This window comes from Lissotriton vulgaris, chromosome 3_2 (assembly GCF_964263255.1).
Source record: "Lissotriton vulgaris chromosome 3_2, aLisVul1.2, whole genome shotgun sequence".
NCBI classification, from domain to species: Eukaryota; Metazoa; Chordata; class Amphibia; order Caudata; family Salamandridae; genus Lissotriton; species Lissotriton vulgaris.
This window is the reverse complement of record NC_141690.1, coordinates 282,917,370-282,989,458: the sequence shown is the minus strand read 5'-3', so window position 1 is coordinate 282,989,458 and position 72,089 is coordinate 282,917,370. Positions and strand designations below refer to the sequence as shown.

The 72,089-nt window shown below is 46.1% G+C and overlaps 1 protein-coding gene across 1 annotated transcript; it reads left to right on the top strand.

The window, feature by feature from the left end:
• Nucleotides 1-31,897: 31,897 nt before the first annotated feature.
• LOC147725695 (uncharacterized) lies at nucleotides 31,898-63,025 on the top strand. Its single transcript, XM_086964373.1, has 4 exons — nucleotides 31,898-31,990; nucleotides 39,295-39,338; nucleotides 54,911-55,658; nucleotides 62,753-63,025. The coding sequence occupies exons 2-4, from the start codon at nucleotides 39,332-39,334 to the stop codon at nucleotides 62,760-62,762; spliced, it is 765 nt and encodes a 254-aa protein (XP_086820499.1). The 5' UTR covers nucleotides 31,898-31,990; nucleotides 39,295-39,331; the 3' UTR covers nucleotides 62,763-63,025.
• The last annotated feature ends 9,064 nt before the right edge of the window (nucleotides 63,026-72,089 follow it).

Below are 72,089 nucleotides of genomic sequence, written 5' to 3'. Positions count from 1 at the left end.
CTAAGGCAACCGAATTGTCATCCCTGTCCCAGGTGATGAGCAGCTGCGTATCATCGGCGTAAGGCATCACCTTAGCCCCCAAACTCTCAGCCAGGTAAACTAGGGGGGTCACCTAGATATTAAAAAGAAGGGGACTAAGAGAGGACCCTTGAGGGACTCCCTTTGTCACAGCCTGATGGAGCAAGTCAGAAGGGGGCAGCCAGATCTGCTGGGCCCGACCGTCAAGAAAGGACCTGAGCCAACTCCAGGCTGTCCTCGACACACTTATCCTGGCCAAACGTGAGAGAAGGAGAGAGTGAGGGACCATATCGGACGCCGCCAAGAGGTCAAGCAGAATCAATGCAGCCCTCCCGCTGGAGTTCAAGCACTCCCGAATGGCCTCCACAACCTCCACCAGCACAGATTCCGTGCTATGAGCTGCACGGAACCCTGACTGAGTGGGATGCAGCAGACCCTCTCTTTTGACAATCTCCGTAAGTTGCTTGGAGACAACCGTCTCAGACACGTTGGCCAAACCCGGTAAGAGAGAGATAGGTCTGTAATTACCTGGACTACGAGTGCCTAATGATGGCTTTATTAAGAGTGGTAAGATCTTAGCCTGTTTCCAGGATGCAGGAACGCTAGCTGTGAAGAGGAACAGATTGACAGTACTATTTACCTCAAAGTTAATAGCCTCGGCGGCTGCTGCTAGCAACCTAGCCAGACAGGGATCAGGAGTACTCTGTTGATAGTCTTCCCTCGCTCTTCACAAGGTGCAGGGCAGAGACATCAGACGCTCCACAGGAGGTGGAGCCAGCATTGTAGTGGCAGAGCACAGCCCTATTCAGAGCCCAGGGGCACTCCTCCCACCCATCCTGGTGTAATCTTCCTATTCACCACCTGGCTGCCCCAGCATGTCGCCTGGAATTCCCCAGCCCTGTCACTCACAGAAACTAGGCAGCAGATACACATCCGAGCAGAGGCGGGCTGAAAAGGTTAGGCAAGCAAATACCAGCTTTCCAAAAGTGGTATTTGCAAACACAGGATATTAAAATAAACTTTACTAAAAGATGTATTTTATTATTCTGAGTTCAGGCATACTAAACTTGACTTTCTACCATGTTCCCTGAGTCTGTTAGGAATGTATGATGTAACAATTCCAACAGCCCATTCTGGCCTATGAGAACAGGTAGCCTTACAATAGTGAAAAACGAAAATGTCTGTAATTCCCTATTTGGACATGCCACACACATCAGGGCTGGTCCTACCTCATGCTTACAATGCACCCTGCCCTTGGGCCTACCATATGGGAGACTAATATGAAGTTAAGGGAAGGTTTAGAAACTGGCAAGTAGGTGCACTTGCCTAGTCAGCATGACAGTACCAGACTGCACGCAGGTTCTGCAATGGCAGACCCTAGACACATTTTACAAGGCTGCTTCTGTGGGTGGCACAACCAGTGCTGCAAGCCCACTATCAGCATTTGGAGTTACAAGCCCTGGCGCTCCTGGTGCACTTTACTGGGGTCTGACAGTAAACCAAATAAGCCAATCATGGAAACCAATCAACATATACACTTTATATAGGGAGCACTTGCACTGTGGCACTGGATGGCAGTGGAACAGTGCCCTGAGCAGCTAACACCAGCAAAACACATGAGGCAACAGCAACAAAAAATTGAAGGGAGACCCACGCCAATGGGGCCAGGTCTAAAATTCTCTGTGCATTATCGGCATCCAATGGGATGTAAGAAAGCCTCTTTCCTTCCAGAGTAGGCCAAAATCATGAACCACTCCAAAAGCATAGCGGCTATCCGTGTAAATGTTCACACATAAGTCAGTGCTAAGTTCACACGCTTGTGTCAAGGCTATTAGTTCAGCTGCTTGAGCCGACTTCTGTGGTATGCGAGCTGTTTCCACTATTGTCTCGAGTGTGGTGATTGCATATGCGGCTGAGGTTGTGCCATCTGGTAACTTCAAACAGGATCCATCAATCCACAGCTCCCCATCTACATCTGGAAGGGGCGTATCTTGCAAATCGATGCGACCCTTTGTCTGTTCCTCAGTGAGGAATACACAATCATGAGGGTCCTTTGATTGAGACTGAGCCACAGGATATGGCAACAAAGTGACTGGGTTCAGTGTCGCACACCTCTTCAATGTAATATGAGGTGCTAACAGTGTCAATTCGTATCCTGTCAGGCGAGCACTAGTTAAATGCTGTGTCTTGGTCTGATTCAAAAGGGCATCCACTGCATGGGTTACTAGCACCAACAGTTTGTGTGACAAAACTATCCCTTCGCTCTGACGTATAGACACAGCTGTCGCTACAACTGAACGAAAACATCCAGGCAACGCACGAGCAACAGGATCAAGAACTGCAGACAAATATGCACAGAGACGCTGCTTGTCACCATGTGTCTGTACTAAAACTGACAATGCACATCCATCTTTCTAATGTACATAGAGAGTAAAGGCCTTCGTGTAATCTGGTGTACCCAACACTGGTGCAGAGCAAAGAGCTTGTCTTAACTGGCGAAAAGCATTTTGACATTTATCTGTCCAAGGAAGGGGAATCGGAGTGTTCTTAGTCAAAAGTGCTAGCAAAGGTTTAACAATATGTGAAAAACCCAATATCCATTGCCTACAAAGCAAAGTCAAACCAATGAATGCATGAACATTTTTCTGGGTGGAAGGTACTGGGGTGTCTAAGATAGCTTGAATGGGATCTGGTGTCAGTGCATGTCCCTCCTTAGACAGAAGATGACCTACATAGGTTACCTTCAGTCCACAATATTGCAATTTCTTCAGTTATACTTTATGGTGATGTGTAGCAAGAAAAGAAAGTAAGGACAAAGTACATTTTTCACACTGCTCAGGTGTATCAGCTGCCAACAAGATGTCATCGACATATTGTATGAGAGCCACTCCTTCAGAGAAAGTAAAGGAATCGAGTTGTCGTTATAAGGCTTGACTATAAATACTCGGACTCTCAGTGTACCCTTGAGGAACTCTACAAAATCTGTATGATCTGTTATTTAAAGTGAAACTGAACAAATATCGGCTATCAGGATGAACAGGAATCGAGAAGAAAGCGTTCTTCAAATCAACTACTGAGAATGTAGTTGCTGTTGGAGGGACCAGGGTAAGCAATGTCGTTATGTCAGATTCTACAGGGTACTGTGGTACTACAATCTTGTTGACTTCTCTCAAATCGATGATAAATCTATACATCCTAGTGTCAGTATCTTTTTTCAAAATGGGAAGAATCGGACTATTGCAAACATTATAAGGACCTTCTTCCACAACCCCCACCTTAATCAAATCCTGTACAATACGTGTAAGTGCTTCTTCTACTTCTCGAGAAATGTTATACTGAGGCAATCTCTGCAGTAAAGCACCCTCCTTGACACTAATATGTACTGGTGGAATAACCATTTGTCCTACATCGGTGTCTGAAGTAGCCCACAAAGTACTAGGGAGTGAAGCTAATGCAATGTCCTCTTTAATAATACAAGGTCTCTCAATCATGGGGTTGTTATCATTTAAAATAACCCGTACTCCTTCCGGAGAACATCGTATCGTTGCCCTGAAATATTTGAGCATGTCAAGACCCACAATATTGTCTGGTGTGTTTGGAGAAAGCAAAAACGGACATGGAGCAGTAAACTTATCAGCATGGAGTGTAAGTGGCTGTGATAATGGGCTAAGGGAAGGTGTTCCATCGAAACCTATCGATGTAATAGTTAAGCCAGACAGGGGAGCCCTAGGAACCAAGTGTTTAGACAAGGCGCTACGAGTAGCTCCTGTATCCACCAGAAACTGATCAGTAGAACCCAAAACATGTGCTGTAACATAGGGACCCCTCTGATCTACTGGAACTTCAATTGATTCCTTATTCCATCCTAGGCAATCCTATGCATAAGCAGAATCTTGCAAATCAGACGGCTCATAGTCGGACATTTGATATTGGTTCCGTCTGTGAAAAGTATTAGACCCCTCCTGTTCACGTGTATTAGCATCAAACCTAGCACGATCATTTGTGTTTCCTCTAGGCCCTGAATATCCTGAACGATTTCTCATTTGTCCCCGACCACGTGAACCCTGCTGAGCACGCAGTACTGGACAGTCAGAAAGCCAATGTCCAAATTTCTTGCAAAACGCACACTGATCAACAGACAAATTTGAACGAGTATAGGGAGGAAAGAACGCACCATAAGATCCACGTCCACCTCTATTATTACCTCTAGAAGGTGGGCCATAAGCCTGAGCCATCCTAGCCTTTGTTTTTAATTCTTTAGATTTTTTATCCTCCTTACTTTTTGCTTCTAATTCTTGTTGTTCATAATACTATAATAATAATAATAATCAACATTTGTAAAGCGCACAATCACCCGTAAGGGTCTCTAGGCGCTGGGGCCGTTGGGAAGATTAAGCAGGCGACTAGCTATTCCTGGCAAAAGGTTTGTGAGATATTTATCGACAAACAGATGCCTACCCGTGTCATCTGTCAATGACTGGCTACTAAAATCGTGGAATGCTTCTTCAAAGCGTGTGAAGAAGTCTGAAACTGATTCATCTATCTTTTGCTTACCCACTAACACAGTCTTACGTGAGCCTTATACCATTCACTTTAGGAACTGGAAAAATCTTAATATAGAAAAACTGAATACACAGCTAAATAATTCCAGACCAGACATAAATCTAGATACTCTCAGCATTGGTGACCAACATAAAATTACCAACTGGCTTACAAAAGCGGGTGAGACAACTAATCGGCTAAAAAAGAAAATAAATAAATCGTACAGACCCCCAGTTCCCTGGTTCTCAGAAGAACTAAAAACAGAAAAGAGCAAATGTAAGAAGTTGGAAAGGAAATGGAGGAAGGACTATGATACTGACTCAAAAAAGACTTACAAGCAAGCATTAAATACTTACCATCTATTATGTAAAATAACTAAAGGAGAGTATATAAAAAACACCATTCTAGTGGCACAAAATGAATCTAGAACACTATTCAAAGTGTTAAAAGACTTAGCGGGAGCCTGAGCGCACCCAGAACCCTCAACGCTGTCCTCAACTCAATGCGATGGCCTGGCGATGTATTTCAGTGAAATAATAGCTAAAATCTGCTCGGCTCTTGGTGCAGAAGATACCAACATCGTACCCTCACTGATAAATCCTAGACCAAATGAGCTTGAGGAGCAGACAGCGATCCAGGAGAAAACCCTGACAACTTGGCAGCCTCTAGACCACGTTTTTAGACACTCTCAACAGTATTAAATCAGGATCCCCTAAAGGCCCAATGCCTGCGGAAATCTTAAAACAAATCGACCCTGACACTCTTAATATTATCAGAACCTTGCTGAACGCATCAATAAGAGAAGCTGTAATACCAACCGAATGGAAGCATGCCATGGTAGTACCACTTCTGAAAAAAGCCAACAGTGACCCTGAAAATCTTCTCCAATTACAGACCGGTTTCACTACTCCCGATATTTTCAAAAATTTAAGAAAAACATATTAACCGACAGTTAGCAGAATTCATTAATTCCAACAATCTTCTTCATCCCTCACAATCTGGCTTTAGAGCAGGGCACTCAACAGAATCCACTCTATTAGGAGTAACGGAAACAATTTGTCAACAGCTTGACACTGGTGGTACGGTGGCACTCATTCTTTTAGACTTGTGTGCCGCCTATGACACCATATCCCACAAAATGCTACTTGAAACCTTAGAAGGAATTGGGGTCAGAGGACTAGCTCTGGACTGGCTTGAAATTTTTTTAACAGAACGATCTTATCAGGTATTCTCCAAAAGTAACACCTCCAAGACTATGCCCTCCCCACATGGAGTTCTACAGGGATCTATCCTCAGCCCGCTCCTATTCAATATTTACATCACCCCGCTAGCGAGTATTGCAGAGAAATTTGGCCTCACCATTTTTTCATATGCGGATGATACTCAATTAGTATTCTCCTTATCAACTACTGATAATGACAACACCTCCTCCCTACTTTTAGGGCTTCAGAATATAGCTAAGTGGATGCACTCCAAGAAATTAAAACTTAATGGTGACAAAACGGAACTATTAATTTTTGGAGAGCACAAAGAGCTGTGGGGACAAACACACTGGCCAACAGAAATGGGTCCCCAGCCAATAACAGTTCCCTCAGCTAGGAACTTAGGAATATTGATTGACAATAAATGGACTATGCGGGATCACGTAGCCAAAACAGGGTCAGTCTGTTTCGCTATCTTAAAATGGTTAAGAAAAATCCTATGGCAACTTCCTGTGGGCGCACAAAGAACGGTAGTGCAGGCCCTGATTGGGTCAAGGATGGATTATGGAAACATTCTCCTCCTTGGCTCCAACAAAGAAATTTTAAGACGTCTACAGGTCGTCCAAAATGCGACAGCAAGGATACTACTGTATCTACCAAGGAGGGCGCATGTCTCTGAACATCTTCGCAATCTCCAAATAGCCAACAGAACCAGGTTCAAAGCATTATGTTATATGTTTAAGATAAACACTGGAGAAGCACCAGCGTATCTATGTAAACTGGTCCAAAAATACATTCCTACCCGTAATCTCAGATCAACCAACTTAGCGAAATTCGTGGTTCCGAGAGTTAAACGAGCAGGAATGGGCGGACACTCCTTCGGATATCTGGCACCAACTTTATGGAACTCTATTCCACTAAAGTTACGACTGGAAGCAAACTTCAGAACCTTTCAAAAAAATATCAAAGCATGGCTATTCGACCAAGATTAGGACTTGTTTTACTCCACACGGTATTGATTGACTTCCAAGGCGCCGGGAAACCCTCAGGGTAGCTGTTGCGCCATACAAATGGAATAAATAAATAAAATAAAATAAAATAAAATAAATAAGATGCTAACATAGTCCAATCTATTTTTCTAGGGGGAATAATTGTCTTTAATTTAACCAATAAAGCTACCGGAAGATCTAAAATTAATTGACACGGTTTCTGTGCAGGTTTTCTATCTTCATCTAATTGTACTAAATCTTTCCACGATGCCCCAAATGCCACACGATCATAAACTTTACGCACAGTTCTCCACATATAAGGCGGTAATATTAATCCAAAAAACAAATCAATATCAGACAAAGTCATAGTGCAAGAGCTAATGGCACCCTCAATTTCCTCATAAAAAGCTGTTGGATTCTTTCGCGGATCAGGCAATGCATAAGAGCCATGACATCTGCTCTATTCCAAGGAGTGTATACCCAATTATAAATAAAGTACCCTTTCGCATCAGTAGAAGCCATATCATCACTGTTACCTGCTCCTTTAGGAGGAACATATAAAGGTGCGGCTTCCTGCATGGGTTTCACATTAATTACAACATTCTTATCTGTTTCGGAAGTCGAAGCTCGTGCCATGTTGATTTGGGATGTTTGTGCAGCTGCGTCTGCTGCCTTTTTCTCCTCTTGCAGATGGACTGCTTCATCATGTAGTTTAACCAAGCGTCTGATCGTGTCAGTCACCTGGGAGAAGACAAAAGAACCTTCACGTAATTGCTTACAATCAGCTGCTATATCATCGGACTCTACTTCCACCGAATATTTCCTAAATCGTTCAACTACCTCTGCGGCAAATATCTCGGTAAAATATTTTTGTTCCTTTTCCGACCAATTCTTATTAGTATCTAGAAGTTCAGAAGCAGTGTTAGCACTTTGATCGGCTTTGCGCTCCACGCATCTAATCTCAGAGGAACGTTCGGTAGTTAACATTGAGCGAGTGTCTCAGGTTTTATCCTGCTCTGTAGGAGAGTCCTCATCTGACTCATTAGGAGCTGAGGGAAGAGTATACGGAGGTGGACAATGAACTAATAAGAGAGAATCATCTTGGGGTTTATTAAGAATAGGATAAAGAGGTCTACGAATAGCCTATTGACCATTTACCTGTAACTGACGGTCCCTATCTTCCCTTTCTTTAATTTCTTTAATTTCTTTATTTTTTATTTCTAATGCTTTCGCATGGATACTTTTTCGTTGTTCATTCTCAATCAAGGCTTGCTCACGCTTCATTCGCTCACGCACTTCTTTCTACCACATTCGTACACAATCAAACATATCTTGCCTAGCCTTTCGCTTAAACATTCGTTGCTCCACATACTAAATCTTTCGTAAATCAAATGACCCATGCATAGGCCAACGCAACTCAGGATCCTTACGGGTGTATTTGTTCCATTGTTTGTGCTGTACATTATGGACGAAATACCATACTTAATATACATGTCCCTATTAGGCGTCCCCTCCGGGGGGGCTGGTTGTGCTTCGTCAAGTTTCAAATTAGTCCCACTACAAAAGCAACACATCCTACAAAGTGTGCTGGAAACAGGCATGCCACACATAGTGCAAAATATGCAGTATTAGAAAAAGTAGCACTTAAGGTACTCTTCGTACGTTGCACTGTTCAAACAATTTTAAATAGTGAAAAATCTCCTCATTACCTGCCTATATGTATTGCAACACATATATATATTTATCAAACTAGATTAAATATTGGCCAGTCATACCATCAAAGCCGCAGTAAGTGTTACTAAACTAACTTACCAATCAAAGGCATCAAAACCAACAGCAAGTGCCGCAGAACGGCTCTTACCAGTCAGATCAGAAAGAAAGGGAAAACGTTGTGGATGCCAAGACTCGGGTCTCCTCCGGCAGTGATCATGTCCAAAGCGAGATTCCAATCCTTTGTCTCGACCACTCCTTCGGGCATCCGAGTCACAGATGAGCCCCACGTTGGAAGCGCCAATTTGTAGTAGTGAGCCTCAGCAAGGCCTACCAGTGCTAGGGGTTCTCCCTTCTCTGCACAGAGTCCTTAGACCAATAGCAGGAAGTTGGCACAGAAACTGGAATAGAAAAGCCAAAGTTTATTAAACCTCATGAGGTGGAACTACATTCACACAACACCCTTCGGTAGTGTATGAGGTAGCATACTGACTGGAATGAGCTTGGTCCTTTTATACCCACATAGGGGCTTAAATGAAGGAGGTACAAGGTATAGAATGCTGGTTTCAAATACATACACGGTCATACAGAGAGTGTGCTAGCAACAAGTGGGAGGGACTGACAGTTAGCTACTTCTGGTGGACACATCTTGACAGTTACAAGTTGGAGACAGCTGTAAGCTCCACTGGAGATGTGCAAAGCAGAAGAGGATAAATATATCTTGTCTCTAGGCAGATTTCAAGAGCAGTTAACAGGAAGGTAGGACAGAGCACATGGAGAGCACATGGCAAACAAAATGGCCGATAGAAATACAAAATGGATTCCGTAAAACGGACAAGATAGTCTCTAAATACTAGATGTCTTCTGCTAATGCTTAACCTAATCATTGCTACATTACAACACCACGTGTGGTGTCCCCCGGAGGAGGCAAAGGCATCTCATCAGTCTCATTAGCACCTGGTGAGAAAGCGGCCTGAATCGTGTGGATTTTGTCCAGAAAGAACGTAGACAGAATCTTGCACCTGGCGACAGAGGATGGAGACACACTCACCTGGGCTAGAGGCGAAGTAAAGCTCTGTACTATCATAAACATTTCTATAGCATTGTTTATAGCAGAGTTGATGCATGCAGTGAAGAATTCCCTCTTAGCCTGAGCTATGGCCTCATAATAGATTTTTTGCTTAGCTCTGAGCTTCAGCTTGGCAGCCGGGCAGTTGTCGCTCCGGCGCCATGCTCACTCCAGAATCTTGCATTCATGTTTCAATTCTCTAAGTGCTAGGTTATACCAGGGTTTCGAGGGAGAACTCCCGGCAGCCCTAATTGAACTCAGTGGACCAAGAGAATTGACAGCCTTTGAAACCCAGCTGGTGAATTCATCTAGTTGGCTCTCCAAGTCACCCAAGAGAGTGGGTCTAGATGATACCAGGGTATGAATAAGAGCACCGGGGGCAATTTTGCCAAAAGCCGGTTTGCGAGCGGGGCACACTGGGGACATAGTATTACGCACCTCCCAGGAAAAATATATCATGAAATGATCGGACCAGGAGACCTGACACAGATCCCTCATCAAGATGGGGAAGTTGGTACAGATTGGGTCCAAGATGTGACCTGCCAGATGGGTAGGGAGCCCCACCTGCTGGGTTAATTGGGCTAAGTGCAGGTTATCCAGAAAGTCTAACGTGTCCGTAGCCTGAGCCTGGTCGAAATGGATGTTTAAGTCCTGCAGCACAATGTACTTAGAGAATCGCAGTGCCCTAGTTACAATAGCATCCCCACAGGCTAGCAGGAATGGGCCCTCATGCCCAGGAGGCCTGTAAATAAGCGAGCCCCCCAGCGTGAAATGATCAGAGAAGTGAATGCTGAAGTCAAGAAATTCACAGGCCCCCCATGAAGTGACATCTTCCCTCCTCAACTCCCACTTATCCTTGTAGAAGATAGCTACCCCCGCCCCTCCCTTCTGGGCGGTCCGCTCAAGTACTCCTATAACCAGCTGGAGTGGCCAGAGGGACAATGGGGTCAGACAAGGCCTCAAGCCAGGACTCCGCGATAAACAAGAGATCAGGAGAACTCACGTCGAGGAGGTCGAAAACCTGGGCGTGATGTTTCCTGAGAGATCTGACGTTAATCAGAGCTGCAGTAATAGAGGGGACCTGCGTGGCCTTAGAGGAGGGGATACTAATATGAGAAGGAATGGCGATGCCTGAAATCAGCCTAAACCCACAGTTCCGACATACCTTGTTACTGCTGACCAAAACATCCCAGTTGCCTTTACAGGGACAGCTATAAATGTCAATTGATGCCAGCATGGAGTTTTTTGCGTAGTCCTGCTTGCTGGCCGGGAGCCATTTGAAGATCTTCTTGTGATCTTGAGAGTGTGGAAGCAGGAGATGGAGACGATGGACACATTGCTGGTCATGGTGAGCTGGTTGAAGATTGCTAGTCCGAGGACCTTTGAGCGGGTTACCTGGAGTCCGAGCTCAGCTGCCCACCAGGTGATGCCCAAGAGTGAGGTGTCTTTGCCAAAGATTATTACTTCCATCTTGTCTGTGCTGAGGTTGAGGCAGTTAGTTTTCATCCATCGGACAACTTTGGTCATGCAGGCAGAGAAGTTGGTCCAGTGTTTGGTGTCTTCTGGGAGAGGAAAAGGATGAGCTGGGTGTTATGAGCCTAGGCTATGATGGTGATTCTGTGGGCTGGGATGATGCTGGCAAGTGGGGTCAAGTGTGCGTCAAATAGAGTGGGGCTGAGTGAAGATCCTTGTGAGACTCTGCGGATGAGCTTGACTGCGTCTCAGAGGTGACCGTCTGAGTGTGGCCTCTCAGGAAGGAGGAAATCCAGCGAAATGCAAGTGCTTCTTGTAGACATTGGATAAGGATCAGGTGGACGATCGTGTCGGTGGTGGAAAGTCCCAGTTGGATGAGGTGTCACCTCTGTCCATGACCCTCTGGTTGTCGTCTGTGGCAGCGTTAATGACGGCCTCTTCGCCATGGTTCGGCTTGATTCCAGATTGTGAGGTGTTAAGGGTTAGTTGTCATTGGGGGGCATGACGTACAACATAGGGGTTTCCGTGGACAAGAGCGAGGCGATGGCGAGGATGAGGCAGCCCAGAGATGCCCCAGCAGGTAAGTGCCTTTTAAAAAATAATTCACTTAGGGAGGGTGCAGGGGAGGGGAGCGGAGTTCCACTGAGTTTTGTTCCAACTCCGTGGAACTTCGCGTAGCGGCACTAAGTAGTTAGTAATCTGGCAGTGGTCTATTTCCGGTGGGATCCAGACATCTCCTGAAACGGATCACTCAAGGCAGACATAAAAATGCCATATTCCAGCATCAGTTCCAGATCAGATGTTCTGAGCTCCTCGACGACTCCGTGGCTGCGTTAGGGAACAGCAGTCCTATGACGCGTCTTACTCATTGCTAATAGAATGGTGTAATCTGGCATGACAGTTGATGTCGCAGTCACTGCCTGAATTCAAGAAGGACCTCAAGACCTGGGGCTAGATGTAGGTAAATAGGTTTTACTGATTCTTAAATACCGAATTTTACCGATTCGGTATTTAAGAATCGGTAAAACCTATGTAGGTAAAAAAATCGGTAAAAAATACCGATTCGGTAAGATTCGGTATTTACCGATTCGGTAAATACTGAATCGGTATTTGCTATTGAATCCTATGGGCCCATAGGATTCAATAGCAAATACCGATTCGGTATTTACTGAATCGGTAAAAATACCAAATTTCCAAGTGGGACAGGGTGTCACTTTGACACCCTGTTGCACCCCTGTTTCTGGCTTGTGTGCCATGTGGCACACAGACATGCCCTTAGGGCATGTCTGTGTGCCACATGGCACAGGTGTACATGCACAGATGTGCATGTACACAAGAATTCGTTATTTACCATGCAATTGTATTGCATGGTAAATACTGAATCCTGAAAGCCCTGTAGCAGTGTTAAAAGTGCTACCTACATTGGAAACATACAGAATCGGTAATTTTACCGATCGGTATATTTACTGAATCAGTAAAATTTACAGAATCGGTAATTTTACCGATTCGGTAATTTTACTGAATCAGTAATATTACCGAATCGGTAAAATTACATATTCTGTATGTTTTCAAGGGCCCTACATCTCCATAGCCCAATACAGGTCGAAAACGGCTGAAAATCGGTATTTTTGGCCGTTAGGGAACAGCAGCCCTATGACGCTTCTTACTCATTGCTAATAGAAGGGTGTAATCTGGCATGACAGTTGATGTCGCAGTCACTGCCTGAATTCAAGAAGGACCTCAAGACCTGGGGCTAGATGTAGGTAAATAGGTTTTACTGATTTTTAAATACCGAATTTTACCGATTCGGTATTTAAGAATTGGCAAAACCTATGTAGGTAAAAAATCGGTAAAAAATACCGATTCGGTAAGATTCGTAGCAGTGTTAAAAGTGCTACCTACATTGGAAACATACAGAATCGGTAATTTTACCGATCGGTATATTTACTGAATCGGTAAAATTTACAGAATCGGTAATTTTACCGATTCGGTAATTTTACTGAATCGGTAATATTACCTGTAGGAGAGTAGGGTCTGCAATCCTATGATCACCCAGATTTTTTTGCTTTTGTTTCACTGGTTTACGACTTTCTCTGGCTGTGGGCCTGCCAATCAGACCCACAGCCTGGCTGTTCTCTTTCTAAATTACCTCATGTACCCTAGGTGCATCTACCAATTGGTACTGGGCCACCTTATCAGACCCTGTAACTCAGGGCATAGGTGTACCCAGGGCTGCCAGGGGCTGCAGCACGTATTGTGCCACCCCTGGCTGGCCTCCTAAATTTGACACAACTGGCTGCATGACAGCTGGGGCAAAGTCGTGTAATCACCCTTTGCTGTAGGTGTAGTATACCTATACCTAACCCTAAAATGGACACACAGATTCCTATCAGTCACTCCTATGGCAGGCCTTGACAATCCTGAAGGCAGAGTGCTTGGAATCGTGTGAGATGGTGCTCTGGCATGAGCTGAGCCTGTCTGCAGCTTGCGGAATCAAGTCCTAATAGCTGTTCCATGATATCGCATACCATATACTCTTAAGTGCATTATAATCCTCGCGGTTAAATGCTATCTTTGGTATTGCTTTATCAAAACATGTCGAGTAAGGTGTCATACGAATTGGAATACTAACCCCTCGCCAATTCTGGCGACGGGGTTAGCATTCCACCCTTCTAGAGGGACACGACATGTATGTAACTGTGAACCCCGGTTAAAGTTAACTGAAGCCTCAGCTCCACAAAATGGATGCTGCCACCACAGACACGAGTCTGACCCCCTGCAGCTGGGAGTCCTTCCAGCGAGGGGAGCCTGGACAAAGGGTTTCCTGTCAGGGGCGGTGCTAGCACCGTCCCAGACATGGTTTTGTGTATCCTGGGTAGGCAGGGCTTTACAGGAAGGTGACTGCTGAGTGGCACCCCGGTGCTCACTACGCATAGGCCGGTCTGAACCAGTTCCAGGGGCACACCAGCCCCTGGCCTGGGGAAGTCCGGCATGGCTGAGGGGTGTAACCACCCCCCACCTAGTCCCACCCATAGGCAGGACCTAGTCACCGGGTCAGCCCCCTTTTTTAGTATAAAGATGGGAGCGGGCCCCCTGTTAAAATTAGATCATCTTTGGAATCAAGATACCACTTTCTTCGAAAGGACTTCACGATTTCTTCTTCAAGATTCTCCCTTGTGGCTAAGGAGTAGTCACCCTGCATCCGCAGGCACCATCCTAAAGAACACTGCGGTCTGCTGCAAGTCCTTCATCACGAATCCGACGACCCAGCTCGACGAGACCCGGCTTCCCTGGCACCTCTGACCTCTACTCACCTCTACAGCCCAGCTGAGAACCGTGAGTGCGACGAGACCTCAAGGGACCGACGATCGCCAAGACTGCACGACATCTTTACTGCAAGCCCACCGTGTCCTCCACTGGTGAGTGCTTTGGGGTCCGAGAAGCCCCGACCCTGCGCAGCTCCAGCACCCAAGATCAGCCCCCCTGCATCTCCACGATCTGCGTGGGGCCCTTCTGCTGTTTGCTGTGCACCGCGTTGTTTGGCTACTAGCCGGCTGGCTTGTGGCCCTCTGAACGACGCCCAACGACTTCACGACTGCTGGTCTGGTTGCTCCAGGCTGGCCTTTGCTTCCTTCTTCAAGAGAGGCACCCCGGACCCTCCTGGTCCACTCCAGACGCCATTTTAGGTCCACCGCGTGGGCTTGAATTTGCCAAGGCTTTGTTGCCCAATCCTGGGTCCAGCGACGCCGACAGCTTCTATCTTCGTGGGACAGCTCGATCCTCCATCCTGGTCGCCGACAACGCCTCCTGGTCCGTGAGATCTTCGAGTCAAGCGTCACCCACTCACCTAGTCGAGGTGGCTACCATCCGGTGCCCTCCTGGTGCCCACTGACTACTGGCTAGTAGTCTCGAACTTGGTCCCCTCTGCTTTCAGGTGTCATCTATCTTCAAGATCCAGGCTTGGATCCGACTGAACTTTCTTCACTGGTCACCGGCCAGCATCTTTTCTTCCGGCTCCTGGTCCGTCTACGAGGATTCCCGACGTCTTTTCAGACCTATGCAGCTGCAGCCCCTGGGCTAGGTAACTTCGGCATTTCGGTACCCCAGCATAGCCTCACTATCCAAGGGTCAGAATCTACTTTCGTTTTCTCCCTACCAGGTCGGGTTCGCCCGAGAACACTAACTTTCTAATTCCTAGCTACCATAGACTTTTGTCCCGCATCTCGCGTGAGAGTGCACACACTGCACCCGAGTCCCCTAGGCCTCCTAGACATAATCTAACGATTCCCTAGTCAAGTCCTAGCGATTCCAAAAGCTATTAGTACTGTACTTACCTGCTAGGAATTTCGCATTCCACTTTCAGAGTATATGGTTTTCCGTGCCCCTCGGGCATTTGTATATACTGTGCTAACTTAAGTATTTTTGTAAGAGTTTTGGTTTGTGCTTAGTACCCTGTCCTCATAAAGAGTACAGGGCTGTTGTGATCTTTAAATAAATAACTGTTTATTTTCATAACACTTGTGTGGTGTCCTTTCACTTGGTATTCAAGGGGTATATGTGTGGTAAACAGCTGGCTTAACGCGCCCCCTCGAGTCTTTAGCCTTAGACTGCTCGTATCCACGCTACTAGGATAGCTGGTCTATAAGGTTGACTTACAACCAATCATCAATAAGGGTTGCTGGACTGATACATAGTGTTCACTAGAATAGTGAGCACTGCATATCAGGCCACCTTCTCACATTGGTGAGCAGCGGTTGGGATTTGAGCTTGCTGTTGTTTTACCACACGTATCCTAAGAATATCTTGTTGAAAGATCACATAAGTACTGTTAGGTACACATAACTAAAGCTTAGAATACTCTGAGTTCTACTGAACCAGCTGTTGTAGCTCCTCAAGGCTTAGCACACCTTGGCTGCAACTCTTAGCAAGGGATCAGTAGGTAAACACATAGTGTAGGTAGGTGCATCACTTACACCACACTAGAAACAGTATGTCGGACAAAGGAGGAAACACTGAGGTTCCCCTTGTGTCAGTTGACCCTCCACAGGTCATCCCTTCAAGATATACTGCGCTTAGCTTCCATGAGTTACGACAAGTGTGTACCTCTAGGAAGATTAAGCAGGGGTCTAACCCCACAACTGCCTTTCTGATTGGTCTCTTAGAGACTCATGATGCAAGGAGGGCTGGTAACCCAGACCCTTCTAATTCAGATGGCAACATGCCCTCCTTACAGGGTCCCTTTGATGCCCAGGACCATCCTCTTCAGGAAGCAGATGATGCTGATGATGAGGATGATGATTTGGTATCAGGGGATGAGGCAGAAAAGGAACAGGTAGAAGTCAGCAGACTAACCAGGTCCAACTTAAGCAGACATGAGATGGGCACTAGGGGACCCTTGGGGCCACTCTCAGGTCAGCTTAACATTGGGAATGGACGAGATAGATCTCTATCAAGAGGCTCTATCAGATCCCTTCATACCAATGGCTCTCAACGTTCCTCTCAAAGGGGAATGACATCTCCCCAGAGGAGAATGTATGAAGCTAAGGAAAAGGCAGCCAATCTGAGGATTGAAAGGGAAGAACTTGCCCTGGCCAAAGAGAGGCTTGCCTTTGCTAGAGAGCAACAATTGAGTGGGACAGTCCCCACTGGTGGCAGCATTGTACCTAGCAATAGGGAAAGGAGTTTTGATACAAAACACCTTGGTAAGATAGTGCCCCCCTTTAAACAAGGGGATGACATCCACAAATGGATTACTGCTTTGGAGAGGGCCTGCACTGTGCAAGGTGTTCCCCCAAGTCAGTGGGCAGCTATCTTGTGGCTCTCCTTTGAGGGTAAAGGAAGAGACAAGCTCCTCACCACAAGGGTGGAGGATGCTAATGATTACCAAGTCTTGAAAAATGCACTGGTTGATGGGTTTGGCCTAACCACTGAGCAGTACAGGGTGCTGTTCAGGGATACCCAGAAAACTCAGTCTCAAGATTGGGCTGACTTTGTAGATTGTGCCACTAAGGCTTTTGAGGGCTGGTTGCTGGGCAGTAAGGTTACTGATTATAAAGGATTGTACAATTTGATGATGAGAGAGCAAATTTTAAACAATTGTCAGAACCAGTTGTTGCATCAGCATCTTGTTGACTCAGATCTGACCTCTCCCCAAGAATTGGGAAAGAAGGCAGACAGATGGGTTAGAACAAGAGTTAAACAGAACCAGGGCCAGAATCAAGGTGGTCAGAAGAAAGCAGACCAGAAGGGTAAGGATTCGAAAGGGGAACAAAATGACCAGAAGTCTTCGACAGGTCCCCAACAACCCAAAGAGGGTGGGGGTCAGGCTCCCCAAAAGAAGAAAGAAGGCCAATCTAAAAGGTGGTGCCAATACTGCAAAAGTAAAACTCACTGGTTTAGTGAGTGCACCAAGAAAGGAGGAGGGCAGACTCCTGCCACTGCAGCCCCTAAGGCACCTGTGCCCCCTAGTACAGCCAGCAGTGGTAGTGCACCTCCCAAGGGTTTAGTAGGGTTAACCCTGGGTTCTGAGGGGAGTGACAACTTAGTTGGCACCCTCACTCAGGCTGTCCTTGTCAGTACAGGGGATATGGATATGTCCCCTGACATAAGTCCCAATACTTTGGGCAAATACAGACAGACACCTTTTATTAATGGAAAAATGGCTCAGGCCTATAGGGACACTTGTGCCAGTGTCACAATGGTGACACCTAGCTTTGTGGACCCTGGACAGATCATGCCAGGTACAGAATTCCTGGTGACCAATGCAAGCAATGTCACTACCAATCATAGTATGGCAATTGTAGCTTTCTCCTGGGGAGGGGTAACTGGCCAAAAGAAGGTTGTAGTTAGTTCAGACCTCCCAGTGGATTGTTTGTTGGGCAATGATTTGGAGTCATCACAATGGTCAGAAGTGGAGCAGAGGACTCATCTGGAAATGTTAGGTTTGCCAGCACATGTGTTTGCTGTGACTAGGTCACAGGCCAGAAGATGCCCCACTGAACAGGTGCTGGATCCTGGAACAATGGACCAGACACCTTCCAAGAAAAAGAGCAGTAGGGTTAAGGCTGTGCCTTCCCCCTTGCCCCAGGTTGTGGATCAAGTCTCAGAGGAGGCTGACCTGCAGGAATTGAGGGAAACTGAGCCTAGAGAGTTTGAACTTGATCAAGTTGAATTCTTGGGTTCAGGGGGACCCTCAAGGGAAGACCTGGGGAAGGACCAGTTAGGCTGCCCTTCTCTTGAACCCCTCAGACAGCAGGCTGCTGCTGAGGCTGCTGGGAACGCCACAGGTACCCACAAGGTATACTGGGAAGATGGACTCCTGTACACTGAGTCAAGAGACCCCAAGCCTGGCATGACCAGGAGGCTGGTTGTACCCTTGTCTCAGAGAGGTTTCCTACTTACCTTGGCCCATGAGATTCCCTTAGCAGGACACTTAGGCCAGACAAAGACTTGGGACAGGCTTGTCTCACACTTTCACTGGCCTCACATGAATGAGGATACCAAGGAGTTTTGTCGCTCCTGTGTCACTTGCCAAGCCAGTGGTAAGTCAGGTGGCACAACAAAGGCCCCCCTTATACCAATGCCTGTGGTGGGGGTGCCCTTTGAAAGAGTGGGGATTGACATTGTTGGTCCAATGGAACCCCAGACAGCATCAGGGCACAAGTTTATACTGGTGGTAGTGGATCATGCCACCAGGTATCCTGAAGCTATTCCACTTAGGACCACCACAGCCCCTGTGGTGGCAAGGGCCCTAGTTGGAGTGTTCTCCAGAGTGGGCTTCCCTAAGGAGGTTGTCTCTGACAGAGGTGCAAACTTCATGTCAAGCTATTTAACTGCTATGTGGAAGGAGTGTGGTGTCAATTACAAATTCACTACACCCTATCACCCACAATGCAATGGGCTTGTTGAAAGGTTCAACAGGACCCTAAAAGGGATGATTCATGGACTACCTGAAACACTCAGGCGTAGATGGGATGTCCTGATGCCCTGCCTTCTGTTTGCTTACAGAGAGGTCCCACAAAAGGGGGTGGGCTACAGCCCTTTTGAACTTTTGTATGGGCATCCTGTGAGAGGCCCCTTGTGTTTGGTGAAGGAAGGATGGGAGAGACCTCTCAAAAAGCCTGCAACCAACATAATGGACTATGTACTTGGTCTCCGCTCCAGGATGGCTGAGTATATGGAGAAGGCATCAGAAAACCTTAAGGCCAGTCAAGAACTTCAAAAAGCTTGGCATGACCAAAAGGCTGTCCTGACTGTTTATCAGCCTGGACAGAAGGTGTGGGTGCTGGAGCCAGTGGCCCCAGCAGCACTCAAAGACAAATGGTCTGGGCCCCACACAATCCTTGAGCAAAAGGGAGAGGTCACCTACCTGGTGGACCTTGGAACTCCCAGGAGTCCCCATAGGGTACTCCATGTCAACAGGCTCAAAGCATATGTCGACAGGAAGGACATGAGCTTGCTCATGGCCATAGATGAGGGACAGGAGGAAGAGAGTGACCCTCTCCCAGACCTGCTCACTCAGAATCCTGATGATGGGTCAGTAGATGGTGTTGTCTTTTGTGGCAGCCTCTCTGAACATCAGCAGAAAGACTGTAAACAGGTTCTTCAGTCTTTCAGACGTATGTTCTCTCTGACACCCAGTCAGACCAATTGGTGCACCCATGAGGTTGACACTGGTGACAGCCTGCCAGTCAAGAGTAAAATCTACAGGCAGCCTGATCATGTTAGAGACTGCATAAAAACTGAAGTGCAGAAAATGTTGGAATTGGGAGTCATTGAACCCTCAGATAGCCCTTGGGCTAGTCCAGTAGTTCTAGTGCCAAAGCCTCACACCCAAGATGGTAAGAGAGAGATGAGGTTTTGCGTAGACTACAGGGGTCTCAATGCAGTCACTAAGACTGATGCCCATCCAATACCAAGGGCAGATGAACTTATAGATAGATTGGCTTCTGCCAACTACTTAAGTACATTTGACTTAACAGCTGGGTATTGGCAAATCAGGTTAGCTGAGGATGCCAAGCCCAAAACAGCATTTTCAACCCCTGGTGGGCATTATCAATTTGTGGTAATGCCCTTTGGTCTGAAAAATGCACCTGCCACCTTCCAAAGGTTGGTGAATCAAGTCCTTACTGGGCTGGATGACTTCTGTGCAGCATATCTAGATGATATTGCTGTCTTTAGCTCCACCTGGGAGGATCACCTGGTCCACCTGAGGAAAGTGTTAGAGGCTCTGCAAGCAGCAGGCCTCACTATCAAGGCCACCAAGTGCCAGATAGGGCAGACACAGGTTGTATACCTGGGCCACCTTGTAGGTGGAGGCCAGGTTCAGCCACTGGAGAGCAAAATACAGTCAATCAGGGACTGGGCTCCTCCAACCACCCAGACTCAGGTTCGAGCTTTCTTGGGCCTGACTGGATACTACAGAAAATTTGTCAGGAACTATGGTTCCATTGTGACACCATTAAATGAACTGACAAGTAAAAAAATGCCAAAAAAGGTTCAGTGGACAGCAGGCTGTCAAAAAGCATTCGATGACCTAAAGCAGGCCATGTGCACAGCACCTATCCTTAAGAGTCCAGACTACTCCAAACCATTCATTGTCCAAACAGATGCTTCTGAGTTGGGTGTGGGAGCTGTTCTTTCTCAACTGAATTTTGATGGTCAGGATCAGCCCATTGCTTTTATAAGCAGAAGGCTGACCCCCAGAGAGAAGAATTGGTCAGCTATTGAGAGGGAGGCCTTTGCTGTGGTTTGGGCCCTGAAGAAGCTGAGGCCATACTTGTTTGGCACTCACTTCAAGATTCAGACCGACCATAAGCCCCTCTTGTGGCTAAATCAGATGAAGGGTGAAAACCCCAAACTGCTTAGGTGGTCCATTTCCCTACAGGGGATGGACTTTACAGTGGAACATAGACCTGGTACTGATCATGGCAATGCCGATGGGCTCTCCAGATATTTCCACTTAGAACAAGAAGACTCACCTGGTCAAGGTTAGCTTATTGTCCCAAAGTTTGGGGGGGGGTCATGTAGGAGAGTAGGGTCTGCAATCCTATGATCACCCAGATTTTTTTGCTTTTGTTTCACTGGTTTACGACTTTCTCTGGCTGTGGGCCTGCCAATCAGACCCACAGCCTGGCTGTTCTCTTTCTAAATTACCTCATGTACCCTAGGTGCATCTACCAATTGGTACTGGGCCACCTTATCAGACCCTGTAACTCAGGGCATAGGTGTACCCAGGGCTGCCAGGGGCTGCAGCACGTATTGTGCCACCCCTGGCTGGCCTCCTAAATTTGACACAACTGGCTGCATGACAGCTGGGGCAAAGTCGTGTAATCACCCTTTGCTGTAGGTGTAGTATACCTATACCTAACCCTAAAATGGACACACAGATTCCTATCAGTCACTCCTATGGCAGGCCTTGACAATCCTGAAGGCAGAGTGCTTGGAATCGTGTGAGATGGTGCTCTGGCATGAGCTGAGCCTGTCTGCAGCTTGCGGAATCAAGTCCTAATAGCTGTTCCATGATATCGCATACCATATACTCTTAAGTGCATTATAATCCTCGCGGTTAAATGCTATCTTTGGTATTGCTTTATCAAAACATGTCGAGTAAGGTGTCATACGAATTGGAATACTAACCCCTCGCCAATTCTGGCGACGGGGTTAGCATTCCACCCTTCTAGAGGGACACGACATGTATGTAACTGTGAACCCCGGTTAAAGTTAACTGAAGCCTCAGCTCCACAAAATGGATGCTGCCACCACAGACACGAGTCTGACCCCCTGCAGCTGGGAGTCCTTCCAGCGAGGGGAGCCTGGACAAAGGGTTTCCTGTCAGGGGCGGTGCTAGCACCGTCCCAGACATGGTTTTGTGTATCCTGGGTAGGCAGGGCTTTACAGGAAGGTGACTGCTGAGTGGCACCCCGGTGCTCACTACGCATAGGCCGGTCTGAACCAGTTCCAGGGGCACACCAGCCCCTGGCCTGGGGAAGTCCGGCATGGCTGAGGGGTGTAACCACCCCCCACCTAGTCCCACCCATAGGCAGGACCTAGTCACCGGGTCAGCCCCCTTTTTTAGTATAAAGATGGGAGCGGGCCCCCTGTTAAAATTAGATCATCTTTGGAATCAAGATACCACTTTCTTCGAAAGGACTTCACGATTTCTTCTTCAAGATTCTCCCTTGTGGCTAAGGAGTAGTCACCCTGCATCCGCAGGCACCATCCTAAAGAACACTGCGGTCTGCTGCAAGTCCTTCATCACGAATCCGACGACCCAGCTCGACGAGACCCGGCTTCCCTGGCACCTCTGACCTCTACTCACCTCTACAGCCCAGCTGAGAACCGTGAGTGCGACGAGACCTCAAGGGACCGACGATCGCCAAGACTGCACGACATCTTTACTGCAAGCCCACCGTGTCCTCCACTGGTGAGTGCTTTGGGGTCCGAGAAGCCCCGACCCTGCGCAGCTCCAGCACCCAAGATCAGCCCCCCTGCATCTCCACGATCTGCGTGGGGCCCTTCTGCTGTTTGCTGTGCACCGCGTTGTTTGGCTACTAGCCGGCTGGCTTGTGGCCCTCTGAACGACGCCCAACGACTTCACGACTGCTGGTCTGGTTGCTCCAGGCTGGCCTTTGCTTCCTTCTTCAAGAGAGGCACCCCGGACCCTCCTGGTCCACTCCAGACGCCATTTTAGGTCCACCGCGTGGGCTTGAATTTGCCAAGGCTTTGTTGCCCAATCCTGGGTCCAGCGACGCCGACAGCTTCTATCTTCGTGGGACAGCTCGATCCTCCATCCTGGTCGCCGACAACGCCTCCTGGTCCGTGAGATCTTCGAGTCAAGCGTCACCCACTCACCTAGTCGAGGTGGCTACCATCCGGTGCCCTCCTGGTGCCCACTGACTACTGGCTAGTAGTCTCGAACTTGGTCCCCTCTGCTTTCAGGTGTCATCTATCTTCAAGATCCAGGCTTGGATCCGACTGAACTTTCTTCACTGGTCACCGGCCAGCATCTTTTCTTCCGGCTCCTGGTCCGTCTACGAGGATTCCCGACGTCTTTTCAGACCTATGCAGCTGCAGCCCCTGGGCTAGGTAACTTCGGCATTTCGGTACCCCAGCATAGCCTCACTATCCAAGGGTCAGAATCTACTTTCGTTTTCTCCCTACCAGGTCGGGTTCGCCCGAGAACACTAACTTTCTAATTCCTAGCTACCATAGACTTTTGTCCCGCATCTCGCGTGAGAGTGCACACACTGCACCCGAGTCCCCTAGGCCTCCTAGACATAATCTAACGATTCCCTAGTCAAGTCCTAGCGATTCCAAAAGCTATTAGTACTGTACTTACCTGCTAGGAATTTCGCATTCCACTTTCAGAGTATATGGTTTTCCGTGCCCCTCGGGCATTTGTATATACTGTGCTAACTTAAGTATTTTTGTAAGAGTTTTGGTTTGTGCTTAGTACCCTGTCCTCATAAAGAGTACAGGGCTGTTGTGATCTTTAAATAAATAACTGTTTATTTTCATAACACTTGTGTGGTGTCCTTTCACTTGGTATTCAAGGGGTATATGTGTGGTAAACAGCTGGCTTAACGCGCCCCCTCGAGTCTTTAGCCTTAGACTGCTCGTATCCACGCTACTAGGATAGCTGGTCTATAAGGTTGACTTACAACCAATCATCAATAAGGGTTGCTGGACTGATACATAGTGTTCACTAGAATAGTGAGCACTGCATATCAGGCCACCTTCTCACATTACCGAATCGGTAAAATTACAGATTCTGTATGTTTTCAAGGGCCCTACATCTCCATAGCCCAATACCGGTCAAAAACGGCTGAAAATCGGTATTTTCGGCCGTTTCCGGCCGGTATTGGGCTACCTACATCTGGCCCCTGGTTCTTAAACTGAACCACAGATATACCCGCCCCCACCCTTCAGTGCTTTGAGAGCCTTACGGGTAAGTAGGCGCACTTTACAAGTAGGCTGAAGTGTTGTTCGCTTTTGCATCCGTTATTGTAACTGATGCTTTCTCGCAATTGATGTTTGTATTTCCTCAGTTTTGTAAATATATCACAAAATGTACTCTGTGAAGTAGATGTATCTGTTGAATGCGGTGTATGACCAGTGCACTGTGGAAATCCATCATAAAATGTACAGCAACACCACAGCAGGTTAAATGAATGCTTAACTGCACTTCTTAGCACTGCCCTCGTGCTAATGTAACTGAGACACAGTGCTACTCCACCTATAGGTGGAGGTAAGGTATTACAACACTACTCTTCACATAACACCACAGCAGGTTTACGGAATGCTTAACTGCACTTCTTAGCACTGCCCTCGTGCTAATGTAACTGAGACGCAGTGCTACTCCACCTACAGGTGGAGGTACGGTATTACAACACTACTCTCCACATAACACCACAGCAGGTTTACGGAATGCTTAACTGCACTTCTTAGCACCGCCCTCGTGCTAATGTAACAGACGTAGTGCTACTCCACCTATAGGTGGAGGTAAGGTATTACAACACTACTGTCCACATAACACCACAGCAGGTTTACTGGCTGCTTAACTGCACTCCTTAGCTCTGCCCTCGTGCTAATGTAACAGACGTAGTGCTACTCTACCTATAGGTGGAGGTACGGTATTACAACACTACTGTCCACATAACACCACAGCAGGTTTACTGGCTGCTTAACTGCACTTCTTAGCACTGCCCTCGTGCTAATGTACCAGAGACGCAGTGCTACTCCACCTATAGGTGTAGGTACGGTATTACAACACTACTCTCCACATAACACCACAGCAGGTTTACTGGCTGCTTAACTGCACTTCTTAGCTCTGCCCTCGTGCTAATGTAACAGACGTAGTGCTACTCCACCTATAGGTGGAGGTACGGTATTACAACACTACTGTCCACATAACACCACAGCAGGTTTACTGGCTGCTTAACTGCACTTCTTAGCACTGCCCTCGTGCTAATGTACCAGAGACGCAGTGCTACTCCACCTATAGGTGGAGGTACGGTATTACAACACTACTCTCCACAGAACACCACAGTAAGTGTACGGAATGCTTAACTGCACTTCTTAGCACTGCCCTCGTGCTAATGTACCAGAGACGCAGTGCTACTCCACCTATAGGTGTAGGTACGGTATTACAACACTACTCTCCACAAAACACCACAGCAGGTTTACTGAATGCTTAACTGCACTTCTTAGCACTGCCCTCGTGCTAATGTAACTGAGACGCAGTGCTACTCCACCTACAGGTGGAGGTACAGTATTACAACACTACTCTCCACATAACACCACAGCAGGTTTACTGAATGCTTAACTGCACTTCTTAGCACCGCCCTCGTGCTAATGTAACAGAGACGCAGCAGGTACGGTATTACAACACTACTCTCCACATAACACCACAGCAGGTTTACTGGCTGCTTAACTGCACTTCTTAGCACCGCCCTCGTGGTAATGTAACAGAGACGCAGTGCTACTCCACCTATAGGTGGAGGTACGGTATTACAACACTACTCTCCACAGAACACCACAGCAAGTGTACGGAATGCTTAACTGCACTTCTTAGCACCGCCCTTGCCCTAATGTAACTGAGACGCAGTGCTACTCCACCTACAGGTGGATGTACGGTATTACAACACTACTCTCCACATAACACCACAGCAGGTTTAATGAATGCTTAACTGTACTTCTTAGCACTGCCCTCGTGCTAATGTAACTGAGACGCAGTGCTACTCCACCTATAGGTGCTGGTACGGTATTACAACACTACTCTCCACATAACACCACAGCAGGTTTAATGAATGCTTAACTGCACTTCTTAGCACTGCCCTCGTGCTAATGTACCAGAGACGCAGTGCTACTCCACCTACAGGTGGAGGTACGGTATTACAACACTACTCTCCACATAACACCATAGCAGGTTTACGGAATGCTTAACTGCACTTCTTAGCACTGCCCTCGTGCTAATGTACCAGAGACGCAGTGCTACTCCACCTACAGGTGGAGGTACGGTATTACAACACTACTCTCCACATAACACCACAGCAGGTTTACTGAATGCTTAACTGCACTTCTTAGCACTGCCCTCGTGCTAATGTAACAGAGACGCAGTGCTCCTCCACCTACAGGTGGAGGTACAGTATTACAACACTACTCTCCACATAACACCATAGCAGGTTTACGGAATGCTTAACTGCACTTCTTAGCACTGCCCTCGTGCTAATGTACCAGAGACGCAGTGCTACTCCACCTACAGGTGGAGGTACGGTATTACAACACTACTCTCCACATAACACCACAGCAGGTTTACGGAATGCTTAACTGCACTTCTTAGCACTGCCCTCGTGCTAATGTAACAGAGACGCAGTGCTGCTCCACCTACAGGTTTAGGTACGGTATTACAACACTACTCTCCACATAACACCACATCAGGTTTACTGAATGCTTAACTGCACTTCTTAGCACTGCCCTCGTGCTAATGTAACTGAGACGCAGTGCTACTCCACCTACAGGTGGAGGTACAGTATTACAACACTACTCTCCACATAACACCACAGCAGGTTTACTGAATGCTTAACTGTACTTCTTAGCACTGCCCTCGTGCTAATGTAACTGAGACGCAGTGCTACTCCACCTATAGGTGCTGGTACGGTATTGCAACGCTACTCTCCACATAACACCACAGCAGGTTTACGGAATGCTTAACTGCACTTCTTAGCACCGCCCTCGTGCTAATGTAACAGAGACACAGTGCTACTCCACCTACAGGTGGAGGTACAGTATTACAACACTACTCTCCACATAACACCACAGCAGGTTTACTGAATGCTTAACTGCACTTCTTAGCACCGCCCTCGTGCTAATGTACCAGAGACGCAGTGCTACTCCACCTACAGGTGGAGGTACGGTATTACAACACTACTCTCCACATAACACCATAGCAGGTTTACGGAATGCTTAACTGCACTTCTTAGCACCGCCCTCGTGGTAATGTAACAGAGACACAGTGCTACTCCACCTACAGGTGGAGGTACAGTATTACAACACTACTCTCCACATAACACCACAGCAGGTTTACTGAATGCTTAACTGCACTTCTTAGCACCGCCCTCGTGCTAATGTACCAGAGACGCAGTGCTACTCCACCTACAGGTGGAGGTACGGTATTACAACACTACTCTCCACATAACACCACAGCAGGTTTACTGAATGCTTAACTGCACTTCTTAGCACCGCCCTTGTGCTAATGTAACTGAGACGCAGTGCTACTCCACCTGTAGGTGGAGGTACGGTATTACAACACTACTCTCCACATAACACCACAGCAGGTTTACAGAATGCTTAACTGCACTTCTTAGCACTGCCCTCGTGCTAATGTACCAGAGACGCAGTGCTACTCCACCTACAGGTGGAGGTACAGTATTACAACACTACTCTCCACATAACACCACAGCAGGTTTACTGAATGCTTAACTGCACTTCTTAGCACCGCCCTTGTGCTAATGTAACTGAGACGCAGTGCTACTCCACCTATAGGTGCTGGTACGGTATTGCAACACTACTCTCCACATAACATCACATCAGGTTTATGGAATGCTTAACTGCACTTCTTAGCACTGCCCTCGTGCTAATGTAACAGACGTAGTGCTACTCCACCTACAGGTGGAGGTACGGTATTACAACACTACTCTCCACATAACACCACAGCAGGTTTACGGAATGCTTAACTGCACTTCTTAGCACTGCCCTCGTGCTAATGTAACTGAGACGCAGTGTTACTCTACCTACAGGTGGAGGTACGGTATTACAACACTACTCTCCACATAACACCACAGCAGGTTTAATGAATGCTTAACTGCACTTCTTAGCACTGCCCTCGTGCTAATGTACCAGAGACGCAGTGCTACTCCACCTACAGGTGGAGGTACGGTATCACAACACTACTCTCCACATAACACCACAGCAGGTTTAATGAATGCTTCACTGCACTTCTTAGCACTGCCCTCGTGCTAATGTACCAGAGACGCAGTGCTACTCCACCTACAGGTGGAGGTACGGTATTACACCACTACTCTCCACATAACACCATAGCAGGTTTACGGAATGCTTAACTGCACTTCTTAGCACCGCCCTCGTGCTAATGTAACTGAGACGCAGTGCTACTCTACCTACAGGTGGAAGTACTGTATTACAACACTACTCTCCACATAACACCATAGCAGGTTTACGGAATGCTTAACTGCACTTCTTAGCACCGCCCTCGTGCTAATGTAACTGAGACGCAGTGCTACTCTACCTACAGGTGGAAGTACTGTATTACAACACTACTCTCCACATAACACCATAGCAGGTTTACGGAATGCTTAACTGCACTTCTTAGCACCGCCCTCGTGCTAATGTAACTGAGACGCAGTGCTACTCTACCTACAGGTGGAGGTACGGTATTTGTCATATACTTGCAAAGCGAACAGCTGCCCCAGCAAAGGAGCATCCCGGCGCTGTATACCGCTGGGGAACCCATCCTGGCTTTCCCTGTGAGATTGTCCCTCCTGGGCATCTCAAAGGTGAAGACAAGCAACCCCGGGGCTGATGGGGCCGTTAGTAGAGATTAAGCAAGCTACTGCCCAGAGTTGCTGAGTGGGACCCATGGTTGGAGTAGGCACCGAGGCGAGAATTATCGAGTCCGCTGACCATGCCCCAAGAACCTGCCGCGTCGGGAATCGAACCCTGGTCCCGGGCCCAGCTCTGCTTCCAGGTCTGCCGCCTCTAACCAGTGAGCCACACCACTCCACAACACTACTGTCCACATAACACCACAGCAGGTTTACTGAATGCTTAACTGCACTTCGTAGCACCTCCCGCGTGCTAATGTAACTGAGACGCAGTGCTACTCCACCTATAGGTGGAGGTATGGTATTACAACACTACTCTTCACATAACACCACAGCAGGTTTACTGAATGCTTAACTGCACTTCTTAGCACCGCCCTCGTGGTAATGTAACAGAGGCACAGTGCTACTCTACCTACAGGTGGAAGTACGGTATTACAACACTACTCTCCACATAACACCTCAGCAGGTTTACTGAATGCTTAACTGCACTTCTTAGCACCGCCCTCGTGGTAATGTAACAGAGACGCAGTGTTACTCTACCTACAGGTGTAGGTACAGTATTACAACACTACTCTCCACATAACACCACAGCAGGTTTACTGAATGTTTAACTGCAATTCTTAGCACCGCCCTCGTGCTAATGTAACTGAGACGCAGTGCTACTCCACCTACAGGTGGAGGTACGGAATTACAACACTACTCTCCACATAACACCAGACTCTGACGCCTACAACATGCTGCATTGTGTAGGCCTACTACAGGGGCGCCTGCATCTTGTGTTGCATGCAATGCTTACGTCATGGCCCCATCAGAGACATCCTTGCCACCCTCGTGCTAAGAATGCCCTGTTGTGTGACGCCAAACACAATATAGCAATGTGCCACAGCACAAAGCAGAGCGAATGGTGAAGTAAAGTTTGTAAGTGAAGCACACTTTCTGGGGCAATTAGCTGCACATAGACCAACATCGAAGTGTAAATCGCAGAGTATTTTGAAGTATTTCATGGACATTATGAATAAGAAATAAGGATTTCTCTTGGGTAAGAAATTAGAGACACCAAAAACGCATTACAAACAACCATATATCACCCAAAAATCCACTCAGACTGCAATTAGTACTGGCAAATCGGGACCCAAAGAACAATTATAAGCACATGTACAAAAACAATTCCAAATGTTACAAAGTTATTTTTATTTAAATTCACAAATCAAGTAAAAATAAACCTTATAAAAATCTGAATTAAATATTAACCTAGCTTAAAAATTATATCTCAACAAATTCATACATTTGAAAACAATCATTATAAATATACTTGAGAAAAAAGAGAAACATTAAACACATCATAAATTGGTTATTTCGACTGAATCAACTGTATTCAAGTCCATTAAAAATTCACATAATTAGACTCAAGTGTTTCTTGAATATGACCCTGTGATTAAACACGTCAACGCGTTTCGGTGGCTGTAGTTTTTATATGAACCAACTTCCTCAGGATATCAATAATTCGTCTCTCCTATTCATGATACATATTCATATATGCCTTAGTTTCAGATTCTTGATAATAGGCCACAATCTTTATTAGGTGTGGGATCGGGGTAAAAAATGTTGATTCACTAATAAAAAAGTCTTACTGCCAGAGGTTCAATGATCCTCAAGTCTTGCTGAGAGACCGATAGTGTTGATTCCCTCCAGTACAAGCCAATGGTTTTTGGTAGAAACTTTAATTAAACGAGGTGCTGCGAGATACCTTTGTAAAAAAAGCAGTTGAGAAATTTCTGTTCCAAACGAAGTCATCGATACTAGATTGTGGAGAAGTGTGGCTCACTGGTTAGAGGAGGCAGACCTGGAAGCAGAGGGCAGCCCGGGACAAGGGTTCAATTCCCGGCTCGGCGGGGTCCTGAGTCCTAAAATGTCCATGGACTCGACAATTCTCGCTCCGATGCCTACTCGATTCACGGGTTCACACTCTGCGACTCTGGGTAATAGCTCGCTTAATCTCCACAACGGCCCCTCGCGGCGGGATGCCTGGCTTTCACCTTGCGGATACCCTGCTGGGGTTATCTCGCAGGGGAATACCAGGATGGGTTCCCTAAGCAAGCGCTTAGAAACCAGTGATGATTTGCGCTATATAAATACATGTACATTTACATTTACATTTACATTGTCATCTGTGAGGAACCTCGGGGCATATTATCAAGGGAGGCGATAGGAAATTATCGCCGCTTTACCGGCCATTTTCGGCCACTAAGCGGCGATAATTCTATCGCCCTATTAGCAGGCTGTCGCTAACAGCAGTTAGCGACGGCTTGCAGGCGATAGCGAGCGGTTTGGGGCCCGCTTTGATTGTCAGCGATATTTATCGCTTATGACATGCAAAGTGGGCGTACCCAACCTGTAAGCACGAATATCTCCAAAAACTAACGCCTGCTCAGACCAGTTCTTAGCCATTATATCCAATGGGAGGTGGATATAATGGCTAAGACCCTGTTAGCGGTAATGCGTAAATATCGCGGTATTCTAAGTGATATTCACGGATTTCGCCGCTATCGCCGGAAATTTTAGCGCTTTTGAGATAAACGTTGCTAATAGCACGTTATCTCATTGATAAAATCCGGTGAAGCGCGGCGATAAAAAAATTGCTGCTAACCCTACTTAGCGATAAATATCTTTTTGTTGATAGTATGCCCCATTGTTTAATTAAAGTTCTCTACCAAAAACCATTGGATTGTACTGGAGGGAAGTGATACTTTCGGTCACTCAGCAAGACTTGAGGATCAGCGAACCTCTGGCAGTAACGCTTTGAAAGTGAGCACAGATTTTCCTGGAGGTGTCCTTGCCTCTGCCATCACCGCTAAATGTATTACTGGAATTATTATATATAAGAACAATTGAACATTTATCTGTTGAGTCTTGTCCCTTCTTTTAGTGTTGAGCAACATATGGTTTCCGGGAGGTTAATTAATGTGAGGTTCACTTAACTGATAAGGTCCTGAACGTCACTCTCAGTGCTAATAAAAATGCTCACCTTATTTTGGATATTTTGATATTGCGTAACATTGATTTATTTTTTTACGGCGCTGATGTTACAGTATAATATATAGGATGTGAGTCATGTGAAGAATGTGTTTGCCTGAAAACATTTCTAACAGTTGCGAAATTTCTTGTTCACCTCATCAAAGCTGCAGGGCAGTGTGTTGCAACTGGCGAGTGACGTCATAAACTCTTTGTTCCAGATCCTCCTTATAATTTGCATTTTCGGCTCTATATGTACAGAGATTCTCCACTCACTGACACTCACCCAGTCTGGGAGCTCCCTGAAGAGACAGCAGCAAGCAGTGAGAGTCACCCTCTGACGTCAGACAGTAGGTAAGCATCTGAGATCACGTCTCTCTGGGGAGTAATGTTGTGGGAGGGCTCCGAAGAGACAGCTGTGAGACTCACCCTCTGACATCAGACAGAAGGTAAGCGTCTGAGGTCTCCCCTCTTTGGGTAGTAGTGTTGTGGGAGGTCCATGAAGAGACAGCTGGCAGCAGTGAGACCTGACACAGTGAGTCACTGAGTGTAGAAGATCCCTGAAGAGACAGTAGTGAGACTAACCCTCCGACATCAATCAATCAATCAATCAATCAGGGGTTTATAAAGCGTGCTACTCACCCGTGAGGGTCTCAAGGTGCTGGGGGTGTTGGAGGGTGCAGCTCTGGTTCAGTCAAAGAGCCAAGACTTGAATCTCTTCCTGAACGTGTGCAGTCCAGTCTGCTGGTTATGAGTGAGCGGGTGACGGTCTTTCTGCATTCAGGGGGACTCCACTTGAAGGTCTTGCGTTGATCTGGCGGATCTAGGTGAGGGAGGAGTCTAGAATGATGTTGAGGGTCCGAGCGTGGTCTATCGGGGTGGGTGGGTTTCCCAGGGCAGAGGGCCACCAGGAACTGTCCGATGTAGTGGGGGAGGGTCTGAGGACAAGGACCTCTGTCTTCTCGGAGTTCAGTTTTAGGCAGCTGTCGCTCATCCAGGCTGCAACGTCTTTCATTCCTTCTTTGAAGCTGAGTTTTTTGTCTTTGGGGTTCTTTGTGAGAGAGAGGATGGGCTGAGTGTCATCGGCATACAATACTATGCTGAGACCATGCTGTCTGACGATGGCGGCGAGGAGGGCCATGTAGATGTTGAAGAGCGTGGGGCTGAGCGAGGATCCTTGGGGTACTCCACAGTTGATCTTTGTAGTTTCAGAGAGGAAGGGAGGGAATCTGATCCTTTGGGTTCTGCCGAACAGAAAGGAGCTGATCCAGTTGAGGGTGGTACCTCGTATACAGGTGTTGTGGAGTCTGGCTGCGAGAGTGCGGTGTGAGATGGTGTTGAAGGCTGCGGAGACATCTAGAAGGATGAGGGCCGCAGTGCGGCCCTGGTCGAGTAGCATGCGAACGCCATCGATGGCGGCCAGGAGGGTGTTCTTGGTGCTGTGATTGCTGTGAAATCTGGGCTGGGAGGAGTTGAGGATAGCGTTCCCTTCGATGAAGGTGGTCAGTTGGGTGTTGATGAATCTCTCGGTGACTTTGGCTGCGAAGGGAAGGAGAGAGATTGGCTGGTAGTTTTTCAGGTCCGTTGAGTCTGCCAAGGGTTTCGTGAGGAGGGGCTTCACCTTTTCCCACTTCCAGTCATCGGGGAAGATGCCGGATTCGAGGGAGGCGTTGATAGCCCGGCCTAGTTCGGGTGGTATGGTGGCGGCGGATCTTTGGTAGATGTGCGGTGGGCAAGGGTCTGTGGGGGCTCCTGAGTGGGTGTTCTTCATGGTCGTGGTTGTGTCTTCAGTGGTGGCAGGTTTCCAGATGGTGATGGTCGGCTGGTTGTCGATGGTGGAGAAGGGGGTTGTGTCCGGAGTCTGTTAGCTGAAGTTGTCATAGAGGGCCTTGATTTTTAGGTGGAAGTAGGCGCTGAGCTTGTTGCAGAGGTCCAGAGATGGTGTGACGTACGTGGCTTCGCTGGGAGGTTTGGTGAACTGCTGACTGACGTTGAAGAGTTATTTTGCATTACTTGCATTGGTGTGGATTTTGTTCTTGATAAAGGTCCGCTTTGTGGATCTTATGTGCTGGTGGTATTCATTCATGGCGTCCCTGTAGTTGTTCTGGTCTTCGGTGGTTTTCCTGTTCTGCCAGAGTTTCTTGAGGCATCAGAATTTAGGTAAGCTTCTGAGGTCACCCCTCTTTGGGGAGTAGTGTTGTGGGAGGTCCCGGAAAAGACATCTGACAGCAGTGAGTTCTGACACAGTCACTCACTCAGTGTGGAAGATCCCTGAAGAGACAGCTGGCAGCAGTGAAACTCACTCTCTGACATCAGACAGAAGGTAAGCGTCTGAGGTCACCACCCTCTGGGGAGTAGTGTTGTGGGTGGTACCTGAAGAGACAGTTATGAGACTCACCCTCCTACATCAGACTGAAGGCAAGAGCCTGAGGTCACCCCTCTCTGGGGATTAGTATTGTGGGAGGTTCCTGAAGAGACAGCTGTGAGACTCACCCTCCGACATCAGACAGAAGGCAAGGGTCTGAGGTCACCCCTCTCTGGGGATTAGTGTTGTGGGAGGTTCCTGAAGAGACAGCTGTGAGACTCACCCTCCGACATCAGACAGAAGGTAAGCGTCTGAGGTCACCCCTCTCTGGGGATTAGTGTTGTGGGAGATCCAGCCAACAGGCGTTTCTCATTCCTGGGGGTCATTGGCCGCAGCCTTGAGGTTAATCATAGGCTCTGTATGGCCAGATTACTGATCCTTTCCTTAGCACCTTGATTGGTCAATAGGATGGTAGTTAATGTCCCCTCACCTCTGACCCTTGGAACCATGGCATGCATTGCCAAAGCCAAACCTTCATGTGCATGACGGGGTGTCCTCACATCCTCCCCCTCAGTGGAACGCTATGATACTTGAGTCATCAACTGTCCAAACTACCCACCCCATAGTGACCCCAGAGCCCTTCCGGCCCTCACAATACACATCATGGGCCCCATCTCATCTTGCTTTCCTCAGATTAGGATGAAGCCAGGGCGAAAGGACCATTTCAAATATTTATTTCTGTTCATTCATTTTAATTAATAAATTAAGATGCAGAAAAAAGAACAGCTGGGATTCGCAGAGGAGCAAAGACAGCGGCGCTAAAGGAAAAATTAATACGTTGATAAGCCAAAGCAAATAATTTGTCCACCAAGGTAGCAAACATATGACTCAACTCGTACGCTTCTTAGTAAACATTCTGGGCCAGAAGAGAAGTCTCTTAATTCCACCTGCAAGAGCTCTTAGAATCCCTTTCAGTTTCTTCCTCCACAGCTCCATTGGGGGTCAGAGGTGCCCAGCCTAGTGCAGGTGGAAAGGTGAAGAAGTAGAGGTTGAAAGTTTGAGGGGTTGATAAACTTTGCACTCTAGGGTGTCTCGTACCCCAACAATCTGACAACATCACTCTTTGATTAAGTGGTGCCCTACCAAAGGTAAGGACAGCGCCTAGAAGTGACTGATGCCAAATATAGCAAAGGGATTTCCTTCATTCAGTGCTTGGTCACCACAGACCATAGTGACTTCACCCTTCTAGTGGTGTGTGTCCTACACAGCTTAATAATCACACACTTTAATTGATCCACATCCCCAGTACCCCGATAACTTTCATCATTTACAGAGTGGTGTCCCCCTGAGCCTCAGAACTTTACTCCTCAAGAGACCCATGCCACCCCACCATAGGAACCACTCTTTAGGTGACCCACAGCCCATACATCCTGGAGACTCATAACTTTGAGTGATCAACTTTCCCCGATAGTTCCCAAAACTGGTCATTCCTTAGTCGCTGGACTCCACGTTCATTGCAGGCTCTACTCATACCCCTCTCTCTCTACTTAGTCCTCCTGACTACCCCCCAGAAACACTCGGGCAAGCTCCACTAATCTAATCACAGCCCTACAGTTTAAGGTGCAACAAATGCCAGTCTTGATGCCCTACACATGGATCATACCATTTTCCTCCAGTGGATCCAGACCGTTGAAAGAAGACAGCAGACTTTCTCTCTCCCCCACCAATTCTCAAACCCAACCACCATCAGTGGAACCCCTGAAACCTTCTTAAGAAAGATTTCTTCCATCCCTGAACCTGCCCTACCAGTCACCCCACTTCTGGTGTTCTGCGAGTAGGAATGAGCGATCCATTCCATGAACCATCTCCCTGACCAGTCCCTTTCTATTGAGAACAGACTAACTACTCACTGACGTTGAAAAGGTCTTTCACATACAAGTCTCAGAGTGGGATATCACCACCACCAGAAAAACAGTTCCCCCGGGGTGAGATATTTCCTGATTGTAAATTCCTCCTATTCCAAAGTTGGAAATGAGCATACCTTGCCATGGTAATTCAAGCACCAAATTTAATATGTTTTGCCTTTCTACTGGTCCTTTTCCACTGATAAGCTTTGGCAAGTTCGACCAAACCCCCCCAGTACCTTCGCAACATTCATGAGTGAAGAGCGCTGGCCATCATAGCAAGACAACTTTCCACCACTTCAGCAAGACACAGATCACTTCGAAGGATCAGTGATCTGTTCTCCACAAAACATTGAGGGCCATATTTGTCATGTAGTTGTGTCGCACTTGCACTACGCGACAGGGTGCATGCGTGACACAACTAATAAGTGCGATTCATCAAGCCACGCACGACCTCCTTGCGTGGCCCAGAGTGGCTTGATACATCTGGAGTTGCACAACGCACTGCAAATCGTTGTATTGCGTTATTCTGCCCCAGGGAAGCCTTCCATGGGTGGGGCATGGGTGATCTCACGCAACACCCATGGATTATAACCTACTCCTAGATTTACCAGAAGTGGTAGACCTGCCAATGGGCCAATACTGCTACGCCTCATATAGCACTTGTTACCCCTGATGGGTGTTGAAGCGCTTTTCTGGCGAGTAGCACGTCACTCCAGAACCCATAAAGGATTAGTGTTGCAAATTAGTATAGTATAAATATGAAGTAATTTGAGTAGTAGATATGTTATTCAGTTATTTGGGCAATATATTAGTATAGTTGAATATGGAATATGGAATTTGAGAAGTGAACATGTTAGTCTGTTAACTGATAAGGATAGTGGAGGGATAAAAGAGTGATCAAGGTACGTCAGTACCGAAACGCGTAATGGCCGACTGAGTAACAGCTCAATAAACCAACAAAACTTTTAAACTTACTTGGGTCTGTGCTCCACGTTTCTTTTCGAGAGGAGAGAGCGCCTGCATCCTGCTTGTGGAGTGGAGTGGCAGAGATATATATATATATATTTTTTTTTAAGGTCCTAGCAGTAGGAAGAGGCTTTTGGATGAGTAAAAAGGAGTTTTGGGAAGGAGTCAGAGGGGAGAGTTTAGAAAGGTTTGTTTTAGGGGATCGGTGTGGTAAAAAGAGGTGTTAGATGATACAAGGAGGGGTAGAACAGGAGAGAGTCTAGAAAGGGTTATTTTGGTGATCATAGTAGTGGTATGGGGTTTGGGATAAATGAGAGAGTGGATGTAGAGGATATATTGAAAGATGTATAGGAGGAGAGATAGGGTAGTGCATTAGAAGGAGTAGTAGAAAGAAGTTTGAGATGAGTCAGAAGGTTGGGCTAGAAGATATATTGAGCGAAGTATAGGCTGAGAAATAGGCTAGTGCATTGGAAATGCTAAATTAGAAGAAAGTGATAAATATATACATCCATAGGTACATTGAAAGTGTATAGATACATAAAGGAGGTAAGTATATTTAGATTAAATATATTGATAGAGGCACAGGATGAGAAATAGGGTAGTGCATTGGATATGCTTTTTCAGACTTTGTTTTGTAGAAGAGTGATCAGTATTGTGTGGGTGTGTAGCAGGTGTGTTTTTAGTGCTGGTATTAGCTGTATTAGGATAGCAATCGTGTAGCTGTTCTTTATTGTGTTCCTCATCCAGCATGCTAAGAAGACGTTTTGATGGGTCTACGTGTGTATGTGTTGGAGATGGTGTTTGAGAGTGAGTTGGAGTGCTGTATTGCTTTTGTGGTGTAACATTGTTGTGAGGTAGACTTGGGGAAGTAAAGTTGTGAGGTGTGGCATATTGCTTATATTTTTTGCGTGTATTTAAGGTGGAAGGTGTATGAGCCAGGGGAGGTGGTGCAGCATGTGGGTCATGTCGTAATGTTCTAAATTGTCCAATGGATGAGAGGCGGTTAGAAGAGAGGTGCTGTATTGCTGTATCTGTGTTAGGTGTGGTGGAAGAGTGAAAGCTTGGCATTGGAGTTTGTTCCTTTGTGTGCTTTGAAAGGTGGGTATATGTATGTATTTTGTGATGGTAAGTATTATGAGGTGTTGCGCACTGAAGATCTTGTTGTGCTGGTGTGTGTGATATGTTTTGCTTTTGAGGTGTAGTGAAAAGGGGTGCTGAAGTATATGTTTCATGCAGTGGATTTGGTTGTGTAGTATTGTTTGTGAGAGGAGGTTGTGACGCAGAGGGGGTGGTGATGTGTTTATGAGTAGAGTGTATGTTGTGTGTAGGAGGGAATGAAGTAGAGATGAGAGTGTTTATCTTAGACTGGTTTGTTTCAAGAGTTACAAAGTGTGGTGGTGTGCAGTGTGTGTTGTGTGTTAGTGTTATTATGGTAGAAGGTAGAGGTGGGTGTTTTTTGGACAACTGATTGAAGGATCATTATATGTTTGTTAGTGATAAAAGGTGGACTGTTAGGTGTAATTACAGCAGGGAGAGTGTGTCTGAGTGGGATGTAGTTATGTATGGTGTTGATTGGCGTTGTGTTAGTGATGAGTGTATTGGTTAGTGGTATATGATAGAGTTGTGTGCTGTTTATGGGTGATGGTGGATATGTGTGGTAGTTGGGATAGTAGGGTGTGTAGCTGTAGTTTGGTTGGGTTGGTGGTGCATGCTGGTACATTAATCTGTGCATAGTGTTGTGCATGGTGTATATTTGGTGTGAGTGTGTTGCTCTGTTTGTGGTTGTGGATGGTGTGGGTTGGGTATTGTTAAATGAGAAAAAGGGCAGCATTTCTGGGCCTAGTCCCGACCAGTCTCGAACAAGCTCAAACAGGTAACTACCCTTGTTCTCTCCACCCTTAACAGGCTCAAACAGACAACTACCCTTGTCCTCTCCGCCCTTAGCCTCGACGCCCGGTCTGAGATGCCATAAGCCTGGCCTTTTTTGTAGCCCTAGTTTTTAGTTGACCCCTTCAGCCAATGGGAACCCTAGCCCTAACACTATCCAATCACAACACTAGCCCTAACATCTCGAACCAATAGGAGACCAGGACCTTTCAGCCAACCTTAGCCCTAGTCCAAGCACCCAATCAGTTCAAAAACCCTGATCTCAACGTCCAATAAAGGCCTTAGCCCTACCACTAGTCCCAACCCAAGTCCAAGCAGCCAATGGTACAGATAGCCCTAGTCCCTATGAGATGCAATGAAAGAAGCACACCCCATAAAGTCATGTATGTTAATATCACGTGATTCGATGAAAGTGACGTACCTTATGTAAGGCAACACACAACGCCATGTCATCCGCTGCCATCAGCACTCTTCATGGGGGGCGTTGCAGTGATACCCGAGCCTTAAAGCGCCTTCTTCTGCAGAAACCCACCTCTGGACCCTTGTTCGTTGACATCAGTGAATGAGACATTTCTCTGTCCTTTTCCCCACAGGAAGAAGTCGCCGAGAGCGGAGCACCCCGAGAGCATCATGGGAAGTAAGTGACCTGATACAGAGGCCAATGGTGATGGGGGGGCATGACCCGTGGGGGCCATGGTGGGGGTTACTGATCAGCTCATTTCAAATGTAGTGTCACTGTGACGAGTAATAGGAGGCCCCTACATACCAGGAGAAGTACTGGATGGGGGAAAGAGACATATCTGAATGAAATCCCTCTAATAAATGTAATCATGACAAGATATGGAAGCTGCACCCTTAATGCCCCAGAGGATGCTGACCTGTATGTATTAATTATGTAGGGTCTAATGGTTCATGGATTGAAACTCATTTGGTCACGTGAAGGGGTGGAGTGGTCCGAAGAGGTATAATAGCCACAGTTGGTTCGAAAAGGAATGTCATAACATGATGTACAAAGTTTTACAGGCTTGAACCCAGCGCCACCAGGAGGTGGCAGTGAATGGCTCCTGCAAGCCTATAGGGGAGAGTATAGAAGTCTGCTAAGAACAAAGAAGTAAGCAGCACAGGATGTAGGGTGATCGACCGTCCGTAAATTTCACGACCCGCCCGTAATTTGCATCTAACGTCCATTATCCTTGATGATCCCTTTTAGGGATGCCTTTTGTCCGTAATTTTGGGCATTGCAGGGAGCGGCGCTGTTCCCCTGCGAGAAGCCTCAGCTCCCTGATGGGGTGCCTCGCAATCCTCCTCGGAGCAAAAGAGCAGCCGCACCTGCCCATTGTCATCCTGTATGGGCTGATGATTGTCACATTCAGAAGGACAAGGGGCCAGTATGGGCTGTTCAACAGCATGTGCTGGGCTTCTTCCTGCCACAGTCTATGGCAGGGCATTCTGTCAGATGGAAGAAATGTACAAAAATGTCCATGCTGCTTCGGGAGAATCCAGTTCATGAAAAGAAGGCGGGGAAACAAGTTAAAAAGAAGGGGTTAGAGCTCTTCCACAGTCTCACCATTTTAGAACAGACGCATTTTCAATATTATATATAATAAAGCCATAGTTGCTGCTTTTTAGGTCTCGCCTAGCAGCACGCATGCACTGCTTAGGAAAAAGACCTTTTGAAATCGGTGCGCTTTTCACCCTAAAAACGTGCACGCGTTGCATTGCTTTCAATGGCAACACATGCACGTTTGGCGATTCCCTTGCGGGATCGAGCTTTGGCGCCATGTGTTAGCAACTATTGCTCCTGGCGCTGCTCGATTCCGCAAGAGAAACACTTTCACTTCTACCGACATTTTTTTTTTTTTTTACTTTTACCGCGAAGGCACGCACGCTTCTCTTGTTTTTATTCACCACAATCTGGGTTCTGGAAAGGCCTCAGTCTGAGATCGATGTAGGCCATAATCATGTATTTACAAACCTTTTGTGATGGTGGCATGTGGGTGAGATGTGAGTAAACAAAAGAAAGTAAGAGGGTTTGAAGAATGGAGAGAGACGAAGGAGAGGCTAGGCAGCAAGACAATGGCATGAAAATCCTTGAAGAATCCACGGCTGGCTCTCACTCCTCTCCTCTCCAGCACCAAGGAAGTTCTTAAATTATATAGAAGAAAGGCGGTAAATTATAGAAAGCGTCCGCTCCTTCACTTTAACAGCTCCTTTACCACAAGTACAGCCTCTTATTTATTCAGCATGGCCACCCGGGTGGATATTATTGCGTGCTTTCTGCCTCATGCCTGTCACTTGTTAAAAATGCCACCACTCTGTCATCGGCGCAGGGTGTCTCCCAGTGTGCTCCTGGCACCAGCCACGGACGGGCATCGGCCCTGGTTGCTGGCATCGGGAACCCACTCTGGCCTTCAGAGCCCTCTTCTCCCGCCCGCTCTTTTTATCCTCGCATTCCTCTCTCTGCCAGCAATAGAGATTAGGCAAGGCCCATCACTGGAAGGGGGAGAGAGGGTTGGGGTGATCATTATATGTGTTCCTTGCCGCCCTCTCTTTCCTGGGAGCTTCAACCTGACACCGGCCCGTCAGTCCGGCTCTGGGTGCCAATGCGTGCCGTTTTATTTCATACCAACTCAGATGGGCACCGGCCCTGGCCTGCTCCTACATGCTCACATTAGGGTGGTATACCTGTTCCTTTCAGACATTTCCGTATCTCGTCGGCTCCAAAGGGCACCAGTGCAGGCCTGCTCTTGCTCGCTGGCACTAGATACCCATACCTGCCAGCTCCACAGGGGCAGCTGCCTAGACTGTTTGCAACCTGCTATGGCACTCTCTGGAGTGTCCCATTTGGGCCAATATTTCCAATTTATAATACGTGGGAACCTGTAATCGCAATGTAAAAGATTCCAACCTCCTTATTACAGTGAGTTGTGATGTCTCTAGTCACCTGTAATAAAAAAATGACTTAGCTGCTCAAATATAATGACTTATTACAGGTGAGGTGTGACATCCTAATGCCAGCAGCCAAGTTAAAAGGCAGGTTATGGAGCATTGTTGCATAGCCAATATGCCTCGCTTTTAGGACCTTATAAGTATTTAATTATGCAACAGTTGATGTTGTTGCACCAAGGATATTGTGCTGCATAACTAAATACTTATAAGGCCCCAAAAGCGAGACCTATTGGCTGTACCAACGCTTGTTATTTTATGCAAAAAAAATAAAAGGGAGAGTATGTGGCCTAACGGTCTAGGGCGGTGGATGTCAAATCTGGCGAACCAGGTTCGAGTCTCACCATTAACGCTTAACATCCTGTGATTCTGGGCAAATCACTTTTTTTTTTTTATTGTTTTTATTCTTGCATTAAAGTCACAATTACAGACAAGTATTCAGCATATTATCAGTAATACAGTGTATTCTTTCAGTGTCATGTACATAAATATCAAACGTTGCAATTTTCCTTTTGACCTTTTAATCCTTCTCCTTATTAGAACTTATTCAAACTCCCCCCTCCCCCCTCCCTTAGCACTTACAGATCACACAATTTGTTCTCGTTCTGGTAATGTCTCATGTTCTTAAGTTCTTAAATCACTGTGATTGCCCTAACTGTCATCGCTCCTCCCACTTCTCGGCAAATCACTTAATGCCCTCCCCAATCCTAACAAAAATGAATGTGTCCTTGTGTAACGTAACTGGTACTCATGGAAAGCAATCTGATTCCTGATACCTTGGGGGTCAAGTTCGCCCTATGTAAAAGTCAGGGACAAAAAAGCTAACAACCATTGACATAGCCAATAGTCCTGGCTTGTTGCAGGTGTAATGTGTTATATGTCTGAATACAATAACAGAAGTAGCAGAATACCAGTCGGGCGGCACACTATTCTAAGCAAAGATATTTATCTTACGTGTTTTAACGCCCTTTGGAGAGACACCCAAGTTTTTTCAACCCACTTAAAGTCCTGGAAGCAACACCATGTCACAGTCACCTCAGGTCCTGGCACTGTGCATCATGCATGACCCATGACCAAGGATCATCACTCAGCTCCACCCTCTTCAACGTCTACATGAGATCTCTTGCAGCTATCCCACGCCAGCACAAACTCAACATCATCTCCTACTACGACGACACACAGCTGATCCTCTCCCTCACCAGAGACCCCGACAACGCCAGAACTAGCCTACACGAAGGGTTGAAAGACGTCGCCGAATGGATGAAGAACAGCCGCCTGAAACTGAACTCGGACAAGACTTAAGTCCTCATCCTGGGACAATCGCCCTCCGCATGGGACGACTCCTGGTGGCCCCCCGTCCTGGGCACCACTCCCAAGCCAACGGACCACGCACGCAACCTGGGCTTCATCCTGGACTCCTCCCTCTCAATGACCAGACAAGTCAACGCCGTCTCCTCATCGTGCTTCAACACCCTACGCATGCTCCGCAAGATCTTCCGCTGGATCCCGACCGAAACCAGGAAATCGGTTACCCAGGCACTCGTCACCAGCCGACTGGACTACGGAAACACCCTCTACGCCGGAACCACAGCCAAGCTACAGAAAAGACTCCAACGCAGACCCTGATGGAGAGGTCTAGCCCGGGACCAGGGTTCAAATCCCTGCCTCGGTGGGTCTTGGGCTCAAAATTCCACGGACCTGATAATTCTCGCTTCGGTGCCTATTCTAATCATAGAGTCCCACTCTGCAACTCTGGGCAGTAGCTTGCTTAATCTCCACAACAGCCCCCACAACGCTATGGATGCCTGGCCTCCACCCTGGGGGTGCCCAGGAGTGGACGCCTCACAGGGAAGGCCAGGACGGGTTCCACAGCGGTATTCGTACAAGTGCCTTGAGACCCTTGCGGGTGAGTAGTGTGCTATACAAGTATCAATTTACATTTTTTTTAGGCCTCCGCCCGACTCATCCTGGACATCCCCCGACGCAGCCACATCTCCGGCCACCTGAGGGACCTGCACTGGCTCCCCGCCAGCAAGAGGATCACGTTCAGTCTCCTCACCCACGCACACAAGTCTCTCCACGACATGGGCCCCAAGTACCTCAACGACCGCCTGACCTTCTACACGCGCACCCGGCAGCTACGCTCTACTAGCCTCGCCCTCGCCGCCGTACCACGCATCCGAAGAGCTAACGCCGGAGACAGATCCTTCTCCTACCTGGCGGCCAAGACATTGAACTCCCTCCCTATCCACCTTCGGCTGACCCAGGACCATCTCGCCTTCAGGAGACAACTCAAGACCTGGCTGTTCGAGAAATAACAGACCCCTTCCCGCAAGCACCTTGAGACCCTCCCGGGTGAGTAGTGCGCTATACAAATGGTATGATTGATTGATTGATTGATTGACTTCCACGTTTTCAGATTGCCTATGTGCAGGGGCATGGTGAACCCCCTTGCATTAGGAACTCCAGCAGGGTGAATTCTTAATGAGACTCTTCTGTCTGCACCTCTGCAGCCTAAGGCTCCCCTCATAATTGATGTGAAAAGATGGACGAGTCAGTAAATAAGTGAAGGAATGGGTGAATGGCTGGATGGATTAGTGAAAGGATGAATTATTGAGTGAAAGGGCGAATGGATGGATAATGAGAGAAAGGATAGATGGATGAGTGAGTTAGTGGAAGGATGGATGAGAGAAAGGGTAAATAAATAAATGTCTGGGTGGAATGGTGGCTAGATAATTAATAGGGTGGATGGATGAGTGAAAGGATGGATGAATGAGTGAAAGGGTGAATGAAAGGCGAGTGAATGAGTGGATAGATGAGTGAAATGATGGATGGGTTGATGAACTGATAAGTGAAAGGGTGAATGGATGGGCGGATGAGTGAAAGGGTGGATGTAAGGATGGATGAGTGAGTGAAAGGGAGGGTAGATGGACAAAAGAATGGATGGATGAGTGAAAGACTAGATAGATTCATAGGAGAAAGGGTGGATGGCTGAGTGATAGGGCCAATGGATAGGTTCATGAGTCGATGGATGGGTGGGTGGGTGAATGGATGCGTGAAGGGATGGCTAAGTGAAAGGGGGATGGAGAGAGAAAGGGAGGATGGATGAGTGAAAGTATGGATGGATGTTTGGCAGGGTGGATGGGCGAGTGGGTGTATGGATGAGTGAAAAGAAGGATATAATGATGGATGAGTGAAAGAATGCATAGTTGAGTGAAAATTAGGGTGAAGAGCTGGAAGAAAGGAAGGATGGGTGAGTGAAATGGTGAATCGATGGATGAGTGACTGGGTGAATGGATGCATGATGAGCAATTGAAAGGATGCTGGATGGGTGAAAGGGTAAATGGTTGCATGGATGAGTGAATGCATTGATGGGTGGAAGTGCAGATGGATGAGTGAAAGTATGGATGGATGAAAGGGTGGACGGATGGATGAGTGAAATGATGGATGGAAGGATAGATGATGAATAGATTTGGAAATTGGATATGGATGGGCACACAGATGGAAGGGTAAAATGAATAGTGAAAGACCGAAAGATGGATGAAAGAATGAATGGATGCCACATCCCCGGGTGACTCAACCCACCATCCAAAACTGACACATGACTTCAGGCAGCAAGCGCAGACTCGGGCTTGAAATTTTCCTTCTGGCTGACAAAAAGCAGAAACTAATTCCTTTTACAGCGCTGTGGTACCTTAAGAGACAATCCGCTGTTGTGCCGCTGGCCGGCGCTGCTCCCATGCCACTGTGAAGCAGCACGAGCACACCTCCACCTGCCCCGAGGCCATGAGAGATGGCACGGCTCCGGGCAGCCCTTCTGCCGGGAAAGATGGACAAGACAACATAACTTGCACTTGCAGACAACAGCACCGACGTGACTCGAGTCCATTCCACCACCATTTATTTTTTTCTTTTGGAATGTTGCACCCCGCCCACGCTACACCACTGCCTGGCAGTATGGATGGCATCTGACTCTTACATCGTGTTACCCTCATTGTCATAAGTGGCATTTCCTATACATTCACAGTTAAGAGCCCTTGTCTCTATATGATGTGTGTGTGATGTAACAGACTCCGACACCCTGCCGTACATACTTCGGGTGAGTAGCACTAGAAAATAAATTAAATACACACGAGCGAGTGTGCATGTGAAGATGGGGGCACCATTGGAGGGTGGTAGCAAGGCTAGACTGGTGGTACCGGCTATCGGGCATTTCAGTGGAAGACTGGAAGGGCAGGAGGCAGTTTTATTAATGGTGGCTATAGCACTGCAAAGTTCCTTGTATGTTCAGCAGTTTTCAGGCAACAATAAACGTGTCACGATAACTCTGGTGACTAATGTACCTGCTGGAGAGAGATGGGAGTTTTGTTTAGTGGCAGTTTTGAATCATCTAAGGTAGCACAGTGGGTTAATATGCCTGCTGCAAAGAATGTGTACCATGCATATCAAAGAACAGTACTTTATGTGCACAGCTCAGTGGGTTACTGCTTTTGTCACTGAGATTCTTTTGTTTCTGTGCAGTTCATAAGTTACACACGTAATCTAGCTCAGTGAGCTATGAACTGCCATCAAAGAGCTGCAGGCAAGCTGCATGGACCAGGTTATAAAGTGATGTTTTCTTCCCAGATTTTCATTATCCTGAAGTTGCTAAAAAAGATTTGTTTGGGTAGTAATACATTCTTATGTAACCTCAACGCTCACTACTGTTTCATGTTCTGAATCATGAGTTTGAGCTTCTTCAGACCAAGCACTCTTTCAAAACCCCTACCAGCATGTATGAATTGTGAAACCTACACCTTGCAGTCCCCTCTGCCTTATGTAACATTTCTCTTGCAAGTTGCTCTGACGTACGTGCGCCCTTAACGCTCGTGTACTCGCCATCTGGGAACCTTTGAGGGACTATTACACAACAGGATGTACAAGACATTTCAAACTCAGCAACATCCTCTTCTGCACCAGTCCCTCATAGGTTCCCAGATGGCGAGTACAAGAGCGTTAAGGGCGCACGTACGTCAGAGCAACTAGAGACTACAATGTGTTGCAGGCTTGAACCCAGTCAAAGGGGACTGCAAGGTGTAGGTTTGTAAGAGTGCTGGGTCTGAAGAAGCTCAAACTCATGATTCAGAACATAAAACAGTAGTTAGCGTTGACGTTACGTTAATGTATTACTACCCAAACAAATCTTTTTTAGCAACTTCAGGGAGTGGGTGGGCATATGGGGCCCAGGGAGTGGGGTCTGTATAGGTCCCAGGGAGTAGGGGCCATATAGGACCCAGGGAGTGGGGGCCTTATAGCTCCCAGGGAGTGGGAGCCGTATAGGTCCCAGGGAGTGAAGGCAATATGGGTCCCAGGGAGTGGGAGCCACAGAGGTCCCAGGGAGTGGGGAGCATGTGGGTCCCAGGGAGTGGGAGCCACAGAGGTCCCAGGGAGTGGGGGCCAAAGAGGTCCCAGGGAGTGGGAGCCACAGAGGTCCCAGGGAGTGGGGGCCAAAGAGGTCCCAGGGAGTGGGGGCCATAGAGGTCCCAGGGAGTGGGGGCCATAGAGGTCCCAGGGAGTGGGAGCCGTATAGGTCCCAGGGAGTGAAGGCAATATGGGTCCCAGGGAGTGGGAGCCACAGATGTCCCAGGGAGTGGGGGCCATATGGGTCCCAGGGAGTGGGGGCCACATAGGTTCCAGGGAGTGGGGGGCATATGGGTCCCAGGGAGTGGGGGCCATGTGGGTCCCAGGGAGTGGGGGCCATAGAGGTCCCAGGGAGTGGGGGCCATAGAGGTCCCAGGGAGTGGGGGCCATAGAGGTCCCAGGGAGTGAGGGCCAAAGAGGTCCCAGGGAGTGAGGGCCATATAGGTCCCAGGGAGTGGGGGGCATACAGGTCCCAGGGACTGGGGAGCATGTGGGTCCCAGGGAGTGGGGGCCATGTGGGTCCCAGGGAGTGGGGGCCATAGAGGTCCCAGGGAGTGGGGGCCATATGGGTCCCAGGGAGTGGGGGCCATATGGGTCCCAGGGAGTGGGGGGCATATAGGTCCCAGGGAGTGGGGGCCACACAGGTCCCAGGGAGTGGGGGCCATAGAAGTCCCAGGGAGTGAAGGCCATATGGGTCCCAGGGAGTGGGGGGCATATAGGTCCCAGGGAGTGGGGGCCACACAGGTCCCAGGGACTGGGGAGCATGTGGGTCCCAGGGAGTGGGGGCCACTTTAGTGACCTGTATAGGTGTGAAAGTCCTAGCGCGAGTCATTTGCCCTCATTGGATGAGTGACTGCGTACAACCATCCTTTGAGGGGCATTTTACCACCAGAAGTAGAAAGCGCGCGGGTCAGTAAGAACAAAGGTAAAGCACCAGGCCGGGTTTAGGGCCACTGATCTCTTTCAGGAAGATCTGCAGCTGGGGCCAGAGGGCGTATGAAGGTATTTCATGCACCCACAGCTAGCAATGTTATTCCCCATTCCTGGTGATCTGCGGCCCAGGTGCCTATTTATAAGAAAGGGGACCGTAGTTGTCCTTCAAATAAAACCTAATTCCCTTTCGAGGAAGCAGGCAAAAGTCTCAGCAAAATTTTAACAAATCGACTCCGAGGCTGGGTGGACGAGGACAATATTCTAACCAGGGTGCAGACTGGCTTCGGGTCAAGGGTCGGAACAATCCATTAAACCATCTGGTTGTACATGAGATGCTACAAATATACTGTAATAACAAAAAGTATCATTGTATCTAATCTTCATTGATTTGAAGTCAGCATTTAACCTTGTTGATCATACAAGGTTATGGCAGTTTCTGGCGACGCAAGGGGTAGAGGGCTCTGTTTTTTAAGTAACAACGGCTCTTCACACCCGCGACACGGGCAACAATAGGAATGGACCATCAGGTGAATGCACTGATCATTCCCCAATTGATAAAGGTGTACGACAGGGTTGTGTGCTAGCGCCTCTGCTTTTTAGCCTTTTAAATAATGCGGTTGACCCTGTATTGGGGTACCCTATTGATGTTCCCATAACAGCTGGAGAGAAGTTTCTATTCCTTTTTTTCGCTGAATGGAGAATGCATTGCATAGATTGGTGAATAGTTTTGCTAACTGTAGGAGGGTGGCTTAGTATATGGTGCACACTTATTTAAGTGATGCATCTTGCACTAATCCAAACATCCCTTCTGGTTATTTTAGTGGTTTTGATAACCATAGAAAGCTCTCAAAGTGGTCGCTGTGGAGAGCAGCCTTCAGGCTTATCTTAAACGAGTGTTAAGCAGCTTGTTTTGCCAACTTTAATCAGTAGTGCAGGCTGGATGAAAATAAACCACACAGTGTTTATAAAAATAGGTCTTATTTATTACACACACTATCACCAACACACTAGTATATAACCTACCTGAAAATATCAACACAATACACAAGAATACTTTGCAATAATCAGGTAAATAGCACAAATATACACTGGTCTCCAGGGGGATACTAGACCATAGATTAAGAAAGCGGAATGCTAACTGCACAAGAGAACACTACTTGCACAAGAAGACCCAGAGGAGCCGGGGACACAAGGAACCACCCAAGGAAATAACCCAGGAAAACCACAGAAATTGTGTGCATGGTGCAAACACAGCTGTGTGCCCAATAGAAGTCAACTGAGAAGTCGCAGTTGCAGTTTTAAAGAAGAAGGACCCTTCCCGGAGTATCCCAAAGAACCCCTTGGGAAGACAGAAGGTTAGAGAGTCACCCCTCCTGTGGATGTCCCAGGAACCGGGTTACCTGCATCAGGGAAGCCGGATGCATAGAGGTGAAGTGACCTTGGAACCTGCTGTAGACAGCAAGGCAAGACTAGGAAGAATATACCTCTGGAGAAGATTGCGAAGACGTCCGGTGGAATACAAGGGTGGATTGTTGAAGTAAAGATCCTGCAAGCAGAGGGGACAGAGACTGTGCCACTCGGAGGTGACCATGAGGCACGGGGACGCAATGTTCTTTAGCTGCCCCTAGTTGGATGTCGGTGTCTAGGTGGTCAGTGTCCGGCCAGAGCACCAACAACCCTTGGTAGCCGCACCTGGCGGGGAAGACGATAAAGAGCAACATTTGGACCAGCAGGGTTCAAGGCACTCCCCAGAGGTAAGAGAGGCAGAGCAGGTCCCGAGCAAGCTGGGAAGTCCACTGAAGTAAGAGAAGACCCTCCGGAGGACCCACATGTCCAAGGCACAGGAGTCACAAGAAGACCTCAAGGAGCTCCCCAAAGTTGAAGGCCCACAAAGCTGAAGATTCAGGGAGGACTCTGTTCTTCAGGAAGTGAGGTGCTGCAGGCTGGTGCTTCTTGAGGCCTGAAGATCTATGGAGTGCAGAGCCAACAAACCTTGGCAGCTGCAATGCAATGCAGTGCACCGGGGTTCGGTCCCAGCGGCCCGACAAGGGATACTGTCCTCAAAGTTGCTGTCAAGATATGTCAGGCCAGGCCTCTAGTGAGCTGCAGAACCACCACATGTGTTTCTGGGCCTCAAGAAATCTATAGGCCTACAGGAGCTGCCGACCGGTCAGCTTCGTTGTGGTGCCTAGAGATGCAGGGGAGTGACTCCTTGACTCCAAAGGAGATTTCTTCAGGTGACCTTGACACCCCCAGGTTTGCTGAAGATCCCGGATAGAGCACAGACACAGACAATGAAGAAGTCTTCAAGAACAGTGAGACCAGGAGCAGCAGGAGTCTTCCTCGGTGCGGTCTCAGTTCCAGTCGAAGTCCATGTGTCCAGAGAATTGAAGAGCAACGTGGTTTCAGGGTTGAGTCTTGTCCCATGGCAAATCTGAGGATCCACCCACAGTGGAGCACTTAAATACCCCAAGGAAAGGGTTGGGACGACTCAGGGGTCCCACTCAGAGGAGGGGCTGGACAGAAGGGAGGATTCTCCCATGTCCTTTGTCCAGTTTCACACCAGAGCGGGAACCAAAGGTTCCGGAACTGGTTCAAACTGGAGTATGTAGGGAGGGCACCAGATGTGTCTTTCAAAGCTGTCTGGTGGCACTGGCAAGCACCCCCACCCCAGTCCAATACACCACCTCCTGTCTGGGAGGTGGTCACACCTCCCTTTGACAGAAAACCTATTGTTCTACCTTCCCGTGCTTGATTTTGGCTCAGCAGCATGAGAGCAGAATTGTGTCTGTGGTCGGCAGCAGCCCTAGCTTGCTTGCAGACCCTCAAAAGGCTGGTACTTGGAGTACAGGGGGTTACCCAAAGGATCCCACAGGTACCTGGGATTCAGCAGCATAATCAGTGTTGGGGAATGATTCCAACATGTTTGATACCAAACATGACTGGGTTCGGTGCACCCTCTATATAGTTAGACATCTCATAATGACTGATGTCCAATATATGCCTAAAATGGCTGACCACACTTACAAAGCCTGGAGAATCGACTCTGGGGTTGGTTGGGGTGTTCTGCTCATGCAGGGGTACCCTCATACTTATAACCGAGCATCCTGCCCGCAGGACTGAAGAGTGACTTAAAGGTTTAACGTGCAGTGACCTCAGATATAAGGAATCTTAATCTTTAGTAATTGTTGCTAGCAGCAACTTACACAGGCTGCAAAGGCAGGCCTGTAGTCAGAGTTTAAGTGGACTTTCATGGGTGGCACAATACACGCTGCAGCCCATGGGAGACCCCTGGTGTACCAATGCCCTGTTACCTCAGTACCATATACTAGGGACTTACAAGGGTACACCAGTAGCCAATTGTGGAGGTGCCAAAGTAATTTCCATAGCAATTTAGGGGACAAAGCACAATTGCTGGGGTCCTGTTTAGCAGGATCCCAGCAGACTAGGTAAAAACATACTGACACCAAGCAAACAGTGGGGGTTACCATGAAAGCAGATCCTACTTTCCTAGACTGACTATTGTAATAAGAAAGCCCTCACCAGTAATTGTAGTAAGACTTAGGTTATGGCACTTGGAGTGTCACTGGAACTGAAGGAAGCTACTGATAGATAAATATCACATTGAAACTGTAATGTTCTATGATTCCTGGGGATACAAATTCACAACAACTAGGTTGGAAGGCCAGAACAGTCTTACTCCAGTCTGCTGGGGTGGTATTAAAATGTCGGCAAAACGCAGCTGCCTTAGTACCGTACTCCAGATACATACACTCAAAGCGGTAGCAGCTGTGTTTTATGGGGCTGAGCTCTAGCGGTATGGTAACCTTAACCACTTCAAGTGTCAGAAAATCATTTTTGGAGGGCACCGTTAAGGTTAGGACCATGTACCCCCTTCTTATGGAACTCTGTCTTATGCCTATCTGTGAGCTTGCAGCAGTGAAACCAGTGCAGCATTAAACCAAGCTGGTAAGGAGCCAGAAGGCCGCATTATGTTGGTGTTCACTGGAAGATGCCTCTAGAAGTGGCGGTCCAGGTCGAGGTAACTGGTTGGGGCACCTGAGAAACTTGCTAATTGAATTGCATTTGGGGGGCCTACAGATGGTTAATCTGTAGGCCCCCCAAATGCAATTCAATTAGCAAGTTACTCAGGTGCCCCATCCAGTTACCTTTACCTGTAGGGTGTGACACTATAAAAACTTGTGAAAAAAAATACTACTATTTCAGGTTGGGAATAATGGGGTAACCCAGTTTTGTGCAGAACCTGGGGATTTGTACCTTAAGGGAACAGTGGTTCTGACACCTATTTGCTTAAAAAAAGCATGAGATCCTATAATCAATTCTATCCCTCTTTTAAGATGAGACCAACAACTAATGAAAATTATTTTTTTCTTAATTATATCCAAACCAAAAGAAAAACTCATGTGTTCTAATTCCAAGATATGATTTTATAGTAAATTAATGTAAGTTGTGTAAAACATTTAAACACATATATATACACACACAGATAGACTCTATACAATTACAATTAAGTTTGTGATGTGAAGTGAACACAAACAAATATATATATTTACATATCACAACACATTATATACGTGACACATGAACATATACTCAAAAAACAAATAAACACAGTGTGCGTTTTTTGGAAAATAAGTATCAGCCCAGTAGGTAATTTCTCCTGTTATTTTCAATTGTTCTGGGTGATCAATAACACTTGGTATTAAAGGGTCAACGTTTCCACCCCTGGCATGTATTGTGATATTGTAATCGCCTGTGTGGAGTCTTCTTCACGAGTAGATAATAAATCTGTGTGTGGCCTGTTTAAAAAAGTAAATAAATGAAGGTACTTTAGTGTGTTGTAAGGTTTGGACAAAAGATCAGAAGTGGAGAGACCATAAGTCTCTGCTTACCTTCAAAGAGGTTCCACCCTGATATGTATTACAGCACGGCAACTTGTACTCATGCGATGGATGACCTGTCAAGAATAAATTATGCCTGTCGCCATCTATTTCGTCATGAATACAGGGTCTCCCATGGGCTGTAGCATGTGTTATGCTACCCATAAGACCCCATGCAAACTGTGTCTCTTCATCAGGAATAAAATAACCAAACACATTTAACAAAGGAACCTCCCCTCTAGAGTGGCACCTCACCTGAAAATCCCACCATACAAGAAATAAACCACGGGTGGCACATCCTTCTCTGTTCAAGCAACCAAACTATGAAGCTCTTTCTCCCCCCAACATATGATCCATGGAAAACCACCTTATCTTCAGAAAACTCTTCCCCACATATATACCCACCATAGGCAAACAGATAAAAATACACAGCATATCTCTCTGTATATACGCATGTATTTGTACTATAGATATGTACCCATATATGTGTATTGCTTTGTATAAATATGTAGAATAATTATGTAAAAATTTTTTTTTATTATATATCGATAGATATTCATTAGTTCTGCTTAACAAATGTACATATTACTGATTGTAACGTTATTCTGTTTTTAATATATCCTCTACCTCAACTCTCTGACTCATCTCAAACCTCTTTTTACTACTCCTTCTAATGCACTAACCTATTTCTCACCCAATACCTCTATCAATATATCCTCTACCTCCACTCTCTCACTCATTCCACACCCTACACCACTACTATGATCCTTAAAATAACCCTTTCAAGACTCTTCCCTACTCCACCCTTCCTTACATCATCTCATACCTCTTTTTACTACTCTGCTCCCCAAAACAAGCCTTTCTAAACCCTACCTCTGACTCTTTCTTCTCCACTTCCCTTTTGCTCATCACAAGCCTCTCCCTACTGCTATGAGCTCCAAAACAAACAAAAAACATTCTAAATCCTCCCCCTTTATCCCTCCACTATCCTTCTCAATCCAAATAACTGACTAACATATCCACTTCTCAAATTACTTTTTTCACTATACTAATTCACCACTAATCCTTTATGGGTTCGGGAGTAGCGTGCCACTCGCTGAAAAAGCACTGTGACGCCTTGTCAGGGGTAGTAAGCGCTATATAAATGTAATTTCAATATAATATACATGCATGCATTTATACCAACATGCGCACATAATAAATGCATACATGCATATATACAAACATTCAAGCAACATACATACAATGAAGCATACATACATGAAGATATATATATATGCAGACATACATACTAGCAACAAATATATAATCACGCATAGGCACAGGAATACATACATACATACATAGGTAAACAGGCCTTCTAAAGACGCTCCTCCAAAGCTGGTGCACATGTGAAGTTGGGTAGATCTTGTGTTTCTCATCACCACAGATAAAACCATATACACTTGTCATCATCACAGGTTCACAGCTAAATGGTTATGTATCCTATACATACATGCATACATACATACATACATACAGACATGCATAGATACATGCATGACCACTTGGGTAAATGACAATTTCTAACCTCATTACAATGTTCTGCTCCACATCCTAACCATATTCTGCAAGTGTATTTGCAGCTCATGGGGCTAATGTATGTAATAATCATGCAATGCATCAAGTCTCCTTGCTGCGCTGCGTGATAGATAAACGGCAGGGGCCTTATTTATGAAGGCCTTGCGCCGCCGGTGCGTCACTTTTAACATGGGAAAAAGTGACGCACCGGCGGCGCAAGACCTTCATAAATAAGGCCCCAGGAATGCGCTGTATTTGACATAATATCGCGCATTTCTGTCTTTTCCCAGCGCTGGAGCACAATGTGCGGCCTAGCACCAATGCAGGGTCCCTTGGACCATGGTGCGAGCCAGCCAGCCTTGTAAGGGGCCCCTTCCTGTACGAAAACAATCCTGAGAGGCCTTCTGGTCATTCTATGTGTGCTGAGGACACATATCAGGTGCAAATAACTCTCTCTCTTGCTTTTCAGGTCTGATCTTATTCACTGCGGACGATCAGGGTGTCTGTAGGGCGGGACCGCCCCCAGCAGCTTTTCACTACGATTACACTTCCAACGCTCCTGTTGTGGGGACGCTGAGCGGTGCAAGCCATGTGCTCTTCAGCCCAGGGGGTCTTCTGTATGTCGTGAAAGGCTATGAGCTATATAGCGGTCCGAAGCCTTCAGACCCATCCAAGAACTGGTTCCAAGGTCCTGGAAGACGCATAGGGAAAGCAGGCTGGGATGGATTCAAGCGCCTTTTCTTCCACCCCATTACAGGACATCTTTATGGCGTCACTAAAACGGGTGAGCTCTACGCAGGCCCCCCGCCGGCCAATGAAGACCAGGATTGGATGGGCACACAAGATGCCAAAGTTGGTAATGGCGGATGGGGTGAATTTTACGCCCTCTTCTTTGACCCCCAGGGGATGCTGCACGCAGTGACTGCAGATGAGTTTAAAAAAGGAAGTCCTCCAACGGGTGTAACTGACGACTGGTGGGGAAGAAGCCAGGTCATCGGAGGAGGTGGATGGAGCGATTTAAGCCACTTCATGTCTTTTACTCCTGAAGGCAACCTATGGTGTGTCTCCAAATCAGACGGGAAGATCTACAGGGCCCCACCACCAACCAGCATAGACGACAACTGGATTGGAAGAGCCCAAAATTTGGGTATTGGTTATTTCTTCAAATTCATGGCCTTCACACTCGGTGAAAAGAAGATCACAACGTTCATGCCTAGGTAAGTATGACGTCATGCCCTCTTCTTTAACACACTTTCCACAAAAGCTCTTAGTTCAACTTTGCCTTTGAGTAATTCAGTCAACTTTCCTACGGGGACTTTTCGAAATGCACAGATGCTGATGTCAGTGTAACCAACACACTCCATCCATCCTGGGTTCTCAAACCTCATCATTTCCTCCTAATGAGTGACAAGTCTCCCTTTTCGCAAGCACCCCTTTGCACCATTCATGGCAGCTGACTGGGAATAGGTTGGGATGTTGGCAGGGGTGCCAGACCTTGGGGGTCAGTTTCTCTTTCATGGCAGCTGATTGGGAATAGGTTAGGTTGTTGGCAGGGGTGCCAGGCCTTGGGGGTCAGTTTCTCTTTCATGGCAGCTGATTGGGAATAGGTTAGGATGTTGGCAAGGGTGCCATGCCTTGGGGGTCAGTTTCTCTTTCATGGCAGCTGATTGGGAATAGGTTAGGTTGTTGGCAGGGGTGCCAGGCCTTGGGGGTCAGTTTCTCTTTCATGGCAGCTGATTGGGAATAGGTTAGGATGTTGGCAAGGGTGCCATGCCTTGGGGGTCAGTTTCTCTTTCATGGCAGCTGATTGGGAATAGGTTAGGTTGTTGGCAGGGGTGCCAGGCCTTGGGGGTCAGTTTCTCTTTCATGGCAGCTGATTGGGAATAGGTTAGGATGTTGGCAAGGGTGCCATGCCTTGGGGGTCAGTTTCTCTTTCATGGCAGCTGATTGGGAATAGGTTAGGTTGTTGGCAGGGGTGCCAGGCCTTGGGGGTCAGTTTCTCTTTCATGGCAGCTGATTGGGAATAGGTTAGGATGTTGGCAAGGGTGCCATGCCTTGGGGGTCAGTTTCTCTTTCATGGCAGCTGATTGGGAATAGGTTGAGTTGTTGGCAGGGGTGCCATGCCTTGGGGGTCAGTTTCTCTTTCATGGCAGCTGATTGGGAATAGGTTGAGTTGTTGGCAGGGGTGCCAGGCCTTGGGGGACAGTTTCTCTTTCATGGCAGGAGCAGTAAGTCATTAAAACAACACCTGCCGCAGTCTTTATCTTTTGATTTTCAGAAATAAAACACCAAAGCCGGGTTTACTTTTGAAACACTAGATAATAATGTCCTGCATCTGTTTGGGGGTATCCTGCAGGGGTCCTGTTTGCGACCACCAAGCCTTGCAAGATGGACATGTAAGGAACAATCATTGGTGGAAGCACCTCCCTAAGTTGGGGGGAGCCTAGGATATAGAAAACTATGACGTGATTTCCGACAAGGGAGCCAGCTAAGGCAGCACTGCCAGAAACTGAGCAGCCTTCAAGGCGAAGAAACCATGGGTGGGGCTTCCCGTTACCACCCCACTGCAAATAAAGCCCTTTGTCTTGAGTGGAACCCCCTAACCCCGAATGTTAAAATATCCACTGAAAGTGGTCGCCATAAACAATGCTGCAGTCTGCAAAACACTGAGGGGATATTTAATAAATAATCACGCAGCGCAGCACAGCGCAGCACAGCACAGTGCAGCACAGCGCAGGACAGCGCAGCACAGCGCAGCACAGCACAGCGCAGCACAGCACAGCCCAGCACAGCACAGCACAGCGCAGCACAGCACAGCGCAGCACAGCGCAGGACAGCACAGCACAGCGCAGCACAGCACAGCGCAGCACAGCACAGCCCAGCCCAGCACAGCACAGCGCAGCACAGCACAGCCCAGCCCAGCACAGCGCAGGGCAGCACAGCACAGCGCAGCACAGCACAGCGCAGCACAGCGCAGCAAGTCACCCTCTCAGCTGGAAACAATAGCTTCTCTCACCCCACTTTTTGCAGAGCAGCTGATCAGTTTGATCACTTTTAATAAATCTGGCCCCCCCATTGGACCCATTTCCTCCGCATATTCAGCTGGGGCCAGATGTACGACACACTTTACCTGGCGCAAACTGCCCATTGGGCCATTTGCGACTGGTAAAATGCATTTACCTTTGTACGAACCATATTTAGTGAGCCGGTAACCAATCACCCACTCTCAAAACAGGGTTTGCAGGTCGCTATTCGGAAGGGTCGTGTAAAGGGCGTCCCTTCCTAATAGTGAGTCGCACTGGTATGTATGAATGTTTTGAAACCGAGAATGTGGTACAAAATATTCACAGATTCCCACAAATTTAAAATTGATGTTATTCTATTCACAAACGGAAAGGGGTCCCCAAGGAACCCCTTGCCCTTTGTGAATGGGGGCGCCAATTTGTTTTCAGAGCAGGCAGTGTACCCACGTACCAACCCTGCCCTTAAAGACTCTAGCAACTTTTGGCCCACATCACGCCTACCTTTCCAATCCAAGAGAGATGAAAAAGCCATGCATCGTGAGCTAGCCTCTTTCATGAACACCAATCACTTTCTCGACCCTTCTCAGTTCAGGTTTAGGAGCAAGCAAAGCATCAAATACCAGTGACATCTGGAGAGCTGAGCCCTTTAAGTGCCCACATCGCCTGCTGAAAGCTGGACAGCGCGGTGGGAGCTTGGAACTACAGAATCTCGCATAGTCTGAAGTGCCAAGTGCAGAGCTCTAAAAGTTGCCTACATTTGCTAAGAAGTGGTTCTTGTAGTGTCGGGACCTCTGCACACATGAGTGTCTTGTTGGTAGTGAGCAGATTCACGGTTGTGGGATCCAAAGTGGCACGCTTCATTGACTGTGCTGCATTCCTCTCATGTACCAATCCGTCTGCATGCTCATTGCATGTGGTGTCTGATACTCAAGTTGTGATCCTCGGATGTGATGGATGCACACATTGCAGAATCTCATTATACCTTGCGAGGCTTTGCGGAGCTTGCGCCTGTGTGTGTGTGTGTGTGTGTGAACAGAATCGTCTAGCGCAGGGGTCTCCAACCTTTTCTGCGGTGTGAGCTACTTCTGATCCGTGAAAATCATTGCGAGCTACTAAAGGCCAAGCAGCTTGTACATTATTCCCAAAGTCCCTCCACACCCAGCTTCATTGACGAGGGATAAACAGACACCTATTTAGTGTCTGCAATGCACAATATGAAACCAGAGCCTGTTATTAGTCCTCGCTTTCCTCTTTAACAAACTGTGTACTCCTGACCTCTGCCATAACCAGCTAAGAAACTTCAATCATAAGAAATCATACTAAAACTAGAAATTTTATACTAAAAACCATAACCTGTACATCTGTCTCTCACACCTTTTCATTCACCTCACTACTACGTTCCATAACTCGGTTATAGAACCTCAGTGATCATCACACACAGCATGGAACACTTCCCACATAGGCTCAAAAAATAAAGACAACACCTTTCCGACCACAGACCCTACCTGGATTGGCTTGCAGGGTAGTAAGCATTATAAACAAATGCTGCAATACAATTATTTTATTACATCATACCCCTTTTTTCTACATCATGACATGACCAGACCTTGAAATGCCGGAGTTCAGGGTGTGCACTATACAAATTCTCCCATAACAGACTTTAAATTTGTTCCATATAATAATAACCTAGTTCACATGTATGGTGCACATGACTTACCACTTAGTTCATTATTAAATATAAATCATCAGGGATGGTGGTAGTCAATGATTGCTTCATGTTCAAAAGTTATTACTACTAAAAATGCCTCCCAATGTAGGTACTGTAAAATGCTGTTCATACGAAAGAAATAAACGTTGTCATTTTCAAAACATTCCATCATATTTAATGTGCCTTTTGTGCCACTATTTGCATTATTTTCAACTCTTTGCTCACGCAAGGAAGGGACCTCAGACCTTAGCTTCCTTGGCCCATGCTCTGCTCTCCGAGTTAATTTATTGGCCTCGCTTACAACAGATTCTGAAACATATGGCCACTGCAAGGGTGAGGAGCTGTTTTAAATGGGTTACATTAGCAGTGAATTGTGAAGCCTTGCACTTCATTTTAAATAACTCGCATGATATCCTGAGACTAAATGCGTTTTACACGTATTTTGTGTTGGAAAAAAGCACCTCTTTGAAGTTCTTCCTGGGCAAAAACCGGAGACAGTAACTTAATTTTGCATTACATTTCTTCGATTATTTAAATAAAATGTAATGAAAAGACATGTACAATTATCTTGTCCTTTCCGTTTTGTGGCCAGGAACAAAGTGCAAAGAACACTATTTATTTCAAAATAAAAGATGCCTGTTAAACGCTGCTTTAATGTTATGATTAAATTAAATCAGAGTTTCTGATTGATGTATTACTTGTTCGAGTCATGTTTCAGATGCCTCGAATAACGGCATGGCCAGGCATCTACTTAAAAAAATATACAGTTTCACTTGGCCACAAACCTGATAGCTGTCTCGTTCTGCTTCAGGTGGCTGGCACTGCTAGCCTGTATTGCTGCATGGAGACCCGATTATGCTTTCAAGGCTGCCGCTCCGGCTGCAAAATGCACAGGATAATGGCAGGAAGGCAGACAGCAAAAGGCGGGCAGCAAAAGGCCCGCATAGGGGTTCTCCGTGGGCAGCCAACACTGCCCATGTGCTGGCTGACGTCCACAGCAACATCCCGCCCTCGATGGGCTCAAATTGCAGTTGGTTCCAACCGCGGCAGAGAAGGAACCGAAAAAGGCCTAAAAATCAACAAAATGACATCAATAGGCTACTAAAGTTAAAGTCAGGCCGCGAGCTACTGGCAGGGCATCTGCGAGCTACCAGTAGCTCGCGATCGACCGGTTGGAGACGCCTGGTCTAGCGCAACCTACATCAAGGTGTGTCGGACGTAGTGCTTGGTTTCCAGGTGGAACAGATTTGCAACTCAACTTTGTATACCCTGAGGTGTCTGTGCGACTGATCTCGCTGTGTGGACATTAGATCTACCCTAGACAAAGGAGGAAACGTGGTCTTGATTCTTTTGGATCTCTCAGTGGCATACAACAAGTTTCACCCGTGATCTCGATTAACTGTCTCCACTCCGAAGGAATGCAGGGAGCGGCACTCGCTCTCTTAAAATTATTGTTGTCGGAACAGGAATAATTTGTCGCAGTTGGAACCGGCACTGTCTGGATGGCCAAATGGAGGACCGAGCCAGGCAGAAGGCATCGCGTCCGCCAAGGGCAGGCGATAATACACACTGCACAGCCTGTGCTTCCTCTTGGGTAGCTTGGCACTGAGCAGTCAGGTGTCCTTCAGAAACAATGTATAAACAAGAGCACAGTACGCGCACACAATAAATGCTCCGCACAACACAAACAAGAGACTTCACACTTGAGGTTGAGAAATACTGTTTATTTTCAACACACACATCAACAATTCAACAAGAATATCATGGAATCTGGGGCATAAATCACACTTGGAAATATTACTAGCAGTACTAGGCCCGGTTAGTATTGATCAGATCTCGATAGTATGCACACGTTGGAAAAGGTCCTATTCTAATCCCCAAACAGCACCCTTATGCAGTGTGACACATTGTCCGCCTCTGGCCCACCCTCACAATCCTAATAATGCCTAATAATTTTCCACAGCTACAGGTTGCAACTTGGTCTACAACAATATCAGTAATATGTGTATACACCAAATTATAACTCTTTCAGCAGCACTGCGGGACGAAGCCACGCAGGTAAAACTACTGATGAAATGTAAAGTGCTTTTGGCACGAGAACAACATATAAAACAGCACCGCCGACCAGTGTCATGTAGCACAGGCAGTCCACAGATGGTCCCTCCTGCACACTCACACTCACTTTCCACGGCTACACAATGCGACAGGTACCAGCCTGGTCTGTATGGGCACTTTCACTCACATACACACTTGAGACACTAATGCAGTGCCACTGAAACCAAGCAGGTCAATAGATAGCCCTCGCAGACCCCGTGGCTCCAAGTCTCTTGCCACCCTCCAGTTCAGCCCTACTGTCCCCGACACCCCGGATGGAAGTTCACCAGCCCATTCCTCTGGATGCAAGGCCACGCATTGCTACAGTCACGCCTCGACTGGGTCCCCAGAAAGCAGGTGGGGATAGGCAGTAAGCATAAACAAGAGGTAGATGCAAACAAAGGGGGTCTTGGCACCACTCAGGAAGCTCAACAACAAGTTATGAAGGGGGCACCAAGGCATCACCGCAAGGGGGAACCCTTTTCTGTGACCTACCTTTTTCTCCACAGGAGCCTATGTACACAATGTACAACCCCCACAAGTAGATCTCCCCTCTTGGTGGGGTGGTACTTAAAAAGGGGCCAGGAGTATTAAATATGCATATAATTTCATGATGTTTTAACACAACAGCATAAATCTCTTTCACAAACCCTTTTTTGAGAAAGAGATTCATGCTGTTCTATTACAACATCATGAAATTATGCACATATTTAATTCTTCTCTTGGTTCATTTTATAAGGGCAAAATTAAGAATTTGGCCATTGTAGCCTAGTCCTACAGGCTTCATAACAATTTTCTTTCTTAAGTGACTACTCTGCTGGCCTTCCCGAAGAAAGGCACACATCTTCACTTAAGAAGATATATTCTGAAAAAGGGCGGGACTATTCAGTGGTTATGACTATAAATGGAATTTCCCCAGGACAGAACTGGAGTTACAGGTCATGTTCCTTCTAGACTGTTCCTTTGTAGGGTGATGCTAGGGTTTTGAGGTGCTTTGTAACCTCATTCTTTGGGTGACCCCTTTATTTTTTTCTGCATCTCAGGATTCGTGTTAAGGATTAAACTTTGTTCGGGGTTAGAGCTTGCATTCTTTAAAAGGAACTTTCCCTTGAATACAGGTCAGCGCAAAATCCCAGGTGATGCATCAAACAAACATTCATTCGTGTTTCTTCTTGGTCATTTTTAGAGATGGGAGACTGAGCAAAGAATTATTTCCTTCCTCTTCCCTGGATGACTCTTTTCATAACAACAAAATTACGTTATATTATGTTTCCTCATTATAACTCCATGTGAGACGTCTTCATAACCAGAGCTCTGCTCAGGGGGAGCCGCTGAGTACTTTATACATGTTGCATGTTTCACTTTGGGAAGGGAAATGAAATGTAAAACCGTGTTTTAGTATTTTGGTTTGTTGTCCCTTCTGACTGACTGGGGGGCTTAAAGTTAGTTTACAGCTTACACATGTTTCTCTTATTAATTTTACTAGAAGCCTATAACAATAAGACAGATGTTTAAAGGGTCTGGATGAAAGCCAAGCCTCAGGGATTTCAACGCTGGACACCACTCTATCCTGAAATGTTACAGACCGTCTAAGACATCCAGTTCCTGATTGGATGACGGATTTTTACAAACTGCTGGGAGAAAGATCATGTTCTGTTGCTCGCTGTATGCGCACGAATACTCTGCAGTTGTTCAATCTATGCATTATCTTTTTTATGGTTTTCTCACATTTTCAAATAAAGGGTGTTTGAAGGGTCAACATTTGTCCTCCCGACTCTTTCTTTTTGTGTTCTGTCTTGAAAGTGCCGCTGTCACCAGCTAATTATGTGCGCATCACTAGAGATGGGCATTAGCTCCGCCCACATGTTGTGAACCAGCGGGACATGTTTTCATTGGACAGAAGTTGTGTGCTTCCACAAAAAGAGTGCTTGCGGTCCACGCAGCTGTGTTCATTTTGCTTATGTATCCAGCTGCCTAAACTTGAACTTTAAACCATATGCACATGACATTCTTACTCCGCCAAAGTGCAGAAACAAACTGAAACTATGGGTAAACGTGCGTTCAGGCTCCGCATTCTATCCTCTATTTAAAACATCAGAGAAGAGGCGTTAACTCTGGGTTCCTGCAGTGAGGAAGGTGGAGAAAAGGGGCCATGAAAATGCAGTTTTATTTTCCTCTTTGTTTATCACACTTTTACTGCCTTCTTCACATTTAAACTCAGCTGAGGCAGCAATGGGATTGGAGGGAAAGCCACTAAATAGCGCCTGGGTCGAGGTGGCGGTTAGAGCGTTTTGGGGAAGAAATACTGAAAGCATGGCTTCTGCTAAAGCTCAACTCCACCTGTGGTAAAAGGCTTCCACGGTCCCAGATTACCATCCACAAGTGTGGAGTATTACCACCACGTCCCTCACCCGGTATTACCACATCCGCTCGTGTAATTACCAGTCATGTGTAAAATGTTCTAACAGGATAAAACTTCCAGGAAAATAGTCTGCAATTTTTTCCTTTTTAAAGGAAAACAGTTTATTGCCTGCAGTTGCTTCCGTCTCCTGCACTTTCTGTTTTGCTCCCTCTTCTCTTTGCCTGTAGCTCACCTCTGTCCTCAGGTTTCTCCTTTATGTCACTTGCACTACACTTTATTCTTCTCATTCTCTTGTTGACATGTTCTCCATGTTTAGGTCAAGCCTAGGCAGCGCGCATGCATTGTCTGCAAGACCTGCTGTAATCAATACAGGAGATGTAATCCCACCTGCTGTTTGCCATTGGTTTACTCACCCATTGCTCTTCTTTGTTGGCTTCTGATTGGTTGGCACTCCCGTAACATCACTTCCTGTTTTCTCTCAGGAGCACCAGCCAACTACAGTTTTGTTACGCTGTAGGTTAACATATGTTGCTTTTGGGGACTACTTCTTTTATTTTCATGCATGCATAACTTTTCTCCACACGGGCTCCGTCGTTCATGTTTCAGCACTGCGGCCATTTCTACATATCTTGTTTATTGTTATTGTCCAGAAGATGTCTCAGTGCAAGGCCGTCATTCCCATTGCTAATCTTATCAAATGGTAACTTGATGTGCCAGCAATAAATAACTGCATTATATAGGCCAAACAAGCCAAGTTTCTCTGTGCATTATTTATGATCGCCTCCTCCCTACCAGGCAGACTTCAATCTGTAGCCCTTGACACATACGAGTCGCCCTCTTTTTCACTTCCTTCCGTGGGCGTGGCAAAGCTGCATTCTGGTCATAGTAGTTCGTAAAATCACAGTCCATATTGGAGTTTCTGTGCCTGCCACCTAATCTTTTTAAACCTAAAGTAGGTCGCTCGAAGTGTGGAAACATCAGGTCCTAGCTCATTTTGCACTGCAAAAAGCAGGTAACGCTGTTCCTGTTGACGCCGTCATCCTTCATGGCGTCATGGAGCTGCTCTTCAGCAGCGGGGTAGTCTCGCGACCCAGGCTGGGCCGCTATATACATCCATATGAAGCTGCCCAAATTTGAGACCCCACACATCAGCGTTTCTTCACCTCTTTTATTTTTTTACGAACTACTATGACCAGAATGCAGCTTTGCCACGCCCACGATGGCACATTGAAAAGAAGCGCTGCAAGTGCGGCGCGAAAACAGCAGCTGTGTCTCCTACCTGTACCAGTGAACAAGGGCTGCATATAGCTTGAAACGCGTCTGGTTTTAACTTTGCTGTTGTGCAGTTACGGATGTCCTGGCTACCTGCAAAATAAAAGAGGTGAATAAACGCATAATATATTTCAGGAGACAAAAGCGTTTATTTCAAAGGCACAGCCACACACTTCTTACCAACTCCTTACGTGTTTCGGTGAGCAGCCTTGATCACAGGTAGGAAAAAGGTGAAATGCAACGTGCATCTGTGCGTGCTCTTTATTTTAAAAGTCACATGACCAGTTCATGCAATACTAGTCCCATAATGCAGTGTACCAGATTTTCAATATTGCTGCCTGGCATCTTATTAGACACGCATTTGTTGAAGTGTTTTCCAAATTCATAATAGGTACCTGCATTCTTTCTGTGAGTTATTATTTCCAGTAGGCATGTACTTTGTAGGATTAGTTCATCTTCAATTCAATCTTTTGCCTCTGAAAAACGCTTGTCAATATGAACGATCGGAAGGTGATATCATCCCCTTCTGAATCCCTTCCTTCAAGCATTCACCTGTTTTGCGCTAGAGGCTCCTCCTAAGTAGGTTTGGTGATTGCAAGTGGGTCAGGCTCCTCATTAATGTTCCAAAGAAAGCCTCCAAGTATCGGAGCCTCTGACCCTACAAGCCGGCCTCAAACAATGAGCACGGAGCAGCTCATCACATTACAACACAGCAGAGAACTTGAGGCCCATTTCAGGAGACATAAGCGTTTATTTCAAAGGCACAGCCTTTTTCTGGACACCTACACAGATGTTACTCGAGATGGTTTCTGTTTGCTTAAAGAACAATTATTTTCTATTCAATAAAGACATATACCATCAGACTTGTGAAACCGCGATGGGCATCTGCTACGCCCCCAGCTATGCTAATTTGCATATGGGCTGGTGGGAGGAGCAGGTGATCCGAGTCGTGTTCCACAAGGAATGGGAGGAGAATATTCTACAATGGAGTCGCTTCATCGACAACCTTTTTGTTTTATGGAGAGGGACGGCAGATTCAATAAAAAGTTTTCTTAAAAAGATCCAAGAGAACTCGTTGAACCTAAAATTCACAAGTTCAGTTAGTAGAAGTGAAGTGAATTTCTTGAATTTAACTGTTTACGTCAAAGACTTCAAACTACACACAAAGCTTTTCAGAAAACCAACGACGGGGAACACGTTGCTTCGTGCAACAAGTTTTCACCCACAAAATTTGATTAGAAGCATTCCTTATGGCAAATGTTTAAGAACCATTAGGAATTGCAGTGACCAGGAAACTCAAAAGAAGGAGCTGGAACCCAGCAAGCATGGTTTAAAAGCCGTGGTTACAAAAATGAGAACATCCAAGCTTCTATTAATAAAGCTAAAAAAAGAAGCAGAGAAGATATTCTCTTCAATAACAGCAAAATCAAGATCAGAAAGGAAAATGTAAAAGACAATCAGGTTAGAATGATTACCTCATTCAACCGTCAGCATGGACAGGTTAGGAACATCCTGAATAGGCACTGGCACCTGATAAGAAATGATCCTCTGTTGGGCAAGCTAGTGCAGAAAAGACCAGCAATCACATTCCGCAGGTCCCGTTCTTTTAAGCAAATGCTTGTCAGTAACATGCTCCCAAAGCAATCTACCACACAAAGAAAATCTATGGTTAAAGAGCAAAGAAGGTTTCATCAAATGCATGAAATGTAAAGCCTGTGGACATGGAAAGAATATGCGCACATACACACCGGGTTTAGCAAAAAGAAAGAAAAAGATCAAGGGGTTCCTCTCTTGTAAGACTTAGTATGCTGTCTACGTGCTGCAGTGCCCTTGTGGCCTGCAGTACGTGGGCAGCAGGATTCATCCTGTGCACAAGAGGGTGTTACAACATCTGAGAGCCATTAAAAAGGGCAATAAGAGCTACACATCACGATAAAAACACTGAAGGACTGAGTTACTTTGTAATAGATTGCGTCCCATTTAACATCCGGGGAGGCAATTGTGAAAAGAAACTTAGGACACTAGAGTCTTGTTACATTATTGAACTCAACACACGAACAACCGGGCAAAACGCGTCCTTTCGAAAGCTGTACCAATAAATTTTACTTGGCCAGGACATGGCGTCGTGGACCCTTACTTGACAAGCAAGGATACGTTGGATATTGCAGTCTGTACCTAGGCGGACTTGGACACGCGACGCACCCGCTGTTTTGAAGTGCGGCAGCTGCTCCTAGGAAAAGGAGGAGAAATATATATATATATATATATATATATATATATATATATATATATATATATATATATATATTATATATATATATGTATATATATATATATATAGCCACAGATTTCTTCTTACCACGTTTAGGTAGAGTAAAGACCACGGCACAGCAACAGATGGATTTCAGCGCTTTATTTACACACCAGTGCAAAAGATAACGTGCATCAAATGGACGGTCTACGCGTTTCGGCTCCTGCCTTCCACTGGACCATAGAGTCCCTGGGTCTAGACCTTACTTATATAGTGCAAATAGTGTAAGTACCCTCTACCATTTCCATGGTCATCTAGACCAACCCAACCCAGCAAGGTGTATATACATGGCCAGTACATGTTAAAAGGCATATACACAAATATGTACAATCAACGTAAAGTACATTAGTCAAAATCTATGACCATATATAATAAAGTATTATAGCGTTTCATGGTCTGTTTTACATATCATTGCGCAAATAATTGTAAAGGTATATACATAATTATGTACAATCAACGTAAAGTACCTTAAACAAAGTTTTATGACCATTCATTCAAAATAAAGTATTATCAGGTTTCATGGTCTATTATTACATGTCAATGCGCAAATTTAGTGTGAAGTACCCCTTTGTAAAGAACCGAAGATTTTTTATGAAATAAAGTATGTACAAAAAAATCATTATTTACATTTAGATCCATCCCCTGTAGAAGTATTAATTTGGAGGATCACTTGCGTTAAAGATGGTTATAACTTGTGGAGAAACAGTCAGTTTCTAAAGTTTTACGAGAAGAGAACTTAGGTCTTTAAGCTTAATAAGTTGTTGCAAAGTTCACAATAAAGTATCTACAGTATATCTACAGGAATGAATTCCAAAACAGTATAAAACGTCATTATCAAGGTACCACATGACCTATCGTATATAGCTTAATATACCATCTCGACCAACCTTACTATGCAAACAACCATAGTTCATGTGAAGTACTTATATTTCCAGCTTTTTCTCTTCTAAACATCCAACTATTATTGAACTATAAACCATTATTCCTTCCATTCATTATCTTCTCTGTAGGGGATGCTGGGATTCTAAATGATTTATCGGTTCAGAATCAATTATTCATAACATGTACACATTCCAGTATCAAAGGGACAACATTTTCCACATTCTTAAGAGTTCCACAGGTTTGAAATCAAAGTCTCATTGAATTATCTTAAGATCAAAAGATCAAATCACAAATGTACATACAGTTCGGCATCCAAATTATGACCAAACGGTGCTTCAGTTCCCATACTGAGTATCATTCTCGATTCTAGGCGTCTTAATAGTTGTAACTGGTCACCACCTCGTTCTGGAAGTTTGCACAGTTTTATTCCAGAATATTTCAAGAGGGTGGTGTCACTCTGGTGGTGTTGTGCAAAGTGTGTGGCCATTGGGTAACACGGGTCCTTGTATTTTTATCGCCCTCAGATGTTGTAGTATTCTCAACTTGAGTTTATTTACAGTGCTCCCAATGTAGTATTTGCCACAGGGGCATTGAAGCCTGTAGATCACACACTTGGAATCACATGTGATATGGTCATAAATGGTTTCTTTTCTGCCATCTTGTAGTAGATAAGATTTGATGTTCACCCCATGTTCACAGGCCTTACATTTATGGCATTTCCAGAAGCCAGGTGTTGTAAGCCATCTCTGTTTTTTCTCCTCCCGCACTACTAGATGACTTTGTGTTAGTATGTCTCCCAAGGAGGAGGTTTTCCTGTATGTTATGCTGGGATGTTTCGTCAAACTCTCATTTAAGGTGTTATCCAAACGAAGAACTTGCCAATGTTTTTTGTATATATATATGTTTAAGCAAAGTGCGCAAGTGCTTTGATGAGGGCTCACCGCAGCAAAGAATGTCCGACGCGTTTCGGGGCCAAAACCCGCCCCTTCTTCATTGAAGCCTACCCTCGCCTTCCTACTCAAGGTTTTTAAAGACAACAACACAAGAGGGGAAATGCCAACCTACTCAAGGTTCTAATAAACTACTCAACATGTAAAGACTACATATACCAGAAGTCTTGGTGTCGAAACTCCACCCACTCAGGGCAGGCGACGCCCTTGTTCAAATAAAAACGAATTTGAAAAGGGCAAGCTGAGTTGGCGTTCTCTCTTCACAGTCCATGAAGAAGGGGCGGGTTTTGGCCCCGAAACGCGTCGGACATTCTTTTGAATCAAGAGGGAGCCTTCAATCACCGTCTGGGTGCCACAAACAAACCGGAGGGTTAAGGTGCTGCGGTGAGCCCTCATCAAAGCGCTTGCGCACCTTGCTTAAACATATATATATATATATATATATATATATATATATATATATATATATATATATATATATATATATATATATATATATATATATATATATATTACCTACTGGCGATAGCCAGTAGGTATATATAGTTAGGATTTTTTCTCTATGGAACTTTTGAAAATTCTATGTCTAATAACGTTGGCGTTTGTGGATGGAATTGGCTGAAATTTTCAGGAAAATGGCACATTTTGTTTCTGAGCAGCCCCTGAAAATTTGGGGGGGGGTCGTCAAGGGGGGGCCGAGAAAAAAGGGGGGTCCCAAAACGCGTTTTTCCCATTCATTTTTCCATAGGGCGGTTGGCCTCACTTTTAGCTCGAACGGCTGAATGGATTTGCACGAAACTTGGCAAAATTGTAGGGACTGTTAGCCCGATGTCATTTGAGATGTCATCAGTGATGTCATCAGTGATGTCACTGACCATGTCATGAATGATGTAATATGTGACATCATTAGAAGTGGATTGCGGGTCCGCGATATATAGTTAGTGCAACTAACTATATATGGAATTGCAATGGTTTAGTGCAAATAAAATAAGGTTTTGTAAATGCTAATCCCTAACTATATATGGTCTATAGCCTATGGTTTTTTCAGTGAATTTTCAAGGTTTTGTAAATGCAAATTCCTAACTATATATGGTCTATAACCTATGGTTTTTTCAGTGATATATATATATATATATATATATATATATATATATATATATATATATATATATATATATATATATTACCTCCTGGCAGTCGCCAGTAGGTAGTTATAGTTAGGATCTACTTTCCATAGGAAATCAGCAACATTCTATTGGGAATAACTTTGGCGCCGGTGGACGAATCTTCGCGAATTTCTCAAAGAAGATGGCCCGCTCCTTCCCTGAAAATATGGGGGTAATTTGTCAAGCGGGGGCCGAGATAAAAGGGGGGTCCCAAAACGTGTTTTCCCCGTGTTAATTTGCATAGGGCGGTTGGACTCGCTTTTAGCCCGAACGGCTGAATGGATTTCCACCAAACTTGGCAAAATTGTAGGGACTTGTACCCCAATGTGCCTTTGCTATGTCTCAATATATATGCTCCAGTGGTTTTTACGAAAATTAACTTTGAAAAAATATATATTGGGCTACATTGGGCTATATATATGTTAGAGCCCAAATGTAGCCCAATGTAGCCCAATGTAGCCCAAAGATGGCCACCAGAGACAAAAAAAAACAAATGTAGCCCAAATATCAGCCAGATGTAGCCCTACTATAGCCCAATGACAGAATGTCCCAGAGTGTTCTAAAGAACAACTAGAGTGCTAACAGTCTTTCGTATGACAAAAGTATGGCACACCTGAAGTCATCTTGATTGGAATAAAGTGTTAACACTTAAAACATTTAATTTGCAAAGGAACAAAATGAGGGGGTTCATTTTGCCATAGAAATTATGATTAGTGCTGAAGAAAGAAAAATTAGGGCACATTTTGAGTGACTTCTCAAATCCTCTTATATTTCATTAAAAAAAATTCTGATATGCAGTGTCCCAAGATGGCCACCAGAGACAAAAGAGCCCAAATGTAGCCCAAATATCAGCCAGATGTAGCCCAACTATAGCCCAATGACAGAATGTCTCAGAGTGTTCTAAAGAACAACTAGAATGCTAACAGTCTTACTTATGACAAAAGTATGGCACACTTGAAGTCATCTTGATTGGAATTAAGTGGTAACACTTAATACATTTAATTTGAAAAGGAACAAAATGAGGGGTTTCATTTTGCCATAGAAATTATATATATATATATATATATATATATATATATATATATATATATATATATATATATATATATATATATATATATATATATATATATATATTCACTGAAAAAACCATAGGTTTCACACCAGTTATAGTTAGGAATTAGCATTTAAAAAACCTATTAAATTCACTGAAAAAACCATAGGTTTCACACCAGTTATAGTTAGCTGGAAATTTTACTGATATAAAACCATTGAAATTCCCATGTTATAGTTAGATGGACTCACTATAACTTGCGCGTGCAATGCACTGCTGATGACATCACATATTACATCACTCATGACATGATCAGTGACATCACTCATGACATCACTGATGACACCATCCAGTGAATGTGTGTCTTTCTGAAAAATAAATATATTTTATATATGTATATGTAAAAGTTGATGGAAGAATAAATGTTTAAATAAGTGTCTAAATGGATGGTTTTTAAAAATTGATTGGTTAACTGGCTTAATAAGACATCATCAGCAGTGCATTGCACGCGCAAGTTATAGTGAGTCCATCTAACTATAACATGGGAATTTCAATGGTTTTATATCAGTAAAATTTCCAGCTAACTATAACTGGTGTGAAACCTATGGTTTTTTCAGTGAATTTAATAGGTTTTTTAAATGCTAATTCCTAACTATAACTGGTGTGAAACCTATTGTTTTTTCAGTGAATTTCATAGGTTTTTTAAATGCTAATTCCTAACTATAACTGGTGTGAAACCTATGGTTTTTTCAGTGAATTTCATAGTTTTTTAAATGCTAATTCCTTTGTATATCGAGTTTCTAACCTTTTTTTTTTTACAATTTGC